Genomic DNA, 70217 nt, shown 5'->3' with positions numbered 1-70217 from the left:
GGTGTCATAGAAAACAGTAACACTCTTGAGGACAGAAGAGCAGGTGGATAAGGCCTTGGGCTTGTCAACAGAGGATGCACGCACATGAAAACTGCAGGAAAGAGAAGAGGAAGATGATCCAAAGGAAGGAAGGAAGGAAAGAAGGAAGGAAGATCCCAAATGTAGATTATGAAAGGAAAGACCACGAGTATCACTGTGGCACTGCAGGAGAGCTCCAGCAATGGAGCAAAACCACAGAAGGTGTCTATGACACTGGGGCCACAGAACTGTAGCTGGGAGGAGAAAGAATTACTGCACATGAGAGAAATTCCCCTGGTTCAGGTACAGCTGCCTTCTGGAGTCAGACCTTCCACTTCTCGAGCCTTTCAGAGCACAGGGGTGGCATACAGCCCAGGGCTGACTGTAGGACATGGCCCCCAGCAGGAAGCACTGCGGTCATGCAGAAGGTGCAGCTGGGAGTGCTGTCCCCCTTTGCTGACAGAGGTTGGAGCACTGTCTCCCCCATGTGGTGTCTTCCCCGTGTGGAGTATGGTGCCTTGTCTCCCCCACCGCACAGCCTTGACTCCTTGTCTCTGCTGGGCCCCACCTTCTACACGCAAATATGTCCCTTGGCTGTCGGCTCCCTCTCCCCTGCCCTGTGTAGCAAGCTGGAGCGGACAGGTTACCATTAGATGTGGTGGTGCTTCTGTAATTCACGTTGGTGATGGCACAAATGACGGTTCCTTCACCAGTGATGCACATCCTTCTTCATGTTAGGATATAACTCAATGTCCTTCACTCTGCTTTATCACACTGATGAACAGAACATGGACTCCTTGATTATTTAGGCTTGACATCAGGACATCAGGAGGGGGTTCTTCACAGAGAGGGTGGTTGCACACTGGAACAGGCTCCCCAGGGAAGTGGTCACTGCACCAAGCCTGTCTGAATTTAAGAAGAGATTGGACTGTGCACTTAGTCACATGGTCTGAACTTTTGGGTAGACCTGTGCGGTGTCAAGAGTTGGACTTGATGATCCTTAAGGGTCCCTTCCAACTCAGGATATTCTATGATTCTATGATTCTATGATTCTGAGGCACAATGCAATGCTTTTTGCCTTCTACTACTCCAGCACATTATGTGTGACTTTCCCTTACTCTGCACATTGACCTGATGGATCATTTCACATGTTTTGCTTTCAAAATCTTAGCTGGACCAAGACCATTTCCAAAGTGGAGCAAGCTGATGGGTTCTGCCTCAGCCATCTGAAGCATGCTATACTTGAGTTTTTCAGCCTGAGTTTGCTAAAGATGACCCAGGAAGGTAAACGGATGTTCCAGTGTCTAGTAGGAATAAGGGAGAGTATCTCAGGTTTCCAGTGGCCATTTCAAATCTAGGTCAATCCAAGGAACCCACTGAAGAAGAGGTTTGTTTTTGAAGGGGTTTCCTGTGCTGGACTGGGCTGCAGTTACAGGAACAAAGACCACTGCTGGCAGTGGAGGTGCCCTGGGAACTCCACCTGGCTCCACCTGATTTTCCCAAAGGGCTCAGGCCTCCTGCAGGTCTTTTCTGACATCTGCCAGTCCAGGCAAGTGCCTCAAACACAACAGGACCACAGGAGGTTTTCCCTGGTCAGAGAGCAACGTTCTGCCTGAGTACTCAGTTATTTCTTTAGTTCTTAACTAATAAAGCAACCGCTCATCAGCTCAAATGATTCAATTCCTTCTGTAAAATGTCTCAAGTGAAATGTAATTCCAATCAGGAAGAAATTATAATTTCCATGATCTATACTCATCTCAGAAGAAGAAATACAGATAATCTCCTTTACTTGCATTCTCATCGCTTTGTCTATCATGGTGTGCTCCCTCATCTTCCAGGGACAACACACATCTTGATTACACAGACCCTGCTGAACGTCCCATTTCCACCTGCCTGTCTGGACCCATGCACTTCCCATGGTTCTCCTGGTTTGCTCTCCCCTTACTCTTTGACCATTCAGACCTCTCTCACCAACCCAGTTGCTGCTGTGAGATTCAGTGAGTTCGAGCTCGCCCATCTCTCAGCAGTCTGTCTAATGGTTTCCTGAGCAAGAACCTCATAATTTATCATTGAATATGTATGATATGGATTAATATTAACACAATTATTTGAAATTTCCTATTAATCAGTGGAAAATACATCATGTACAGTCATCCTTTTAAGAAGGTAAACATCACTGGAGGCAACAAAATAAGGAACATGACCTTTGTTTTTTTTGAAAATTGCAGCATGATTTCCTGTTGTTTGTTTTGAAATAGGAAAACCCCTGTTCTTCCCACCTAAGCAGGGCTTCAAAGGAGAAACCCTAGACCGATACAAACATGAGAATGATGCTCTAAACTGAAACAACAAAATTCAGCCTTTAAAATGAAGAAAGATTTTTATTAGATGCTCCTTGAAATCTTCCCCCTTAACTACAACATGAAAGCTCTCCAATTAGCTGAACAAGTCTTGAATACTTGAAGAAAACGGTGGGAGAGATATGGCTCCTTAGGAGTTTCTGTGTTTTAATGAGTTGCATGGAGTATTTTGGTGCTGAGTCAATGAAACTTGGGTACTGAGAGGACAATGATGCAACTGAGCGAAAAAGCAAACTCAAAAGGAAAAGCTGAAGTGACTTGGAGTATTAATGGGCCCCACTGAGGGCTGTTACTAACAAAGCCTCCCCAGGGACTGCTTAGGGCAGATTATTGGAGGCCATGATTACAGACAGGCAAAGCACTGTGCTGAGTAAAGTCTTGTTTGGTTTTGGTGAAGCAAAAGGTCCAAAGCCTGACCCCAGCCACTGCGAGGTGAGATCCTGCACCCCCCTGTCTGGCTCAGGACTTTTCTTGGAGGTCTGAGGAATGTGGTGGGCAGTGTGATGCCATGAGAAGAACACTGGTATGACACCACCCTGCCTCTGCACAGGGTTGCAAGGAAGCAAAGAGGCTGCATTGCAATGACTATATCTAGTTTACTCATAAGCTCTAGCCAAAGTGATAGGGCTGTTGGGTTCTTCCTTTCTTGCCAGCACTCTCTGCCTTCTCCTCTGCACGTTTTAATATGCTGTCACACACTTTATCCTATTTCCTGGAAGTCTGCAGACACCCATCTCTGTTCACCACCTTGCTCTCATCCCAGCATTTCCATCATTTCACTGTCTCATCAACCCTCACCAGCTGTTCCTTGAAAAACGAAGCTAAGGTCACATCATAGATACTCACCAGCATCTTCCAAGCCATGGGCCTGCTGCTGGCCTTGCAGCTTCTTGTGGAGACACAGCCAAGCCTTGTGCCTGCTGCTGTGCAGTCAGGGACTCAAGCAGAAGGGACAGGACAACCCATCTTGGGGCCTTCTTTCTGCCTGGGTCGTCCTGGGTCTGGAGGCAGAGGGGATCTCCCAGTCAGCATGCCAAGCAGGTGCCTTCTGCTGGCCTAGCAGGGCCACTGCCAGATGTCAGCCCAAAAGTCCACATCCCAGGTCTATGTCAAGACACAGGACTGTCACCTGCCACCTCGAGACAGAAGTGACCTCCCCGTCCCTTCCTGTGACACGTTCCTGCTGCTGCCCTATCAAGTGCAGAGACAGAAGTGACCTCACAGTCCCTGCCACAGTCACATTCCTCATGCTGGGGCAGAAGATCCTGAGGCAGAGCTGAGCTTTCTCTAGCCCCCTTGGTATCTCTTTTTACTTTCTGGGTTAGAGATTATGTAAAGTTTTAGTGGGATTGTTTGGTGTTCTGCTTTTTCTGTCACGTCTGTGGTTGAGGTATGGACAAGCTCTGTGGTTTACGGGTGTTTTACATCTGCCAAGGAGTTTAGGGTTAAATAGAGCATTTTAATGTTAGTGGTAAGTGAAGGGATTATGGTTATCAAGAGAGAAAATTGATTCCTTTCAGAGTGTTGTATTAGCATTTAGGTTTAGGGATTAAAATCACTGTTTCCAGTAAGGTAAGGGACATACATTACTGTTTTAAGTCAGTGTTACTGCAGCATTGGCATTGCATGAATGCTCTTACCTCTATGAAATCATTAATTTCTGCTGGCCATGTGTGGTGGTTTTACTCAGGTGGGCAGCCGAGCTCCACCACAACCGCTCTCTCACTCCCCCTCTCCTCAAAGAGGAAGGGGGAGAAAATACAACACAGAGAACTAGAGGTTAGAGATGAGAAAGGTTTAATTAAAGGGAAAAGGAATGGGGGGAAAAAACAGAGACAAAAGAAACAATCAGTCTGCACGGAAGCACAGAGAGAGAAAAAATTATTCTCTACTTCCCATCAGCGAGCGGTGTTTGGCCACGTCCTGGGTAGCAGGGCCTCAAAACACGTAGTGGTTGTTCAGGAGGAACAGCCCCCTCCCCCACGAGAGCCCCGCTTTTATTGCTGAATGTGACATCAGGTGTTATGGAATATCCCTTTGGTTGGTTTAGGTCAGCTGCCCCAGCAATGTCCCCTCCCCATCACTTGCCCACCCCCAGCCTGCTGGCTCCTGGGGGCTTGGAAGGAGTCCTGATGCTGTGCCCGCACTATGCAGCAATAGACACAACACTGGAGTGATATCAGTGCTGTTCCAGCTATGAGTGCAGAGCACAGCACTGTGTGGGCTGCTGCAGGGAAAAGGTGACTCCAGCTCAGACAGACCCAACACACAGATTCTCCACTGAAATCAACAGTTGGACATAAACGTCCATTGCACCAGTTCCCACCTTAGGCTGCATGGAGGCACATAAATTTTTATTATTATTGTTATTATTATTATTATTATTATTATTGTTGTTGTTGTTGTTTTATTTTATTTTATTTTATTTTATTTTATTTTATTTTATTTTATTTTATTTTATTTTATTTTATTTTATTTTATTTTATTTTATTTTTTTGAAACAAACAACTGTAAACCATGTTACAATTTGCTGAAAAATAGAACAAATTCCTCAGCTGTGTGCCCAGTCCAGGCTGCCTCTAGGCAACTTCACATTCCAAAAGGAAGAAGTAGAAATTAGATGGACAAGAAATTAGATTTTTTTTTTGTTTATTTTATTTTATTTTATTTTATTTTATTTTATTTTATTTCAAGATAAAATATTTTATACAGCTAGATTGGAAATGCTAAATAGAAAAAGAGTTGAGGAGCTGCCTAAGGACATGATTAGATAAACTTGTTAAACATGGTCAAATTTGAACTCCCTGATGGTCAGAGACTAACTGGGTAGGTTAGAGGGATCAGAATGATCAAAGGTTTGCAGTGGGCAAATCTGGAGACCAATGGGAAGTGCATAGGTCCAGACAGAGAGCTGGAAAGGGAAATTCCAACACTGTCAGTTTAATCAGGACCAGTGGAAGATTATGGCCTTAAATGCACATCAGAATCAACAGAGTAGTGCAAGTGCAGGGGAAGAACGGTATTTCTTTTTCTGCAGTGAATATACATCCTGGAAATTCTCATTTTGTGACAACAGAAATTCAACTTAATGTGGGACACTTTGTGGAAAGGATTCACCCAAATCCCTTCAAGTGATGACAATTAGGTGCTCTATTTCTTAAATACTGAAGGAATGCACAGGATTTTGGGCAAAGCTTTGCTGTCTGATCATAAGCAACCAGTTCCACCTCTAGATACTCGGCTGCGTCTGAGGAACTTCCCTGGACTGGCCGCTGTCAGAGAGGACCTGCAGGAGACCCTTGGGGCTACAGATTGAGCCAGGTGGACTTGCCAGGGCACCTCTACTGCCAGTAGTAGTCTCTGTCCCTGTAACAGCAGCCCAGCCCAGCACAACAAACCCCATCAAAGACAAGTCGGGGGCTCTTGAGAAATGGTCATCCATCTGAAATGGTCATTTTGAGCATTGGTCATACATGTACAGCATTGGCATCACACCAGTGTTTTGTCCATTGCTGAGCAATACTGGCACAGCATCAGGACTCCGTAAGGCTTGGATTGCTTTGGTTTCCACCAGTCACTGCACAGGAGATGGAGGTCCATGAAGCTTTACGACCTCTTGTCTCATGCCTGGGAGATCCCCAGCACACAGTGCCTGTGCCCCACAGGGCCAGCCCCGCTCCCCAGGCCAGCACAAGAGGCCTGGCCCAGCCACAGAGCAGCTCCAGATTCCTCTCCAGGATGCCATTTGCCATCAGACCCAGCACCAGTGGGACAGTCCCAGGACAGTCAAAGGCCAGTTACTGTTTGCTGGGCAATGTGGAACGAGGAAGGGAGCTCTCAGACCAAACCTCGGTCTTTCACTGGTCACTTTGGGACTCTGATCCTGCTGCTGGCCATGGCCAGGGAAGCAGCAGCCCCGACCCGAGGGCAGCAGAGAAGCAGAGCCCAGCGGGCAGTGAGGGGCGGCCCCGAGGCCACCGGGGCTGCTCCTGCATGTGGCAGCTGGGCTCTTGGCCCTGAGCCCCTCCTGCGTGCTGGCACTGCTCTCCCAGCTCCAGAGTTGTGAAGAGACAGCAGCTGAAAGTAGTTAATTTATCCTGGATTCTTTATTTTCTTTATCTACACAGAAAGACAAGTTCTATAGTTACATGGCAAAGCTTTTGGACAAAAATAAAAAGAAATAATTAACAGATAGGAAACTTAGAATATCATTAATATATGATAAAAACAAGTTTCAGAAAATGGTATAAAAGAAAATAATAAGAAAAGACTGTTCTAACATATTGTCAGAAAAACTTTGAGTCCGGTTAGGACTTTAGTCCATTATTAAGATGAAGAACTATGTATCCAAAGAGTTTCTGCAAGGCATTCTTGAGCTCCTGGTTCCTCATGCTATAGATGAGGGGGTTCAGGGCTGCAGGAACCACAGAGTATAGAACTGCAACCACGAGGTCCAGGGACTGGGAGGAGATGGAGGGGGGCTTCAGGTAGGCAAACATGGCAGTGCTGATAAACAGAGAGACCACAGCCAGGTGTGGGAGGCACGTGGAAAAGGCTTTGTGCTGGCCCTGAGAAGAGGGCATCCTCAGCACCACCCTAAAAATCTGCACATAGGATAGCACAATGAAAACAAAACAACCGAATGCTAGACAGACACTAAGTAAAATAAGCCCAAACTCCCTGAGGAACAACTTTGAACAGGACAGCTGGAGGATTTGAGGAAGTTCACAGAAGAACTGATTAAGCTCATTGCCTTGACAGAGGGGCAGGGAAAATGTACTGGCCGTGTGCAGGACAGCATTGAGAAAGCCACTGCCCCAGGCAGCTGCTGCCATCTGGGCACAAGCTCTGCTGCCCAGGAGGCTTCCGTAGTGCAGGGGCTTGCAGATGGCAACGTAGCAGTCGTAGGCCATGATAGTAAGGTTATAATACTCTGCTGATATGCAGAAGAGAAAGAAAAAGACCTGTGCAGCACAGCCTTGATAGGAGATGGCCCTGGTGTCCCAGAGGGCATTGGCCATGGCTTTGGGCAGAGTGGTGGAGATGGATCCTACATCGAGGAGGGCAAGGTTGAGGAGGAAGAAGTACATGGGGGTGTGGAGGCGGTGGTCGCAGGCTACGGCGCTGAGGATGAGGCCGTTGCCCAGGAGGGCGGCCAGGTAGATGCCCAGGAAGAGTGCGAAGTGCAGGAGCTGCAGCTTGTGCGTGTCTGTGAATGCCAGCAGCAGGAACTCGCTCACAGAGCTGACGTTAGACATTTGCTGTCCATACACATGCTTACCAGGTAAAGAGTAAAATGCAGAAGAATGTTAAAACAGAGTTCTCTGAGGAAAACCTATTGTGTCTCTTAAAGCACCCCGTAACCTGAGCATCTCTCTTTGCACGAAAATCTTTTGGCATCTCTCCTGCTTGAGCTGCAGCTGGTGCTGGCTGAGAGTGGCACTGGGAGCAGGGGCTGCTGTAGGCTGCAGAGGAGTCCTCTCTGCTATACAGCAGGAAGGAATCAGGAACATGGGGGAAGCTCAAGTTCAGTTCTCTGGTCAGATCAATGATCTTTTCAGTGTTATTTCAAACAACTCATCTGAATGCAGAGTTACACAGGCCACTGCCCACATGTCGTGTTCTAATATACCCTGTGTTTCCTGTCTTTGAGCCACAGAACCATCCAGCTCATGAGTTTCCCTGAGAAGCAACTGGAGACAACTGAGAGCAGAGAATCCCCAGTCCAAGTGCAGCTGGACAGAAACCTCACCTGAGGTGAAGTTCTCACACAGACAGAGCTTGGGAGCATCCCTGTCTGAGCTCTACGTTCTTTTCTACCTCTGCCTTCCCCAAAGCCCATGGGCTGCAGTGGGAGAGGAGGCCAGGGAGGGGCTGCTCCAGGGGAAGGCGTCTGCACTGCAGGGCATGGCCACGAGGTGCCCGAATCCCCCCTGCCACGGAGTTTCTGCCAACAGCTCCTTCTGGCCGCTTGCCCCTCTCTGCTGCCTGCAGCTGTCCCTGTCGGGAGCTGCTGCTCTGCGCCCACCTCTTCTTTCCCCCTGCCCGTGCTCACAGACCCCATCCCACACGGCTGTGCTCAGCGCTGCCCTGCAGCACCCTGCCACCAACAGGGCCCTGCCAAGGGGCACCTCCATGGCTGCAGGAGCTACGGGGCAGCTGACAGAGAGCCCGGCATGGCCAGCCAGGGCAGGGTGTTCTGGGCTGACCAGGGGCACCTACCTTAGGGCACTCCAAGGGGCTTCTGCCAGACTTCCTCACCTCACACTGCAACCCAGCAGGACTCTCAAAGCCTACTGCATTGCCCACTGCCCTCCCAGAAACAAGACCCAGCAAGAGGAGACCCTTCCAGGACCTGCAGCTGCATGGCCCTGCAGCCAGACACTTACCTTGTCAAGGGCTGTGCAGGTTTCTCCTGCAGGCAGCTCTCAGCACCCTCCCACTGCCAACTGCCTTCAGCCCCTCTCTCCTTCTCTCCTCTCTGTGTGCCAGCTGCGGTCAGAGCCCCCAGCCCTGCTGCGCTGTGCAGAGGAGCTGCTCCTGGGCACAGCTGTCTCTCTGCACCAAGGCCCTCTTGCCACGAGCTCTCTCTGTCCAATGAGCCCGGCCCAGCTCAGCAGCACAGCACCAGCCCAAGGCACTGCAATCACCCCTCTGGGGGCTTTGCTGATGAGCCCACACACGAACCTCAGGCACTCAGAGACAATTGAAGACATCTCTCAAGAAGTGCAAGTCAGAGGCAAGTTTCCTGCAGTGTCCCCCTGAGGGCCAGCACTGACACAGCCTCCCTTGGAGCTCGTTAGAGCAGAACCCTGGAGGCAGTGAGGACAAGGAGACAAAGGCAATGTGAAGGTGACACTGAGGTGTGGGAAAAGTGGATGTGTGTCACCAAGCACAAGGGCCAGGTCTTGTCGCATGGCACACAGGAAGGGAGATCCTTTCCCTTGACAGGTTGCTCAGGGCTCTTTGTTGGGCAGTAGGAGATGGGGATGTGCATTGCCAAGTGCAGGAGAATGGTACGACCCCTGCCTGGTTCATGGGTGGGGGCGAGGAGGCAATGAGGCCCTGGTGCTTTAGCAATAAGCTGTCTCCTCATGGGCCTCAGTGGCAGAGACAACAGCCATAGCCATGGACACAAAGACCTGGGTCCTGTTGGGACTTTGAGCCTTGCCACAGCCATTACTCTTCTCCTCACCAGGCTGTCTGAGGGACTCCTGGACTTCCAAATCTTCCACTGCTGGATGCAGACCCTTCTGTGGGTAGTGTCACGTTCGATCTCAGCTGAGGCTGATAACTCAGATCTTCTTGGTGGCCATGCTGCTCATAAGGAGCTCTGTAGGAAGCTGGCCTGGTTCCTGGTGAGCAGGCACCACTTCTCGTATGGCAACCCTCGTGGTGCCCAGGCCCTCCTCCTCCTGGGCCCTGGTCACTCAGCAGAGTCCCAGTCTGCCTCCATGTATGGGGTTCCTCTTCCTCTGGTGCAGGACTGGGTTCTCCTCCTTGTAAATGTCAGGAGGTTTGTGTAGGCAAAATCCCACAGTTTCTCAAGGTTACCCCACACTGATGCTCCATTCTGTCAGCTGTTAATGTCTGCAGGCAGATGGCTCACCCTGACTATGCTGTTTCTCACAAGATAACAGTAGCAGGAGTTTGCAGGACAGTTTGGATTATACAGCAGGAACTAATTGAATGGAATTACAGCAGAGAATCAGTGAAGGGTGGGGGATAGAAGGCTCCCAGATTCCACTTTTTTTGTTCTTCCTTCTCATGCATGCTGTTACTTTGTCTGGAACTGCATCCTATATACAAAACACAGTACTCTATCGTCTAATAAGAAGGAAATTAAGTCTATCCCAGCCAACACATGGACAATATCCACTCCGTATTCCATACCATATGCACCGTGCTCAGCTCCAGTACTTTTCAGTTAATCACCACCACCTTTTCTCAGATGTATCTGAGAAAACGTATCACAGGTATATCATGCCCTTATGATATATCACACAGATATATCATGCCCTTAGTCTGTGGGTGTACAGGAGTTGGTTAGGATCAAGATAATTTTCCTCCTAGTAGCTGGTATGAAGCTGTGTTTTGGATTTAGCATGAGGCCCATAGTACTAGGGCCAGTCCTCTTTAATATTTTTGTCAATGATCTGGATGAGGGGATCGAGTGCACCCTCAGTAAATTTGCAGATGACACCAAGTTAGGTGCATGTGTCGATCTGCTTGAGGGTAGGAAAGCTCTGCAGTAGGATCTGGATAGGCTGGACCAATGGGCTGAGGCCAACTGTATGAAGTTCAACAAGGCCAAGTGCCGGGTCCTGCACCTGGGGCACAATAACCCCAAGCAGGGCTACAGGCTGGGAGAGGAATGGTTGGAGAGCTGCCAGGCAGAGAAGGACCTGGGAGTGATGGTGGATAGTCGGCTGAATATGGGTGTAGTGGGTTTACGTGGCAAGGTTTTGGTAGCAGGGGGCTATAGGGGTGGTTTCTGTGAGAAAGATCTAGAAGCTGCCCCATGTTTGGGAAGGGCCCCATTGTTTTCCAGGTCTGAGCCAATAAGCGATGTTGTTTGCGCCTCTGTGAGAGCATATTTAAGACAGGGAAAAAAAACGCTGTGCCACACAGCAGCCGGGAGAGTCAAGGGAGTGAGAGAACAGCCTTGCACCAAGGTCAGTGTAGAAGGAGGGGGAGAGGTGCTCCAGGCGCCGGAGCAGAAGTCCCCTGCGGCCTGTGGTGAGGACCATGGTGAAGCAGGATGTCCCCCTGCAGCCCATGGAGTACCACGGTGGAGCAGGGTTCCACGCTGCAGCCCGTGGATGACACCACGGTGGAGCAGGTGGCCCTGCACCGACGGAGGCTGCCGCCTGTGGAAGACCCCTGCCGGAGCAGATTCCGGGCCGGACCTGTAGCCCGTGGAGAGGAGCCCACGCAGGAGCAGGTGACCTGGCAGGAGCTGCTGCCCGTAGGGGAGCCAGGTTGGAGCAGTTTTCTCCTGAGGGATGGACCCCGTGGTACAGACCCATATCTGGAGCAGTTCTGGAAGAGCTGCTGCCTGTGGGAAGCCCACGCCGGATCAGTTCATCAAGGACTGCATCCCGTGGGTGGGATCCCACAGCACAGGGGACGAGAGTGACCGAGAAGGAGCGGCAGAGAAGTGCTGTAGACTGACCATAACCCCCATTCCCCCGTTCCCCTGCGCCGCTCGGGGGGAGGAGGTGGAAGAGGGTGGATGGGGGGAAGGTGCTTTTGTTTTTTTTTCCTTTGTTTTCTCACTTCTCTCGCTTGTTAGTTGTAGGCAATAAATCTTACTATCTCCTTATGCCGAGTCTGTTTTGCCCGTTACAATAATTATTGCGTGATTTTCTCGTCCTTATCTCAATCCTTGAGCCCTTTTCACATATTTTCTCCCCATTCCTCTTTGAGGAGGGGGAGTGAGAGAGCGGCTGTGGTGGAGCTCGGCTGCCCACTCGAGCGGAACCACGACACTGGGCCAGTCTCAAGGGGTTGCTTTTGCCACTCTTTCCCATTAGACTCACATCAGCCTCCAATACAGTTAACTACTGGGATTCTCCCATCATTCCAGAAATACAATTGGGTTCTGGCCCTTTTAGCTCGATGGCATTACACTACACTGTGCATTGGTGTCCTTTAAAACCTAACACCTGCTGTGGGTCTGATGTGCCAAGCGAGTAATCCTCAAAGTCCAATACACCCAGTTGCCCCCTTCCTCCCCCCAGACGGAGGTAGAACCCCTCTAGTCCCGCTCATAGTATTCATTACTCTGTTTGGAGGACTGCCCACTAGAAACAGGAGCAGCAATTTTCTCAGAACCACTTTTTGTGAATGTTTTTCCTTGTGCTTCATGTATCCATGCCTCTAGGATGGAGGTAGATTTTCCATCCCATTTACTCATGGCTTCTCCATGGTCACACAGTTAAAACCACAGAGCTGCACGTGGTATGTACCCACTATATCACCTTTCTTGAGTAGAGGGACACTTGCACCTGACAGCTGAGGTATTGGTTTGTACAGGTGGGGAGGAAGATGTATTCTCTTGTAGTTCTTGGACCTACTCAGACAGTTTCTCCATAGACGAGACACAGGTTCGTAAGGAAGAAGAGAGACTGTCTTTGTAATGTAGCTGGCTAGCCGATTCATCCACCATGGGTTCCTCTTGGTCTTTCCTGGTCATTACTGCCAATGAATTGGCATATGATTATGGTGCGCTCTCTACAAACTTCTGTCACATGGGTCATGTGCAGTTGACTTCATCGGGATCTTTGGACAGCTGTTAGTTTTCTAGGTTTCTACAAATCGCCTTCAGCATGGGTAATTCCCTCAGGTACAGGATACCCCTCTGCATGGTGGTCCAGTTGCCTGGTTGACATAGAAGATCTTCCTTCACGGGATACCTTTCTTTCAGGCCTGAGAGGATTAAGTTCCTTGTGCCCTTTTCCACTGGCTTTCTCAATCACCTCTCACCTACAGGAGGATCCCAGCTGCTTGGCTTCCCTGCCCTCTAAATCCAGACTGTTAGCCCCCTTCTCTCAGCACTGGAGCAGCCAGCTGACAATGTGCTCACCGAGATGATGGCTAAAATATTTTCCCATGTCTCGTAGCTTACACTGGGATAGGGATCACATGGTTTCTGATGCTTATATGACCTCTTCTTCTTCGTCATCCTGCTTCCATGATGGCCCAACTTAGGAGAAACCTGCCTCTTCTTCCTCCTCCTTTCTTGTCTGGGTGCCTGAGTTTCTTTCCTTTCTAAAGAAAAACTGACTTTTACACCCATTGTTTTCTCCTGCATAAAGAGGCAACCGATACTGGCACAGGCTGGTTCTCTGGCCCAGCCATGGGGCCCATTGCAGGTGCTGGAGTGGCTGCACGGCCCATCGCTGGAGTTGTTCTGGCTGCAGGGCCTTTTGGATGAGTTGGAGTGGCTGCAGTGCCTATCGCAGGTTTGGGAGTAGCTATAGGGCCTGTCACGAGTGTCAATTTAACTTTGGGCCCACCTCAGGAGCTGGAGTGCCTGCAGGGCCTGTTGCAGGTTTTGGAGTGGCTTTGGACAGGCTATATGCCTGTCCTGGAGGAGAAGGGGGAGGTGCAGGAGAAAGGGAGAGGGAAGAAGTGGTGAAAAGCATCCCCCACTGTCCATCCCAGTTCCACCCACCCTGCATAGGTTTACTCCCCAAGGAGAAAAGGCAAAGAGTTTAAAAGAGTGTAATTCTAAATAATTTCTAAGAGATGAAGAGATGGTTCCTGAGGTATGGAGGCAGCAATTATTTTATCCTGTCATAAGTCAGCGTTATCCAATACAGCAAAACAGTAACCTTAAACCAGCCCCCAGAACAGATAAAGAGCACGCCATGGATGACAATTAGTAATGTGCTGTACAACACAATTCTGAAAACAAGCACCACAGACCCCAGATCAAAAATATCAATACTGTGATCAGCAACTGTTAAACTGATCTAATGCTTTTAACAATTTACTTTTAAAACGCTGTGGTCAGATCTGTCATCTCAACCTTTGTGCTCCATGCTAGGCACCAAAAAGCCTTGCTGTGGTTTGACCCAGCAGGCAGCTCAGAACTGTACAGATATTCATCCAATGGACTGCAGGAGAGAAGAAGGAGAAAAAAAAAGTAAAAGTTTATGTGTTGATATAAAAGCAGAGTAATAGGACACAAAGAAAATAATAATAAAAACAACAATAGCAATAAATTGTTATTATTATATATTTTTATTAGTATTAGTATTAGTATTAGTATTAGTATTAGTATTAGTATAAACACAGATATAATTATTATTATGGCCAGGCACAACAGACCCACAAAATGTATCAGGCTCTACTAGACACCAGTGCACAGTGTACCCTAATGCCATCAAGCTAGAAAGAGGTAGAACCCACCTGTATTTCTGGAGTGACAGGGGGATCCCAACAGTTAACTGTACTGGAGGCTGAGGTGAGTCTAACTGGGAAGGAATGGCAAAAGCACCCCACTGGGACTGGCCCAGAGGCTATGTGCATCCTCGGCATAGACTGCTTCAGGAGAGGGAATTCAGAGTTCCAAGAGGGCACCACGGGTGGGGCTTTGGCAGAACTGCCTTGGAGACAAAGGACATGAAACAGTTGTCTACCTTGCTTGGCCTTCCACAGAACCCTTCTGTTGTGGGTTTGCTGAGGTTTGAAGAACAGCAGGTGCCAATGGCTACCACGGTGGCGCACCTGAGGCAGCGTTGCACTAACCGAGACTCCCTGATTGCCATTCATGAGCTGGGTCATTGACTGGAGAGCCAAGGTGTAGATGCAGAGCTTGGGAGCGTGGTTTAGGGATGGACTTGTCAGCACTAAGGTAAAGTTGCCTGACCTGGGAGACACATCCCAGAGTAGTGTCAGGCACAATGCAATTCTTTTTGCCTTCTGTATCTACAGCACAGGAAGTAGGACTTTGCCCTACTCTATTGACTAGGCAGGTCTTTTCACATTACTCAGTTTAGGTTTGTGTGGCTGGAAAGGGACAATTTCCCCAAAGATGCCAAGCTCATGGGTACAGCTACAGACACAGGAAGATTATTTTTCTTTTCACTTTTCACCCTGAGTTTTCCACAGAAGACCAAAGAGACACCCTGGATGTCCAGTTGTATACTAAGATTCATTTAGAATTTCTCAGGATCCAACAGTCATTTCAATTTTATTTTATTTTATTTTATTTTATTTTATTTTATTTTATTTTATTTTATTTTATTTTATTTTAATTATTTTTTTCCCTGATTATCTTAGAAAGGTTTTCATGTGCTGAACTGTGCTACAGTTACAGGGACAAAGACCACTGCTGACAGTGGAGGTGTCAGACCTCCAGACTCTGTTTTTCTTCCCAATGAAGGTCTCCAAAGAAGTACCTCTGGATCAATAGCAATAGGAGAATGATACTCAAAACTGAAATGCAGAATAATTCAGCCTTTAAAACAAAAAAAGATTTGTATTAGCTGTTTTTTTGAAATCTTCTTCCTTAACTACTTCATGCAAGCTCTGCTATTAGGTGTATAAGTCTTGAAGTCATGAAGAAACCTATGCAAGAGATGTCAGGAGTTTCTGCATTTTAATGAGTACCATGGTGTATTTTGGTGCTCAGTCTGTGAAGTTCAGGTCCTGAGAGGAGAATAATGCAAGTGCTAGAGAAAGTGAAGTCAGGAGGAAAAGTTGAAGTGACTTGGAGTATTAATGGGCCCCACTGAGGGCTGTTACTAACAAAGCCTCCCCAGGGCCTTGTTAGGGCAGATAATTGGAGGTCATGGTTACAGACAGGCAAAACAATGTACTGAGAAATGTCTTGGTTAGTTTTAGTGAAGAAGAAGAACAAATGCCTGACCCTTGTTACTTAGAGTCCTTTTATGCACAGGTTTCAATTTTTTTCCTAGATCTACTTTTATGGCTGGTTTCCATTCTCTATTCAGAGGTGGCCACTGACTCCAGGATGCCCTGGGGTAGCTGAGGAACTCAGATGGGACAAGTGACGTGAGGGAGCAGTTTTGAAGCACGAGCTTGGGGTCATGAACTGAGGCTGGGCCCTACAGGGGCTGTACAGGGCTGCTAAGCACAGAATCATAAAACTGCTCATGTTGGAAGGGACCTTAAAGATCCTGTGGTTCCATAAGTTTCACAAACACACAAATCTCAAGCCTGTGCCACACTGCTGCTGCCCTAGGCCTTTTACTTCAGACGTAGGCCTTTTCCCGCAGCATTTACCATGTTGGTCATGGCACAAAAATGCTGTTTCTATACCAGCGATCTGGAGTCTCCTTCATGTGAGGCCACATTTCAGTGTCCTTCGTGCTGCTGGCAGGGTTTTGTCACGTGGATGAACTGGATCACAGAATCCCAGAATCATCTAGGCTGGAAGAGAGCTCCAAGATCACCTAGTCCAACCTCTGACCTACCACTAACAAGTCCTCCACTAAACCATATCACAAAGGATCACTGAGTATTCTGAAGCCCAATACCATGCTACTGTTGTTGTGATGATGATGATGATGATGATGATGATGATTATTAATATTATTACTGTTATTATTACTTAGCCTCTGAAGCACAGAATCGGAGAATCATACAACGGTTGAGTTGGAAAGCACCTCGACGATCATCTAGTTCCAACCCCCCATAGGCAGGGACACCACCCCCTAGATCAGGTTGCTCAGGGCCTCATCTAACGTGGCCTTGAACACCCCCAAGGATGGAACATCCACAGCGTCAGCCACAGCATTCAACTCCCTGGAATGCAAGTCATCAAGTCCCATAGACTTGTACTTCTTGAGTTTCTTCAGGTGGCCTCAAACCTTCTCTTCACTTACAACAGGTGGGAATTTGCACCCCACAGCCTCTATCTATGGGTTCAGGGAATGAAAGACTTGGGAAGCCTGACTGACAGGGAAGATTGAAGAAAAGATGTTGTTGAGTCCCTCAGGCTTCTCCATGTCTGTCATTACCAGTTCACCCTTCTCATCCATCAGAGGGGATACACTCTCCTTGGCCTTTCTTTTCTGAGCAATGTACCTATAGGATCTCTTCCTGTTATGCTTTTCATCCCCAGATAAGCTGAGTTCCATCCATGCCTTGGCTTTCCTTATCCCATCCCTGCACATCCAAAACTGAAACATGTGAGAGGGCCTGGAAAAAGTAACCCTGGATCCACAGAAGCCACTTGGGAAACAAAACTTGTAGGTTGGAAGCATGATTTTGTGGAGGTGCAGAGCTGATGGGCACATTGCTCAGGATGCGCCTAAAGATTTTTGTGTCCTTTTCCCTCCTGACTACAATGCCACTTCCTTCTCAGGAATGGAGGAGCCAACAGAGGTGAGACAGATACACTGAGATGGTAAATGTCATCAGAAAGCTGACCCCAGTAAGATATGGGGAGGTCAGGAGCAGCCTCGACAAGAGGCATGTGAGATTTTGGGGTGGTAAGAGGAGCATTGGTGAGAAGAAATTAATGATTTCATAGAGGTAAGAGCATTCATGCAATGCCGGTAGTACAGTAACACTGACTTAAAACAGTCATATATGGCCCTTACTTTATTTGAGCTAGTAATTTTAATGCTAAATAAACCTAAATGCTATTACAACAAACTGAAAGAAATCCATTTTCTCTCTTGATAACCGTAATCCTTTCACTTAACACTAACATTAAAATGCCTTATTTAACCCTAGACTCCTTGACAGACAAAAAACACTTGTAAACCACAGAGCTTGTCCATACCTTAACCACAGACCTGACAGCACAAGCAGAACACCAAAAACTCCTACTAAAACTTGGCTTAATCTCTAACCCAGAAAGTGAAAAAGAGATACCGAAAGGGCTAGAGAAAGCTCAGCTCTACCTCAGGATCTCATGGCCCAGCAGCAGGAATGTGACTGTGGCAGTGACTGTGAGGTCACTTCTGTCTCTGCACGTGATAGGGCAGCAGCAGGAACGTGTCACACAAAGGTACTGTGAGGTCATCTCTGTCTGGAGGTGGCAGGTCAGCCTTGCCTTCTCCCTGGGAGCTGCACTTTTGGGCTGACATCTGGCAGTGGCCCTGCTAGACCAGCAGAAGGCACCTGCTTGGCATGCTGACTGGGGGATCCCCTCTGCCTCCAGAGCCAGGAGGACCCAGGCAGAAAGAAGGCCCCAACATGGGTTGTCCTGTCCCTTCTGCTTGAGTCCATGACTGGGCAGCAGCAGGCACAAGGCTTGGCTGTGTGTAGCCAAGAAGCTGCAGGGCCAGCAGCAGGGCCCTGGCTTGGAAGCTGCTACTGAGGTGACTTGTGTCTGCTTGGCTGAGAGGCCGCAAGGAGCCTGCTGGGTTGGGATGCCTACTTCAGGAGTGGTTTCCACCCTGACGGAGCTTACTTTGGCAGTAGGAAAGAGCAGGAGAAAAAAAACTGCCACGAAGCATGCCCTGGAATGTTGGCACTGGCCATGAGCAGGAAGAAATGTCCAGGGGAAAAAGCTGGTCTTGCTGCTGGAGACTTAGGCAAAGAAGGAATTAAGTACCTCAGCCTTCACCTCCTTTCTTGTCACCAGGTTGCCCCGCACATCCAATAAAGGATGATGATTCTCCTTAATCCTCCTTTATTTGGAGTTTATATATAAATAGTTTTTGTTTCTTTGACATAAATATACACATGGAGTTCCAGCTGAGCTTTGGCCCTTCTAATTTTCACCTGCACAGCCCCATAACATTCAGGACACAGCTTCAGACAAACTGAAAGCATGCATGAGAAGGAAGCATGGAAGACATGGAACCTGGCAGCCTTCCATATCCTGTGCTTCTGTGACTCTGCGCTTCAATTCCATTCAGCTGGTTACTCCTGTGTTATCCAAACTTTTCTGCAACTCCTGCTGCTGTTGTCTTGTCAGAGACAGCACAATCACAGAAAGGTTGAACCATCTGTGTACAGACATTAACAGCTGAGAGAATGAAACATCAGTGCGGTGCATACAAGCAGTGGTGCCTGCTCAGCAGGAACCAGGCCAGCTTCCTACAGAGCTGCCTTATGAGGACCATGGCCACCAAGAAGATCTGAGTTATCATACTCAGCTCAGACCCGGTGTGACACCAAACGGACAAGTGCCTACAACTAGCTGGTAAAGAGGTGAAGGTCTGGGAGTCCCTAGGACAGCCTGGTGTGGAGAGGAGCAAGGGTTCTACCAAGGCTGAAAGTCCCAAAACTGAGGCCTGACTGAAACTCACTGCCACCGAGGCCTGTGAAGAGACATCTTGATAATGAGCACAAGGTCCTCATTATCTCTGTGCATGCACCCATGAAGCAGGCAGAGGTTGTGCCATTCTCCTGCACTTGGCCATGCACATCCCCATCTCCTACTGCCCCATGAAGAGCCCTGAGCAGGGTGTGAAGGGCAAGGATCTCCCTTCCCAGGGGACATGGGTCAAGGTCTGGCCCTTGTGCCTGGTGAAATACATCCAATTTGTCCACACATCAGCGTCGTCTTCACATTGCCTTTGTCTCCTTGTCCTCACTGCCTCCAGGGTTCTGCTCTAACGAGCTCCAAGGGAGGCTGTGTCAGTGCTGGCCCTCAGGGGGACACAACAGGAAACTTGGACTTCTGATGAGATGTCTTCAATTGTCTCTGAGTGCCTGAGGTTCGTGGGCTCATCAGCAAAGCCCCCAGAGGGGTGATTGCAGTGCCTTGGTCTGGTGCTGTGCTGCTGAGCTGGGCCGGGCTCGTGGGACAGAGAGAGCTCGTGGCAAGAGGGCCGTGGTGCAGAGAGACAGCTGTGGCCAGGAGCAGCTCCTCTGCACAGCGCAGCAGGGCTGGGGGCTCTGACCGCAGGCACCCAGGCAGAAAGAGATTCCAGGCAGCATGGAGGCTGTGGGCAGAGGAGAGCTCAGTGCAGGAGAAACCTTCACAGCTCTGCCCAGGGTAAGTCTCTGGCTGCAGAATGGTGCAGGGCAGGTTCCTGGAAGCGGCTCCTGGATTCGGGATGTCTCTGCATGTCCAGGAGCTGCCAGGATTCCTCTCGTGGCTTCTGCGTGTGGAGAAGGTGCTGCAGGGCAGCTGCAGGGGTGCCCAGGGCTGTGGTGCAGAGCAGGGTCCCTGCTGTGCCCCAGGGGCTGTGTGCTGGGGCAGGGCCTCTGCTGCCTGCCAGGCTCAGCACTCAGCCTTCCCGGGGAGCTGCCCAGGGGCTGCGGGGAGAAGCTGTGGGTGGAAGGAGCCCCCCCAGCAGGGCAGGGCAGGGCAGGGTCCTGCTGCTGCCCACAGCCTGCTGCCTGGGGCAGGCTGCTCACAGCCCCACAGCTCCCCAGGGCACTGCATTGCAGAACCGCCCAGCAAGAGCTACCTGAGGGCAGTGCACTTTTTAGAATCTGCTTCATTTTTCTGCCCATGTGCTGAGGCAGAAGGATGGTCGTGGAGTTGGAATATCTGTAGCAGAGACTAAGGCTCCTTGAGCATTGCTGTTGCTCTGAGGCACCTCACACACCTCACCATAGAGATGGTACCAACACCACCTTTGTTGTGTCTTAGGGAATTATTTGACCTTCTCATGCCCGTGACCTGTGGACTTCACAGATCACTCCAGGTTCCCTTTTACCTGTTGCTGTATCCTAGGACTGACTGCTACAGAGCCCACAGCACAGCTCCCTGCCTCTTGTGGCACCCTCAGAACACCAACCAGAGAAAAGACAAGGAGTGACAGAAAGATCTTCCTGAAAGGAATGAGGCAGTACGTTGTATGTGTGGTGTTTGTTGAGACATGCAATGGATTTTGGTCAAAGTCCTTAAACTTTGCAAAGTCTTTGCTTCTTTTAGACAGACTACCTTGGCCAGAGGCAAGAAATGCCCAACAGAAGCTCTGTGAGCGAGTTCCTCCTGCTGGCATTCGCAGACACACGCGAGCTGCAGCTCCTGCACTTCGCGCTCTTCCTGGGCATCTACCTGGCCGCCCTCCTGGGCAACGGCCTCATCCTCAGCGCCATAGCCTGCCACCACCGCCTCCACACCCCCATGTACTTCTTCCTCCTCAACCTCGCCCTCCTTGACCTGGGCTGCATCTCCACCACTCTGCCCAAAGCCATGGCCAATGCCCTCTGGGACAAAAGGGCCATCTCCTATCAAGGATGTGCTGCACAGGTTTTTCTCTTTGTCTTGTTGATGTCATCGGAGTATTTCCTTCTCACCATCATGGCCTACGACCGCTACATTACCATCTGCAAGCCCCTGCACTACGGGAGCCTCGTGGGCAGCAGAGCTTGTGCCCAGATGGCAGCAGCTGCCTGGGGCAGTGGCTTTCTCAATGCTGTCCTGCACACAGCCAACACATTTTCAGTGCCCCTCTGCCAAGGCAATGCTGTGGACCAGTTCTTCTGTGAAATCCCTCAGATCCTCAAGCTCTCCTGCTCACATGCCTACCTCAGGGAAGCTGGTCTTCTGGTCTTTAGCGCATTTTTAGCATTTGGTTGTTTTGCTTTCATTGTGCTGTCCTATGTGCAGATCTTCAGTGCAGTGCTGAGGATGCCCTTTGAACAGGGCCAGCACAAAGCCTTTTCCACGTGCCTCCCTCACCTGGCCGTGGTCTCCCTGATGGTCAGCACTGGCATTTTTGCCTACCTGAAGCCCAACTCAATCTCTTCCCCATCCCTGGATCTACTGGTGTCACTTCTGTACTCAGTGTTGCCTCCAGCAGTGAACCCTCTCATTTACAGCATGAGGAACCAGGAGCTCAAGGATGCAGTGAGGAAACTGTTTTTGTATGTGCTTATTAAACATCAATATTGTTAATATTATTGTGATTTTTATAATATTATTTTTATCCTTAGTATTATTATCATATTATAAACATTAATAATAATACTGTCAGGACTACTATTGTATTTGAGAAACGAACATGACAGATTTTCATATCATTTTTCTTTTCTTTTTATTATTTTCATGACTTCTGATATTGGTTGAATTTATTTAGTAATTTTTTACTTTGAGTACATCTTCTAATCAACCTATTGAACTAGGCATCCTCTGTAGGTATAGACAATAAAGCATAAATTCACTGGTCTCAGCTGCCATCTCTTCCCATGTACTCTGGAGCTGGGGGAGCAGCCCCAACACACAGGAGGGGTTCACGGCCAAAAGCCCAGCTGCTACATGGAGGAGCAGCCCCAGTGGCCCTCGGGGCTGCCCCTCACTGCCCGCTGGGCTCTGCCTCTCTGCTGCCTTCGGGTCAGGGCTGCTGCTTCCCTGGAGCCATGGCCATGGCCAGCAACTGGACGTGGCCTTTTCACTGCTACTCTCTTTTGGCTTCCACATTGTTCTCTTGTGCTCTTGTACGTGGGTTAGCCATCAGATCTCATGCACCTTGGTGACTTTCCTGATGTCCCTAGAGTGGCATCTCCTCCACATCTCTGTACACCTCTTCTAAAGCTGGTGTCAGAAATACACCCAAGGAGCTCCTCCCTGGACAGGCTTCTTGTTTTTCTGGGCTTCAGGATGGATCAGTCCCATAGTGATAGCTGAAGGACAAAGGGCTGGACTGGGATCTGACTTCTTGGTAGCACATGGCCCAACAAACAGTGATAAGTGGCATGGCCTTGGCATATCCTGCAGTTACTGGGTCTGATGGCAAATGGCATCCTGGAGAGGACTCTGGAGCTGCTCTGTGGCTGGGCCAGGCCCCTTGTGCTGGCCTGGGGAGCGGGGCTGGCTCTGCGGGGCACAGGCACTGTGTGCTGGGGATCTCCCAGGCAAGAGAGCAGGGCTCCTGCAGCTGCACCATAGCCAGCCTCCTTGTTTCTCTACTCAACCAGAAACTACACATGCGTGAGCTGCCTGCTTCCTCCCCCTCTAGAGGGAGAGGAGGAAACACAACTAGAGAGAGAAGTGAAAGGACATAAAAACTCACAGAAAGATAGACACATAAGGAAGGGAAAGGAAAAGAAAAAATAAAGAAAGAGGAATTGCAACCCCAAACATGAGGAATATTTAGTAACTCATCAGTTCTCACAAGCAGATTGCTGTGCTGTCAGTCTCTGAGAAACTGCTACCTTGTCTTGGAAAGATGACCCCAGTATTTACTGCCAAGCACCATGTTATGTCTGAGGTGGACTGAGCAGAGCTCAAGTGCTCAGTCTGGTGTGAGCAGGCAGAGGAGAGCTCAGCATCCCCTTGGCACACATAAGCCCCAGCAAAGGAGCCTGGCGAATGATTCCTTGCAGCCCTGGGGCAATGGCAGTGACCCCATGAGCTGGGTCTGCCTCCCAGCCTGCCCAGCACAGCCCTACAGAGTGCCCCCGTACCCCAGGCACAGCCCCCTCGCTCTGCAGAGCAGCACCTCTGGTTGTCATGTCAAAATCAAAAGATTTCAGCTTTTGCCTAAAGTCATCCTCCACGGCTGCTTTCAGTTTTCTACACAGAGGCAACCAGTGCCTCCAAGATCCCTGGGGGAAAATGAAGCATGCCTGAGGGCCTGGAAAAAATTAGCCTGAATCCATTCTGGAACCAAAACTTAACATCAGGAAGCTCACTTCTGTGGTTGTGCAGAGCTGCTGGGCACATGGTGCAGGGTGTTCCTAGACATGTTTCTGTCCTCTTCCATTTTGCCTTATGTGCCACTTCTGTCTTAGGAATGGAGTAGCCAACAGAGGTGAGACAGATACTCTGAGATCATGAGAGCCATCAGAAAGCTAATCCCAACAAGATTACTGCTATGGGGAGGTCAACTGAACCCTGGCTAAGAGTGATGTGGGATTTAGGGGAGGGAAGAGGAGCTAGGGCAGCAGAAATTCATGATTTGGAAGATGAAAAAATGTTCAGGTAATGTTCATGCTGTTCTAACACTGACTTCAAAAATTCATGTGAGGTCCTTCCAAGGTCTCAACCTGTAAACTCAATCCCGAACCCTAAATGCTACTCCACACCCTGACAGGAATCCACTACTCTAATGCCAGACCTCACAGTATCCCTTGAAGCCAAAACTCAGCCCATAGCCTCTTTCCCTTACCCTTACTCTTTTGTTTACCTTGATCCCTGCCCTTAGTCCTAGCATTGAAATGCTCTGTTTAACCCTAGACAACATCTTTACAGACCTAAAAAAAACCTTAAACCACAGAGCTTCCCCATACCCTAAGCACAGACGTCCCACCTTAAACAGAAGACCAAACACTTGCACTAAATTTGCCTTAATCTCTAACTCAGAAAGGTGAGCCCTAGTCCCTAACACCATACATGAACATCTAACACCTAAAGCCCCTCTTCCTGTGCATTAACCTCCCCACCTTCAAGCCCTCTAACTTTAGGTGCTTGGCCCCTTGAGGCAGGGCAGGAACCATGAGGTTGCCGTGAGGTCTCATGGCATTCAAAACCAAGTGAGGACTGACATCTGTCAATGGCCCTGCTAGGCCAGCAGAAGGCACCTGCTTGGCATGCTGACTGGGGGATCCCCTCTGCCTCCAGACCCAGGACGACCCAGGCAGAAAGAAGGCCCCAACATGGGTTGTCCTGTCCCTTCTGCTTGAGTCCATGACTGCACAGCAGCAGGCACAAGGCTTGGCTGTGTCTAGCCAAGGAGCTGCAAGGCCAGCAGCAGGCCCCTGACTTGGAAGGTGCTGCTGAGGTGACTTGTGTCTGCTTGGCTGACCAACCTCAAGGAGCCTGCTGGGTTGGGATGCCTACTTCAGGAGTGGTTTCCACCCTGGTGGAGCTTCCTTTGGCAGTAGGAAAGAGCAGAAGAAAAAACTTCCAGAAAGTGGACCTTGGAAGTTAAGCATTGGCCACAAGGAGGAAGAAATGTCCCTCAAAGTATATTGCTGTGGTGCCAGAGGTCACCCTCTGATTAGACCATCGCTTTGTTTTTTCATGTAACATCTGGTGAGGGCTGACGAGACATGGGTGAAAGCAAGGGATGAAAGCAAGGTGATGAACAGAGATGGGTGTCTGCAGACTTCAAAAAATTAGGTCAGACTACGGGACAGTAAAGGAAAGCCTGCAGAGGACGAGGCAGAGGGTGCTGGTAGAAATGGCAGGCCCTGAAATTTATGTCCTCTTGGCTAGAGCTTAGGAGGAGATAAGCTATATTCATTGTGATGAGGCCTCATCGATTCCTTGCAACCCTGTACAGCACCACGGAGGTGTCACACCAGTGTTGTTCTCATGGCATCACACTGCCCACCACATCCCACAGACCCCAGGAAAAGCCTTGAGCCAGATGTGGGGGTGCAGAATCTCCTCTCACAGTTCCAGGGGTCAGGCCTTGGTTCTTCTGCTTCACTGAAACCAACCAAGACTTTTCTCAGCACAGTGCTTTGCCTGTCTGTAACCATGGCCTCCAATTATCTGCCCTAACAAGGCCCTGGGGAGGCTTTGTTAGTAACAGCCCTCAGTGGGGCCCATTAATACTCCAAGTCACTTCAGCTTTTCCTCCTGACTTTACTTGCTCAAGCGGTTGCATCACTCTCTTCCAAGTACCTGAGCTTCATAGACTCAGCACCAAAATACACCATGGACTTCATTAAAATGCAGAAACTCCTAACATCTCTTCAATAGTTTCTTCAAGCCTTCATGCCTTGTGCCGCTAATTACAGAGCTTACATGGCGTACTTAAGGAAGAAAATTTCAAAACGCAGCTCATAAAAAATATTTTCAGTTTTTAAAGGCTGAATTTTGCTGCAGTTCAGTTTTGAGAATCATTCTCCTATTACTGTTCATCCAGGGTAACTTCTTTGGAGACCTTCGTCTACGGGAGGAAAAGCAGAGTCTGGAGGTCAGACACCCTCCCTGCCAGCAGTGGTCTTTGTCCCTGTAACTGCAGCCCAGCCCACACATGAAACCCTTTCTAAGACAACTCGAGTTCCTTGAAAACAAATAAAATAAAATAAAATAAAATAAAATAAAATAAAATAAAATAAAATAAAATAAAATAAAATAAAATAAAATAAAACAAAACCTAAAATAAAATAAAACAAAACCTAAAATAAAATAAAATAAAATAAAATAAAATAAAATAAAATAAAATAAAATAAAAATAAAATAAAATAAAATAAAATAAAATAAAATAAAATAAAACAAAACATAAAATAAAATAAAATAAAATAAAATAAAATAAAATAAAATAAAAATAAAATAAAATAAAATAAAATAAAATAAAATAAAATAAAATAAAATAAAATAAAATAAAATTGAAATGACTTTTGAAATCTGAGAAATTAGGTTGAATCGCAGTAGACACCTAGATATACATGGTATCTCTTCGGTCTTCTGTTGAAAACTCAGGATGAAATCTAAAGAAAATGTATCTTCAAGTTTCTGTAGTTGTACCCATGAGATTGGCTTCTTTTGGGAAATTGCCCCTTCCAGACACAGAAAACTAAATTGAGTAAAGTGAAAAGACCTGCCCAGTCAATAGAGTAGGGCAAAGTCCTACTTCCTGTGCTATAGATGCAGAAGGCAAAAAGAATTGCATTGTGCCTGACACTACTCTGGGACGTGTCACCCAGGTCAGGCAACTTTACCTTAGTGCTGACAAGGCCATCACTAAACTACGCTCCCAAGCTCTATATCTACATCTCGGCTCTCCCGTCGATGAACCAGCTCATCAATTTCCTATCTGGGAGATCCTCTACCCATACACAAATCTCTTCTTCCTCTCTTGCTTGACCAGCACGGTGACTGGGATGTGGAACACCCTCATCGCTGTGCTGGTGCCTGCCAACAAACACCTGCAGATGCCCGTGGCCTTCTTCCTGGGGGAGAGTTGTCCTCCTTGCACAGCTCCAGCACCCTGCGCCAGGTGCTGGCCAGCTTCCTGGCTGGAGACAGCACCCCCGTTGCTCACAGAGGTGGCAGCACTCTCAGCTGCACCTTCTGCATGACCACAGTGCTTCCTGATGGGGGCCATGTCCTATGGTCAGCCCTGGGCTGTATGCCACCCCTGTTCTCTATAAGGCTCGGGAAGTGGAAGACCTGACTCCAGAAGGCAGCTGTACCTGAACCAGGGGAATTTCTCTCATGTACAGGAATTCTTTCTCCTCCTCCCAGCTACAGTTCTGTGGCCCCTGTGTCAAGCACCCCTTGTGTGGTTTTGCCCCATTGCTGGAGCTATCCTGCAGTGCCAGAGTGATACTCTTGGTTTTGCTTTCAAAATTTGCATTTGTATCCAATCTTCCTATTGCTAATCATGCAGATTTCATGTGTGTTTCCTGTGTTGGCAGGCCAAAGGTCTTATCCACCTGCTCTTCTGTCCTCACGAGTGTCACTTTTTTCTATGGCACAATCATCATTTTCTGTGTGAAGCACAGAACAGCCCACCTCACAGATCTTAACCAAGCTCTTTCTAAACCTTCATCATCCCCCTGGTCAGTCCCCAGGTTTCTTAGCGGTTGTGTGGGAAGGGTGAGAGAGGTGCTAGTGGAGATGCTGACATTGTCATAAGACCTATCTCAAATACCTTGGAAAGGACAGATGGATCAAAGACTTTCTTCGGGACTTGGAAAAGGCAGATGTCAAACCCATCTTCTAGTAGAGGGGCAAGCAGAAGGATGATTAAGCCTAACCAAAGAGAAAAGTGCCAACCTTAGCCTTAGGCCCTCAAACCAGACCTAAACTGAAGTCCTCAAAGCTTACCCTTATTCAAAACCCTAGCAGGATCCTTAGGCACAACACCAAACAATTCCTTGAAGCCCTTGCCATTCCCATAACCCTGGAATGTGACCTCTAATTCCTAAATATTAACCTGAACACCTAACTCCCAAAGCCCTCCACCCTGCACACAGCACATCTCAGCTTCAACCCCACTCCTACCCCTACCTTGTGTGGCTTTTATGCTTGGGGTAGGGCAGGGACTGTGAGGTCCTGAAGCAGTCGTATGGCATTGGAAGAGGCATGTGAGGTGACAAGTATACGATCAGATCAGAGGCCACAAGGAGGAGCTGGCTGGGAATGCTGGGATGGGATCAGGTGTGCCTCGGGATGTGCTGGGCCTGCAGGAGGCACATGGCTGTGAAGGAGGCTGGGAGGTCACTTCTGTCTGTGGAGGTGACGGACCTCCAGGAGGAATGTGGCACAGAAAGAGACCATAAAGGGCAGAAGCATGCACAATGCATTGAAGATGATGGTGAGGCATCTTCTGTTCTGGTCAGGTGAGAGACCACAGGAAGGCTGATGGCATGGGAGTCATGCTTGAGGTACAGCTAGTGAGACCATAGAATCAGAGAATGGCTCCTGTTGGAAGGGACTTTAAAGATCACCTAATGCCAACTCCCTGGCCATAAACAGGGATGCCCCTCCATGAGATCAGGTTGCCCAGGGCCCTTTGCACAGGAATCCCTTCCTCTGTTGCATCAACTACACCTCTCAGCTTGGTGTCATCTGCACACTTGCTGAGGGTGCACTCGACCCCACTGTCTATGTCACTAATAAACATATTAAACCGTACGGGTCCGAGGACAGACCCCTGAGGTACAAGACTCATCACCAGCCTCCACTTGGACATAGAGCCATTGAGCACCACTCTCTGGGTGTGACCTTCAGGCCAACTCCTTACCCACTGAATGGTTCACCCATCAAATGCGTATCTCTCTAATTTGGAGACCAGGATGTCATGTGGGACCATGGCAATGGTCTTACAGAAGTCCAAGTAGATGACATTGGTCGGTCTTCCCTTGTTGTCTGATGTGGTCACTCCATTGTAGAAAGCCACCAGATTGGCCAGGCACCATTTACCCTTTGGTGAAGCCATTCTGGTTGTCTCGGATCACCTCTTTGTGCCTTGACACTGATTCCAGGAGGATCTTTTCCATGATCTTGTCAGGCACAGAGCTGAGGCTCACCATTCAGTAGTTCCCTGGGTTATCCTTTCTACCCTTTTTCAAAATGGGAGTGATATTTCCCTTTTTCAAGCCACCAGGGACTTCACACAACTGACAGGAATCTTCAAATATGATGGAGAGAGGCTTGCCAACTGCATCAGCCAGTTCCCTCAGGAAGCTGGGATGCAAGTCATCAGGTCGCATAGACTTGTACTTGTGGAGTTCCAGCAGGTGGTCTCAAACATGCACTTCATTTACAGTGGGTGGGACTTTGCACCCCCAGCCTCCATCCATGGGTTCAGGGAAATGAAAGACTTGGGAAGCCTGACTGGCAGAGAAGACTGAGGCAATGATGTTGTTGAGTCCCTCAGCCTTCTCCATGTCTGTCATTGCCAGTTCACCCTTCTCATCCATCACAAGGAGTACATTCTCCTTGGCCTTTCTTTTCTGAGCAGTGTATCTGTAGAATCCCTTCCTATTATTCCTTGCATCCCTTGAGAAGATCAGTTCCATCAGTGCATTGCTTTTCTTATCCCATCCCTGCACACCCGAAACTGAAACATGTAAGAGGGCCTGGGAAAAGGAACCCTGGCTTCATAGAAGCCACTTGGGAAACAAAACTTGTAGGTAGGAAGCATGATTTTGTGGAGGTGCAAAGCTGATGGGCACATTATGCAGGATGCTCCTAAAGACCCATATGTCCTTTTCCCTCCTGACTACAATGCTACTTCCTTCTCAGGGATGGGGTAGCCAACAGAGGTGAGACAGATACACTGAGATGTTAAATGTCATCAGAAAGCTGATCCCAATAAAATATGGCACAGTCAGGAGCAGCTTGGACAAGAGACTGTAGATGCTAGATGCTACACTAACACTGATTTAAAACAGTCATGTATTGCCGTCACCTTATTTGAACCAGTAATTTTAATCCTTAAAACTAAATGCTACTAAATACTAAACGTTACTCCACCTCTCTGAGAGGAATCCCCTACTCAAAGTATGCACTGAAGCAAAACACAGCCCTTAGCCCCTTTCCCTTTCCTTTCCCTTACCTTGACACTCCTGCTTACCCAAATCTCTACCCTAAACACTAACATTAAGATGCACTATTTAGCCCTAGAAGAGTTGTTGGCAGGCCTATAAAAAAAAAAACTAAAAGACAGGGATTGCCCATACACTTGAGACAGACCTGATAGCCACAGAAGAACACCAAAGATTCCCATTAAACCTGTGTTTATCCTCTAACCTAGAATGGTGAGCCCTAGTCCCTAAAGAACTCTAGAGAGGTCAGCCCTACCTCAGGATGTCCTGACCCAGCAGGAGGAATGTGACTGTGAAGTCACTTCTCTCTTTGCACTTCATAGGACAGCAGCAAGAATGTGTCACAGAAAGGGACTGTGAGGTCACTTCTTTCTGGAGGTGGCAGGTCAGCCTTGACTTCTCGCGGGGATCTGCACTTTTGGGCTGACATCTGGCAGTGGCCCTGCTAGGCCAGCAGAAGGCACCTGCTTGGCATGCTGACTGGGGGATCCCCTCTGCCTCCAGAGCCAGGAGGACCCAGGCAGAAAGAAGGCCCCCAGATGGGTTGTCCTGTCCCTTCTGCTTGAGTCCATGAGTGGGCAGCAACAGGCACAAGGCTTGGCTGTGTCTCCACAAGAAGCTGCAAGGCCAGCAGCAGGCCCCTGGCTTGGAAGCTGCTGCTGAGGTGACCTGTGTCTGGCAGGCTGACAGGCCTCAAGGAGCCTTCTGGGTTGGGATGCCTACTTCAGGAGTGGTTTCCACCCTCATTGAGCTTTTTCTGGTTATAGGAAAGAGCAGGAGAAAAAAACTGCCATGAAGCGTGCCCTGGAACTTTGGCACTGGCCATGAGAAGGAAGAGATATCCAGGGGAAAAAGCTGGTCTTGCTGCTGGAGACTGAAGCAAAGAAGGAATTAAGTACCTCAGCCTTCACCTCCTTTCTTGTCACTAGCTTTCCCCCCACATCCAATAAAGGATGATGATTCTCCTTAATCCTCCTTTATTTGGAGTTTATATATAAATAGTTTTTGTTTCTTTGATATAAATATACAGATGGAGCTCCAGCTGGGCTTTGTCCCTTCTACTTTTCACCTGCACAGCCCCGTAACATTCAGGACACAGCTCCAGACAAACTGACAGCTTGCATGATAATGAAGCACAGAAGAGGTAGAACCTGGCAACCTTCCACATCCTGTGCTTCTGTGACACTGTGCTGCAATTGCATTCAACTGGTTACTCCTGTGTTATCCAAACTTTCCTGCAACTCCTGCTGCTGTTGTCTTGTCAGAGACAACACAATCACAGAAAGGTTGAACCATTTGTGTACAGACATTAACAGCTGACAGAATGAAACATCAGTGCTGTGCATACAAGCAGTGGTGCCTGCTCACCAGGAACCAGGCCAGCTTCCTACAGAGCTGCCTTATGAGGACCATGGCCACCAAGAAGATCTGAGTTACCATACTCAGCTCAGACCCGGTGTGACACCGCACAGACAAGTGCCTACAACTAGCTGGTAAAGAGGTGAAAGTCTGGGAGTCCCTAGGAGAGCCTGGGGTGGAGAGGAGCAAGGGTTCTACCAAGGCTGAAAGTCCCAACACTGAGGCCTGCCTGAAACTCACTGCCACAGAGGCCTGTGAAGAGACATCTTGATAATGAGCACAAGGTCCTCATTATCTCTGTGCATGCACCCATGAACCAGGCAGGGGTCGTACCATTCTCCTGCACTTGGCCATGCACATCCCCATCTCCTACTGCCCCACAAAGAGGCCTGAGCAAGGTGTGAAGGGCAAGGATCTCCCTTCCAAGGGGACATAGGTCAAGGTCTGGCCCTTGTGCTTGGTGAAATACATCCAATTTGTCCACACATCAGCGTCATCTTCACGTTGCCTTTGTCTCCTTGTCCTCACTGCCTCCAGGGTTCTGCTCTAACGAGCTCCAAGGGATGCTGTGTCAGTTCTGGCCCTCAGGGGGACACTGCAGGAAACTTGGACTTCTGGAGAGCTGTCTTCAATTGTGTCTGAGTGCCTGAGGTTCGTGGGCTCATCAGCAAAGCCTCCAGAGGGGTGATTGCAGTGCCTTGGGCTGGTGCTGTGCTGCTGAGCTGGGCCAGGCTCGTGGGACAGAGAGAGCTCGTGGCAAGAGGGCCGTGGTGCAGAGAGACAGCTGTGCCCAGGAGCAGCTCCTCTGCACAGCACAGCAGGGCTGGGGGCTCTGACCGCAGGCACCCAGGCAGAAAGAGATTCCAGGCAGCCTGGAGGCTGTGGGCAGAGGAGAGCTCAGTGCAGGAGAAACCTTCACAGCTCTGCCCAGGGTAAGTCTCTGGCTGCAGGATGGTGCAGGGCAGGTTCCTGGAAGCGGCTCCTGGATTCGGGATGTCTCTGCATGTCCAGGAGCTGCCAGGATTCCTCTCGTGGCTTCTGCGTGTGGAGAAGGTGCTGCAGGGCAGCTGCAGGGGTGCCCAGGGCTGTGGTGCAGAGCAGGGTCCCTGCTGTGCCCCAGGGGCTGTGTGCCGGGGCAGGGCCTCTGCCGCCTGCCAGGCTCAGCACTCAGCCTTCCCGGGGAGCTGCCCAGGGGCTGCGGGGAGAAGCTGTGGGTGGAAGGAGCCCCCCCAGCAGGCCAGGGCAGGGCAGGGTCCTGCTGCTGCCCACAGCCTGCTGCCTGGGGCAGGCTGCTCACAGCCCCACAGCTCCGCAGGGCACTGCATTGCAGAACTGTCCGGCGAGAGCTACCTGAAGGCAGTGCACTTTTTAGAATCTGCTTCATTTTCCTGCCCATGTGCTGAGGCAGAAGGATGGTCGTGGAGTTGGAATATCTGTAGCAGAGACTAAGGCTCCTTGAACATTGCTGTTGCTCTGAGGCACCTTACACACCTCAGCACAGAGACAGTACTGACATCACCTTTGTTGTTTCTTAGGGAATCATTTGACCTTCTCATGCCCGTGACCTGTGGACTTCACAGATCACTCCAGGTTCCCTTTTACCTGTTGCTGTATCCTAGGACTGACTGCTGCAGAGCCCACAGCACAGCTCCCTGCTTCTTGTGGCACCCTCAGAACACCAACCAGAGAAAAGACAAGGAGTGACAGAAAGATCTTCCTGAAAGGAATGAGGCAGTACGTTGTATGTGTGGTGTTTGTTGAGACATGCAATGGATTTTGGTCAGAGAAGTCCTTAAACATTGCAAAGTCTTTGCTTCTTTTAGACAGACTACCTTGGCCAGAGGCAAGAAATGCCCAACATCAGCTCTGTGAGCGAGTTCCTCCTGCTGGCATTCGCAGACACGCGCGAGCTGCAGCTCCTGCACTTCGCGCTCTTCCTGGGCATCTACCTGGCTGCCCTCCTGGGCAACGGCCTCATCCTCAGTGCCGTAGCCTGCCACCACCACCTCCACACCCCCATGTACTTCTTCCTCCTCAACCTCGCCCTCCTTGACCTGGGATCCATCTCCACCACTCTGCCCAAAGCCATGGCCAATGCCCTCTGGGACACCAGGGCCATCTCCTATCAAGGCTGTGCTGCTCAGGTCTTTATGTTTGTCTTCTTGATGTCAGCAGAGTATTTCCTTCTCACCATCATGGCCTACGACCGCTTCATTGCCACCTGCAAGCCCCTGCACTATGGGAGCCTCGTGGGCAGCAGAGCTTGTGCCCAGATGGCAGCAGCTGCCTGGGGCTGTGGCTGTCTCCACGCTGTGCTGCACATTGCCAATACATTTTCCCTGCCTCTCTGCTATGGCAATTCCCTCAACCAGTTCTTCTGTGAAATCCCCCACATCCTCAAGCTCTCCTGCTCAGACTCCTACCTCAGGGAAGTTCAACTTACTACAGTTACTGCTTTTCTATTGTTGGGGTGTTTTGCTTTCATTGTGCTGTCCTATGTGGAGATCTTCAGGGCAGTGCTGAGGATGCCCTCTAAGCAGGGCCGGCACAAAGCCTTTTCCACGTGCCTCCCTCACCTGGCCGTGGTCTCCCTCTTTCTCAGCACAGTTATCTTTGCCCACCTGAAGCCCCCCTTGATTTCTTCCCCTTCCCTGGATCTTGTTCTGGCGTTTCTGTACTTGGTGGTTCCTCCAGTAGTGAACCCCTTCATCTACAGCATGAGGAGCAAGGAGATCAAGGTCGCCATGTGGAAAGTGATGACTGGGTGTTTTTCTTAAGCAATATATTGCCTGCCTTCTTTGGTAAATCACTCGTAATGTTACTCATGATAGGCGAAGCCCGTGGGTCTTGTGCTGTTTTTTTTGTTTTTTTTTTTCCAATTTTATTTTATCAAATGTTCTCCACAAAGAAATATAATTCTTCATTTTGCTTCTGTAATTAAACCAATTAAAGTGCCTTTTTGTCTTATGTCCTTCCTCTGAGTCTTTTCTGTGGCTGCAGATGCAGTTCCCATGTGCAGGGGTGCAGAGGAAAAGAATCACGGCCCAGTAGTCCAGCCCTAGAGCACCAGGATTTGGGTCATGCAGAGCTGCTCTCCTGCCACTGCCACCCTCTCCTGCTGAGCCCTGCTGGTGGTGTAAGGCCTGGCTGCTCCTGGAGCTTGGTCCAGTGCTGCTGTGTGGCCATGCTGGGACTGCAGGCCAAAGTGCAAGAGCTGAATGCAGCTCTGTGATGTGCTTCCTAGAGCCTCTGGGGTCCCTGTGCCCATTCATCATGCTGTGGGGCATCTCAGAGGAGGGCGATGCACTGCAATGCTGAGGTGCCTCCCAGCCTCTGCCAGTGGCTGCAGGAGCCAGAGGGACCTGCAAGTGCTGCAGTGCACTGCCTGTGTGTGTGCAAGGCAGAGACTCGTGTCTCTGAACAGCCCAGTGTGGATGAGCAGTGCACGGCACCGGTTCAGATGCTGGCACCTCACAGACCCCCGACATTTCTCTGTGCAGAACTCCAGTAATTAACCAGTAATAAAACAGTAATTACCCCCAGCGTTCCCATGAGATTTCTGTCACCCTCCTTGCACAGGTTCATTTCAAAATGCCTCTCTCTGACTTAACACATTACCCTGCTTGTTGGACTGGTGGTGACTGCAAATTGCTGTCTGTTGGTGACAGCCTTCACTAAGGGCAGATCATGCCTGACAAACCTGGTGGCCTTCTACGATGGGCTTACAGCATTGACGGAGAGGGGAAGAGCAACTCACACCATGAACCTTGACTTGTGTAAATCATGTGACACTGTGCCACGCGATATCCTTGTCTCTCAATTGGAGAGACATGGATGTGATGGATGGATCACCTGGTGGGTGAGGAATTGGCTGGATGGTCACTCTCAAGGAGCTGGAGTCTACAGCTCAATGTCCAAATGGAAATCAGTAAAGAGTGCTGTTCCTCAGGGGTCAGTATTGGGACCAGCACTGTTTAACACTTTGTCAGTGATGTGGACAGTGTGACTGAGTGTAATCTCAGCGAGTGTGCTGATGACACCAAGCTGGGTGGTGCAGTCGATACACAGGAGGGAAGGGATGATATGCAGATGGACCCAGACAGGCTTGAGAGATTTTCCTGTGCGAACCTGATGAGGTTCACAAAGGCCAAATGCAAGGTTCTGCAGCTGGACTGGGGCATTCCCAAGCACAAATACTAGCTGGGTGGAGCAGCCAATGGATAGGGAGCAGCTCTGAGGAGAAGGACCTGGAGTGCTGGTGGATGAGAAGCTCAACCTGGGCTGGAAATGGGAGTTTGCAGCCCAGAAAGAAAACTGTATTCTGGGCTGCATCAAAGAAGTTTGACCCAAAGCTTGAGAGAGGTGTTTCTCTCCCTCAGCTCTGCTCTTGGGAGACCACTCCTGGAGTACTGCATTCAGTTCTGGGGCCCCAAACTCAAGAAGGACATGGAAGTATTAGAAGGAGTCTAGAAGAGGCCAAAAACAGGATAAAGAGGCTGTGGCACCTTTTCCATGAAGACTGGCTGAGAAAGCTGGTTCTCTTCAGCCTGGAGAGACCCTATAGCAGCCTTCCAGTACCTAAAGGGGGCCTTTAGGTAATGCTTTAAAACTAAGAGAGGGTACATTAAAATTAATTATAAGGAAGACACTCTTTCCTTTGGGGGTAGTGTTCAATGGAACAGGTTGCCCAGAGAAGTTGTGTCAACCCATCCCTAGCCCCTTCGTGGCCAGAAGCCTCCCGTGCCAAACCACGATGGACACCCCCCCTGCAAAGTTGCTGTTTAACCTCATCTTTCCTGCATGGGGCCTCCTCTGCACCACAGAGCCCAGTCCCAGGTCCCACTTTGCCACAAGCCCTCTGCAAGGTTGCTACAGGGCCTAACTCTACCATGTCCTGCCCTGGCTCTGCCATCCCGCTGGGCAGGGGAGAGGGTGACAACAGCAAAGGGATGCGTTTGGGTGTGGAATGTGGGGCCTGGCAGAGACAAAGAGTCAAGGGAGAGGACAGGGTGAGGCAGCAAAGGCAACACAAGCTGTGGAGTTGTTGAGGGGCCACATTTGTGCCAGGAGCCTGGGTGGGCAGCAGCTGACAGGAGGCAAGGGTGATACTGTAAAAGCCACTCAAAGTAACTCTCTAAGACTCAAATAGGAGTTTTAGAAAGCAGGCATTCTATTATTGAGATGCTGGATGCACAGGAGATCACTGACCTGGTGTGCTTACAGAACTGTAAGCCCTCCCTCTCTGGGATGGGAGAGAGAAACGGGAAAGTGAAGCCTGTGAGTTGAGATAAAGACAGTTTATTAAGACAGGAAAATAATAATAACAATTACAATAATAACAATAATGATGATAATAGTACTACTGCTAATAATGTGTACAAACAAGTGATGCACAACGCAATTGCTCACCACCCGCTGACCAATGACCAGCCTAACTCCGAGCAGTCCAGCCCTCCTCCCCATGGTTAGCCACCCCTATATATTGTTTAGCATGACGTCAGATGGTATGGAATATCCCTTTGGCCAGTTTGGGTCAGCTGTCCTGGGTCTGTCCCCTCCCAGCTCCCACTGCACCTCCAGCCTGCCCGTTGGCAGGACAGAGTGAGAAGCTGAGACGTCCTTGGCTTGGAGTAAGCACTGCTCTGCAACAATTAAACATCAGCGTCTTACCAGCACTCTTCTCATCCTAAGCCAAACCATAGCATTCTACAAGGTACTAGGAAGAAAATTACCTCTGTCCTAACTGAAACCAGGACATATATCCACCCTTTATACCACATAATTTATGTTATGCTAACATTACACTCCCTACCAGACCACGTTCTGCTGCTGGCCATGGCCATGGCTCCAGGGAAGCAGCAGCCCCGACCCAAAGGCAGCAGAGAGGCAGAGCCCAGCGGGCAGTGAGGGGCAGCCCCGAGGGCCACCGGGGCTGCTCCTGCATGTGGCAGCTGGGCTCTTGGCCCTGAGCCCCTCCAGAGGAGATCGGAAGAGAGGGATGCTGACACCAATGAATTTCTGATGGCTTCATTATTGTTTTTATTTGCACTGGAGGACTAGTACTACAGGTACATTAGATGATTTGGTCAAAGTAAAGAAATTAATTAACAGGCAGGATGCTAAGAATAATATTAGTGAAATAATGATAAAAATGAAATGACACGAATAACAATAATGTGAAATAATTATGATTATATATTATAACTATATTATTGATGCTTAAGAAGCATGTATAGGAACAGTCTCCTCACTCCATACTTTAGGTCCTTGTTTCTCAAGCTGTAGATGAGGGGGTTCAGTGCTGGAGGTACCACTGAGTACAGAAATGCCAGCACCAGGTCCAGGGATGGGGAGAAGACAGAGGGGGGCTTCAGGTAAGCAAACATGCCAGTGCTGACCATCAGGGAGACCACAGCCAGGTGAGGGAGGCACATGGAAAATGCTTTGTTCTTGCTCTGCTCAGAGGGCATCCTCAGCACTGCCCTGAAGATCTGTACATAGGACAACACAATGAAAACAAAACAACCAAAGCCTAAAAAAACACTAAACACAAGAGACAAAACTTCCCTGAGGTAGGCATCTGAGCAGGAGAGCTTGAGGATCTGGGGGATTTCACAGAAGAACTGGTCCACAGCATTGCCGTGGCAGAGGGGCAGGGAAAATGTGTTGGCCGTGTGCAGGGCAGCATTGAGAAAGCCACTGCCCCAGGCAGCTGCTGCCATCTGGGCACAAGCTCTGCTGCCCAGGAGGCTCCAGTAGTGCAGGGGCTTGCAGATGGCAACGTAGCGGTCGTAGGCCATGACAGTGAGAAGGGAATACTCTGCTCCAACCAGGAAAACTAAAAGGAAGACCTGTGCAGCACAGCCTTGATAGGAGATGGCCCTGGTGTCCAACAGAGAATTGGCCATGGCTTTGGGCAGAGTGGTGGAGATGCAGCCCACGTCGAGGAGGGCGAGGTTGAGGAGGAAGAAGTACATGGGGGTGTGGAGGCGGTGGTTGCAGGCTACGGCACTGAGGATGAGGCCGTTGCCCAGGAGGGCAGCCAGGTAGATGCCCAGGAAGAGCGCGAAGTGCAGGAGCTGCAGCTCGCGCGTGTCTGTGAATGCCAGCAGGAGGAACTCGCTCACAGAGCTGATGTTGGGCATTTGCTGACATTCTCTGTTGGAGAGAAAAAGGTAGAACAAAGTTAGAACTGATTTGGATGAGGAAAACCTATTACAAGTCTTACAGAACCCCCAGACAGAGCCTCTCTCTTTGCAGCAGAACCTTTCTGCAGCTCTCCTGCTTGAGTTGTGGCTGGTGCTGGCTGAGTGGCATGGGGAGCAGGGGCTGCTGTGGGCTGCAGAGGAGTCCTACCTGCAGCAGGAGGGAATCAGGAACGTGGGGGAAACTCAAGTTCAGTCCACTTGTCAGGTCAATGAGTTTGCAGCATTTTCTTGCAAACAACGCATCTGAATGCAGAGCAGAGCTGCATTTAGAGCAGTGTTTTACTTGCTTTAATGTTATTCGGTTGCCCCTGTAACGCTTAGGTGAATTATTGGATAGTTGAACTCTGTGACTTTTCATGTGTGCTCCTGGTGAAATCTTGTGGATGCCAGGAGGCAAAAGGACTGTCCCTTGGTGAAGACTGAGCAGAGCAGATCTGAACAGAAGTGAGCTTGGGCATGAGAAGAAACTGGAGACAGCTGAGAGCAGAGAAGCCCGACTCGAAATGCAGATGGACAGAATGCTCACCTTATCTTCAGATGTGTGATCAGGATCTCAGCTCTTCCATCCTAGATAGGAGTGCAGAAGCCTCAAACCAGCTGCCCACAGACAGCCATCCAGCAGAACAGACTCTGCCTTAGCAAGGAGGTGTCTTCTCCTTCAGGCACCTGGATAACACAACGATGCCACAAGAGAGCTGCATCCTGCTGGAGAGCAGCCTGCAGCCAGGCGGATGCCCCACAGACAGAGCTGGATATCTGAAAGCTGGAGTGTCCCATATCCCAGCTGCACCCGTGTAGGGTCTGGAGGACGCTTGACCACACCTGTCTTATCTGATCAGGGATAGCAAGGTAATGACACTCCAAGGGGCTTCTGCCAGACTTCCTCACCTCACACTGCAACCCAGCAGGACTCTCAAAGCCTACTGCATTTCCCACTGCCCTCCCAGAAACAACACCCAGCAAGAGGAGACCCTTCCAGGACCTGCAGCTGCATGGCCCTGCAGCCAGACACTTACCTTGTCAAGGGCTGTGCAGGTTTCTCCTGCAGGCAGCTCTCAGCATCCTCCCACTGCCAACTGCCTCCAAGCCCTCTTTCCTTCTCTCCTCTCCTCTCCTCTCCTCTCCTCTCCTCTGCCAGGACCACCTGTGGTCAGAGCTTCCAGCTCTGCTGCACTGTGCAGAGGAGCTGCTCCTGGGCACAGCTGTCTCTCTGCTTCATGGGACTTTCTGAAATGTGTTTTATCTGTCCCACAAGACCAACCCAGCTCAATAACAGAGGCCCAGCCCAAGGCATTGGAATCACCCCTCTGGGGGCTTTGCTGATGAGCCCACGAGGAGTCAATTAGGCTCTGGTGCTTTAATGATTAGCTGTCTCCTCAAAAACTTCAGTGCCAGAGACAATAGCCATAGCCATGGACCCAAATATCTCATAACGCAGCTCTGTAGGAAGCTTCCCTGGTTCCTTGTGAGAAGGCACCACTGCTCATATGGCATCCCTGTGGTGGAAACCTCTCCTGAAGTAGGCATCCCAACCTAGCAGGCTCCTTGAGGCCTGTCAGCCAACCAGACACAAGTCACCTCAGCAGCAGCTTCCAAGCCAGGGGCCTGCTGCTGGCCTTGCAGCTTCTTGGCTAGACACAGCCAAGCCTTGTGCCTGCTGCTGTGCAGTCATGGACTCAAGCAGAAGGGACAGGACAACCCATCTGGGGGCCTTCTTTCTGCCTGGGTCCTGCTGGGTCTGGAGGCAGATGGGATCCCCCAGTCAGCATGCCAAGCAGGTGCCTTCTGCTGGCCTAGCAGGGCCACTGCCAGATGTCAGCCCAAAAGTGCAGATCCCAGGGAGAAGGCAAGGCTGACCTGCCACCTCCAGACACAAGTGACCTCCCAGTCCCTTTCCGTGACACGTTCCTGCTGCTGCCCTATCAAGTGCAGAGACAGAAGTGACCTCACAGTCCCTGCCACAGTCACATTATTGCTGCTGGGGCAGGAGATGCTGAGGCAGAGCTGAGCTCATCACAGCATTCCCACCCATCTCCTCCTTGTGGCCCACAAGCTGATCAGATCAGGGTGAGCAAAAGACTCAAGATAAAGGGAAGCGACTATAGGCTGTGTTTTGGCTTGAAGGGATACTTTGAGGTCAGGCATAAGAGTAGTGGATTCCTGTCAGGGTATGGAGTAGCATTTAGGTTTGGGGATTAATGACACTGGCTAAAATAGGGGAATGGCTTTACATGACTGTTTTAAGCCAGCATTACAGCAGAATCAACATTGCCTGAATGTTCTAACCTCACAGAAATCATTAATTTCTGCTGGCCAAACTCCTCTTCCCTCCCTGAAATCTCACATCTCTCCTGGCCAGGCTTCTCCTGACTTCCCCATATCAGTCATCTTCTTAGGGGCAGCTTTCTGATTGCTTTCATGATCTCAGAGTATCTGCATTATATCTGTTGGCTACGCCTTTCTTGAGACTGACGTGGCACCTAAGTCAGGATGGAAAATAACACAAAGGCTGTAGGTGAACCCTGCACAATGTGCCCAGCAGCTCTTGTACCACCCCAAAATTTTGTTTCCTGCCTCCAACTTTTGGATATGGAATGGCTTCTGTGCTCCCAGGCTACCTTTTTCCAAACCCTCATGCATGGTTCAGTTTGCCCCAAGCGTCTTGGAGGCAGTGGCCCCCTCTGTGTAGAAAACTGAAAGCAGTCCTAAAGGATGACTTCAGGCAAAAGCTGACACCTCTGACATGACAACCCCTACCCAAGACCTCTTCCTCTATGGGGCCTAGCAGGTACTTAGAAAGAGCCGATCTCAGAAACTACATGCACAGCAAGTGCCTTCTGCTGCCCTACCATGGACACTGGCAGATGTGAGCCTAAAGGCACAGATCCCAGCCAGGAGTCAAGGGTGACCTGTCAGCTACTTCAAAAAGAGCTCAACTCACAGGCCATTTAAGAGCCATTTGCTTCCTGCTGGACTTAGTGTTTCTGATGCACCAGTGAGCAAAGAATACCACACCTACAAAACACCGCCTTTTTTGCCCAGGACCTGCCCAGGTAGAAGTGATCTGGTTGTGATCCTCCAAGCTCATGACACACCTGCTGGGCTCCCAGCCTCTCTGACACACAGGAGCCAGTTCCGTGCCAGTCCTGTGAGGTGCTAGGGCAGGAGGGATCTTGCAGGCAATGTTCCAGCCCCATGCCTGTTGGCAGTCTCTCAGCTCCTTGTGCACAGTGAAGATCACACTCAAGTCCAGAAGCCTGAAGCTGGCCTAGCAGACACTCAGGGGAAGCACCCTCTCAGCCCCAGCTCCAGCCCCAGCCCCAGCCCCAGCCCCAGCCCCAGCCCCAGCTGGTGGTGCTGCTCTGCAGAGTGAGGGGGCTGTGGTGCCCGGGCACGGGGGCACTCTGCAGGGCTGTGCTGGGCAGGCTGGGAGGCAGACCCAGCTCATGAGGTTACTGCCATTGCCCCAGGGCTGCAAGGAATCACTTGCTAGGCTCCTTTGCTGAGTCTGCTGCATGCCCTGTGGCTGCAGAGCTCTCCTCTGCCTGCTCACACCAGATTGAGCACTTGAGCTCTGCTCAGTCCACCTTGGAGGAGATCCCCCCGTAGGAGGGAAGTGCTGCAGTGGAGGCCAGCTGTGCCACTGCCGTGCCCACTGCCTGTCCCTGCCTGCAGTCCCAGCACAGCCCCACAGCAGCACTGGCACCAAGCTGCAGGAGCAGCCAGGCCTGACCCCACCATCAGGGCTCAGCAGGACAGGGCGGCAGTGGCAAGAGAGCAGCTCTGCATGCCCCAGGTGCTGGTGCTCCTTGGCCGTGCTGCTGGGATGGGACTCTTTTCCTCTGCACCCCTGCACACAGACCAGGCAGTGCAAGCTCCTTCCTGAAGTACACAAACAGACATGATCTTTGTGTACAGTTGCTGAGCTAGACTTGAAAAATATATACCAAAGTGGAATTGGGATGACCAATATCATTTTAGTGGGTAACATTAACTGAACTAAAACTAAGGAAATCGGTTAATAAAATGCACACACAGAAACGAAAAGAAACAGAATATAGGCTGTTCCTATAATGAGTGACATTGAGACTCATCTGCAGAAGCAGACTGAGCACTTATTCTCCTGAAACACATTAAATCATCAATCTCCACAGGGCTTTCTTGAGCTCCTGGTTCCTCATACTGTAGATGAGAGGATTCAATACTGGAGGCACCACCGAGTATAAAAATGTCACCACCAAGTCCAGGTATGGGGAAGAGATTGATTTAGGCTTCAGGTAGGCAAATATGGAAGTGCTGATAGTCAGAAAGACAACTGCCAGGTGAGGGAGGCACGTGGAAAAGGCTTTGTGCCTGCCCTGCTCAAAGGGAATCCTCAGCACTGCCCTGAAGATCTGCATGTCGGACAGCACAATGAAAACAAAACAACCAAAGGCTGAAGAAAAACTAAACACAAGTGCCCCGACTTCCCTGAGGTAGTAGTCTGAGCAGGAGAGCTTGAGGATCTGATGGATTTCACAGAAGAACTGGTCCAAAGCATTGCCGTGGCAGAGGGGCAGGGAAAATGTAGTGGCCGTGTGCAGGACAGCATTGAGAAAGCCACTGCCCCAGGCAGCTGCTGCCATCTGGGCACAAGCTCTGCTGCCCACGAGGCTCCCGTAGTGCAGGGGCATGCAGATGGCAATGTAGCGGTCGTAGGCCATGACGGTGAGAAGATAAAATTCTGATGCAATCAAGAAGACAAACAGAAAGACCTGAGCAGCACATCCTTGATAGGAGATGGCTCTCGTGTCCCAGAGGGATATGGCCATGGCTTTGGGCAGAGTGGTGGAGATGCAGCCCACGTCGAGGAGGGCGAGGTTGAGGAGGAAGAAGTACATGGGGGTGTGCAGGCGGTGGTCACAGGCTACGGCACTGAGGATGAGGCCGTTGCCCAGGAGGGCAGCCAGGTAGATGCCCAGGAAGAGCGCGAAGTGCAGGAGCTGCAGCTCGCGTGTGTCTGCGAATGCCAGCAGCAGGAATTCACTCACTGAGCTGATGTTGGGCATTTGCTGGTTCTGGCCATGCGGTTCTCCCAAGGAGGGAAAAGGCAATAAGAAAATACAACACAATTATCTGTTGATATCTGATTCAATATTGGCCTTTTAAGCAGACATTCGGCATGTTCATTTCATGAGCCCTGACGGATGCTGCCTAAGGTAGTCCGTGGGAACAGGGGACTCTTCTGCAGGCAGTGTAGTTAACAGTCCCTACCTATTAAAAAAAAAAAAAAAAAAATTAAGAGGAACACGGGGTATTCTCAGATCAATTTAACTCATCATATGAAGAAATATTTACTCCCAAATCACCGAATGGCAGAGAAGGGCTGTGGCAATTTCTTTTTTCTATACTGTCATTCCTGCTGCACTACAAGCAAAACCTTGTGGATCCTCAGAGTCACAGATACTATTCCTCTAGTGCAGAGTGTACTTCAGAGAGCACAGCCAGTCTGTCCATCCGTTCTGGTCTCAGCTGCCCTGTGCTGGTGGGAGAGAAGAGCAGCGATTGTCCCAGGGAAGTGCCTGAGCCCTCCTTCACACAGAATTTCTGGCAGGAGCTGCCTCTCACTGCCTACCCATGTCCTTGCTGGGAACTGGTTCCCTGTCCCCACATCTCTTTCCTGTCCATGCTAACAGACCCCATCTCACAAGCTGTGTGCTCAGACTCACTCAGATTCCCCTCCACTGCAAGAATCTTAAAGCAGAGAATCCAAAAAAAAAGCCTTCCTCTTCAGACTAACCAAGCCTCAGTCTTCCTCCTGAAATGCCCATTCATAAATGCCATTCTCTAAAGTATCTCCTAGTCCAAATTACAAGTAGAGTGAGGCCCACCCTGACAGATACTATCAGCCATCGGATGTGCCAGCTGTAGAAGACCCCTCTGGCAACCCCACCTGCAGTGCCCTGCTGCCAGAGCCTCACGGTGTCAAGAGCCTGCAGATGTGTCCTGCCACACGCTGCCCTCTGTTGTTGCGCTCCTCAGTGCCTCCAAGCCCTCTCTCCTTCTCTCCTCTCTGTGTGCCAGCTGCGGTCAGAGCCCCCAGCCCTGCTGCGCTGTGCAGAGGAGCTGCTCCTGGGCACAGCTGTCTCTCTGCAGCGCTTGTCAGGAGCTGCCCTTGGGCCCAGGAGCCCAGCCCAGCTCAGCAGCACAGCACCCGACGATGGCATCGCTTGCTCTGTGCCCTTGGGCTCCCTCGAGGTGTCTCCAGGGCCTCAGGGCTGACAGCTCCTGAAGGCAACAGGGTCTCTGCTGGGGTGTGGTGGTTGAAGCACACTGAACGCATCACCAACTGCCCTTCTCTGAACACAGGGGAAATGACTTTTACAAGGGTGATTAGTGCTTTTAAACTGTGGTTGTCAAACATGATGTGTTTTAACCTAGCAGGCAGCTCAGCACCACATGGCTGTTATCTCACAACCACCCCTAAAAAGACAATGGGTTGAAATGCAATACAAGCTTTCAGAAGGATTTGGAACATTTGATTCCCTTACTCAAATACTTCTTCTGCTGTGGTGTCCCATGTGATTATGACACCAGCATGATGGAGTTGTTCAGGAGCTTCCCTGTGTTCTTGAGCACTCTGGGTCAGCCCATGGCAAATGGTAGGGCTGTGTTCCCAGCCCTGGTGCAGTTGATTCCAGGTGGGCAGGACACCGCCCCATGTGAAAGCAAAGTGTGGCTTGTGTACTGCTGTGAAAGGGATGGACAAAAATGCATTAGGAATATTAATTGTGGCATAGCACTTGACTGCCTTTGACTCCAGTTCACAGAATCACAGAATTTCTAGGTTGGAAGAGACCTCAAGATCATCAAGTCCAACCTCTACCTAACGCTAAAAATCCCCACTAAACCATATCCCTAAGCTCTACATCTAAACATCTTTTAAAGACTTCCAGGGATCGTGACTCCACCACTTCCCTGGGCAGCCCATTCCAATTCCTAACAACCCTTTCGGTAAAGAAGTTCTTCCTAACATCTAACCTAAAACTCCCCTGGCTCAACTTAAGCCCATTCCCCCTCGTCCTGTCACCAGGCACGTGGGAGAACAGACCAACCCCCACCTCGCTACAGCCTCCTTTAAAGTATCTGTAGAGAGCGATAAGGTCGCCCCTGAGCCTCCTCTTCTCCAGGCTGAACAAGCCCAGCTCCCTCAGCCGCTCCTCGTAGGACTTGTTCTCCAGGCCCCTCACCAGCTTCGTTGCCCTTCTCTGCACCCGCTCAAGCACCTCGATGTCCTTCTTGTAGCGAGGGGCCCAAAACTGAACACAGTACTCGAGGTGCGGCCTCACCAGAGCTGAGTACAGGGGGACGATCACCTCCCTAGCCCTGCTGCTCACACTGTTCCTGATACAAGCCAGGATGCCGTTGGCCTTCTTGGCCACCTGAGCACACTGCTGGCTCATATTCAGCCGACTATTCACCATCACTCCCAGGTCCTTCTCTGCCTGGCAGCTCTCCAACCACTCATCTCCCAGCCTGTAGCTCTGCTTGGGGTTATTGCGCCCCAGGTGCAGGACTCGGCACTTGGCCTTGTTGAACTTCATGCAGTCACCAGATCATCACCAGATTTCCACCACATCTAATAAAGGATGATGATTCTCCTTAATCCTCCTTTATTTAAAGTATTTATATAAGCAGTGTTTGTTGTCTTTGACAGTCATAGCTGGATTGAGCTCCAGCTGGGTTTTGGCCCTTCTAACTTTGACCTGCACAGCCCCATAATATTCAGGACCCAGCTCCAGACAAACCGACAGCATGCATGAGAATGAAGAACAGAAAAAGTAGAATCTGGCAGCCTTCCACCCACTGATTTTCTGTGACTCTGTGTTACAGTTCCATTCAACTGGTTACTCCTGTATTATCCAAACGTTCATAATGCTCGTAATGCTACTATCTTGTCAGAGATAGCACAGTAACACAAAGGTTGAACCATCTGCCTGCAGATATGAACGGCTGACAGAAAGGAGCATCAGTGTGGGGGAATGTTGAGAAACTGCAGGATTTTGCCTAAAGTAACTTCTTGATGTTTACAAGGAGAAGGACCCAGTCCTGCACCAGAGGAAGAGGAACCCCATGCATTAGGGCAGACTGGGACCCTGCTGAGTGAGCAGTGCCCAGGAGGAGAGGGCTTGGGCACCACAAGGGATGCCATACGAGCAGTGGTGCCTCCTCACGAGGAACCAGGCCAGCTTCCTACAGAGCTGCCTTACGAGGAGCATGGCCACCAAGAAGATCTGAGTTCCCAGACTCAGCTCAGATCCCCTGAGACACCGCACGAACAAGTGCCAACAACTAGCCAGTAAAGAGGTGCAGGTCTGGGAGTCACTGGAACATCTTCATGTGGCGAGGAGCAATGAGAATGGCAAGACTCAAAGTCCCAACAGGATTGAGGTCTTTGTGTCCATGGCGATGGCTGTTGTCACTGTCACTGAGGCCTATGAGGAGACAGCTTATTCTTAATGCACCAGGGCCTCATTGCCTCCTCAACCCCTCCCATAAACCAGGCAGGGGTCGTACCATTCTCCTGCACTTGGCCATGCACATCCCCATCTCCTACTGCCCCACAAAGAGCCCTGAGCAACCTGTCAATGGAAAGATCTCCTTTCCTTGAGTTGGGACTCAAGGCCAGGCCCTTGTGCTTGGTGACACACATCCAGTTTTCCTACACATCAGTGTCACCTTCCCATTGCCTTTGTCTCCTTGTCCTCACTGCCTCCAGGGTTCTGCTCTAACAAGCTCCAAGGGAGGCTGTGTCAGTGCTGGCCCTCAGGGGGACACTGCAGGAAACTTGCCTCTGACTTGGACTTCTGTCAAAATGTCTTCAATTGTCTCTGAGTGCCTGAGGTTCGTGGGCTCATCAGCAAAGCTCCCAGAGGGGTGATTGCAGTGCCTTGGGCTGGTGCTGTGCTGCTGAGCTGGGCCAGGCTCGTGGGACAAAGAAAACACATTTCAGAAAGTGCCATGAAGCAGAGAGACAGCTGTGGCCAGGAGCAGCTCCTCTGCACAACGCAGCAGGGCTGGGGGCTCTGACTGCATCTGGCATGGGGAGAGCAGAGAAGGAGAGAGGGCTTGGAGGCAGTTGGCAGGGGGAGGATGCTGAGAGCTGCCTGCAGGAGAAACCTGCACAGCCCTTGACAAGGTAAGGGTCTGGCTGCAGGGCCATGCAGCTGCAGGTCCTGGAAGGGTCTCGTGCTGGGTCTTGTTTCTGGGAGGGCAGTGGGCAATGCAGTAGGCTTTGAGAGTCCTGTTGGGTTGCAGTGCGAGGTGTGGAAGTCTGGCAGAAGCCATTGGAGTGTAATAACCTAGCTACCCTTAGTAAGCCAAGAATGTGATGGCCAAGCCTCCGTCAGACACTGCAGGGGATGCAGATTGGATATTGGGACACCCCAGATTGCGAATATCCAGCTCTGTCTGTGGGGCATCCTCCTGGGACGCGTGCTGCTCTCCAGAAGGATGCAGGGCGGCTGGAGTGAAGCCTCGGCACCTCTGGCTAGGAGGGAAGAGCTGAGAACTTGCTCACAACCCACAGACAAGGTGAGGCTTCTGTCCATCTGCACTGGGACTGGGACTTCTCTGCTCTCAACTGTCTTCAGTTTCTTCTCAGGGAAACACCTGTGTGGGATGGTCCTGAATGTCACAGAGGGGTGACACAGGGCAGCTGAGAATGGCAGTGTTCAGCAGTGGCATCTGAAGCTCTGTTCTGCATTGAGATGCATTGTTTGAAACAGCACTGCAAATTCCATTGACCTGATCGGTGAACTGAACTAGTGTTTCCCCCATGTTCCTGCTTCCCCCTGCTGCACAACAGGAAGGAGTCCTGTGCAGCCCACAGCAGCCCCTGCTCCCAGTGCCACTCTCAGCCAGCACCAGCTGCAGCTCAAGCAAGAGAGATGCAGAAAGGTTCAGCTGCATAGACAGGGGTTGGACTGGGTGGTGCTCCTAAACTTGCAATATGTTTTCCTCAGAGAAGCCTCTTCTAACTTTGTTCTCCCTTCTCGTCTTCAGCAGACAACTGTGTCCAGAGTCAGGAAATGCCCAACATCAGCTCTGTGAGTGAGTTCCTCCTGCTGGCATTCGCAGACACGCGTGAGCTGCAGCTCCTGCACTTTGCGCTCTTCCTGGGCATCTACCTGGCTGCCCTCCTGGGCAACGGCCTCATCCTCAGTGCCGTAGCCTGCCACCACCGCCTCCACACCCCCATGTACTTCTTCCTCCTCAACCTCGCCCTCCTTGACCTGGGCTGCATCTCCACCACTCTGCCCAAAGCCATGGCCAATGCCCTCTGGGACAACAGGGCCATCTCCTATCAAGGATGTGCTGCACAGGTCTTTCTGTTTCCCTCCTTGGTTGGAGCAGAGTTTTTTCTTCTCACTGTCATGGCCTACGACCGCTACGTTGCCATCTGCAAGCCCCTGCACTACGGGAGCCTCGTGGGCAGCAGAGCTTGTGCCCAGATGGCAGCAGCTGCCTGGGGCAGTGGCTTTCTCAATGCTGTCCTGCACACGGCCAACACATTTTCCCTGCCCTTCTGCCAAGGCAATGCTGTGAACCAGTTCTTCTGTGAAATCCCCCAGATCCTCAAGCTCTCCTGCTCAGATGCCTACCTCAGGGAAGTTGGGCCACTTCTGTTTAGTTTTTCTTTAGCATTTGGTTGTTTTGCTTTCATTGTGCTGTCCTATGTGCAGATCTTCAGGGCAGTGCTGAGGATACCCTCTGAGCAGGGCAGGCACAAAGCCTTTTCCACGTGCCTCCCTCACCTGGCTGTGGTCTCCCTCTTTCTTAGCACTGGCATGTTTGCCTACCTGAAGCCCCCCTCCATCTCTTCCCCATCTCTGGACCTGGTGTTGGCATTTCTGTACTCAGTGGTACCTCCAGCAGTGAACCCCCTCATCTACAGCATGAGGAATAAGGAGCTCAAGGAGGCACTGAGGATGTTATTGCAATATTCAGTATTTCAACGAGGAACTGATCTTCTGCATGTGACTCCCTGAAGTATACCTGGACAAGGCAGAAACACCTTTGTTCACATATTTCAAAAACTCTTCATTCTTTTCAATATTATTCCCATATGCTAAATATGTCTTTATACTTTTATTTTATAAATTTAATATATTTTTCTTCTTCTGTGTCCTTCTACGTTTTCTTCTAAGCCAAAGACTTCATGTAGAGGTGCTGCTAAGCTCTTTGTAACTAACTAAATAAAGGAACCAGCAGGTAGGCAGTTTCTGTGGATCTCATTTCTCATACACTCTTCTCAGGTACAGCAGTGGTTGTGGGATGAAGATCCCTGCTGCAACGTGGTGGAAAACCCTGGTGTTGTTTGGGGCTGCCCTTTTCTGCCCTGGCAGACACTCCTTGCCTGCAGCCTTTGAGTCAGGGTTGCCACTTTCTTGGACCCACAAACACTGACAGCAGCAGGACATGGGCGTTTTGGTGCTGGTCTCACTTCTCTTCCACACTGCTGTCTTGTAGCACCACTGAATCAGAACTGGCCTTCCAGCTAACACCCCTAGGAGTACGGCTTTCAAAAGTGAGGTGGAGGAAGCATTGAGGAAGCAGCCTGATCTGATGTGAAAGTTCTCCCTGCTCAGAGCAGATCTTAGCACTGGAAACCTCCAGAGCTCCCTTCTGACTCTAATCCTGAAGGAAAGAAGGGCAGGACAGGGAGATAGGGGGAGGAAATACTGTGGTGGGTTGAGGTATTGCTGACATATGTAGTCTTTGCTCCACATTGTCCTCAGGGTTACATCATGAATGAGTTCATCCCCAAAAGATCCTCTGCACCATGAGCACCCGGTGTCCAGCTGGTTTGGAAATACTGCAGAGACGTTCTTCTGATGCTTGTGTAACCAGATTGGTGATGGCAGGAAAACACTGTTCCTTCACTAGTGATCAACATTCTTCGTCATGTTAGGCCACAACTGAACATCCCTCACAATTCTTAGAGTGTTTGCTTTATCTCAGGGATGAACTGCATTAGGTCTCCTTGATTAGTCTGAGGCACAATGCAATACTTTTTCCCTTCTGCCACTCCAGCACAAAACCTCTGAATATTTTTTCCACATTGACCTGATGGGGCATTTCACATTTTTTACTTTCATATCCCTGATTGAAGGGGATGATTCCCAAACCAGGATAAGCAGATGGGTTCTGCTTCAGCCATTTGAGGTGTCCTCTTCTTGAGTATTTCAGCCTGAGTTTTGCCACAACTCCTGCACTGTAATGCATCCCTTGTCTGGCATTACCCTGTTCCCTGTACTGTGGGATGACTGTGCTGTGGTGGGACGTGTTTCCAGTGGTTCGTCTACCAGACACCGTAAAGAATACTATAAGCAGGACTAGAGGGGTTCTGCTTCCAGCCATGGGGAGGCGGGGAAGAAAGGAACAATCGGGTTTACTGGACTGGGTATAGTTAATGGCCTGGTACATCGCACCCACAAATGTATCAGGCTCTACTGATACATCAGTACTCACCGGTGCACAGAGTACCCTAATGCCATCAAGCTAGAAAGAGGTAGAACCCACCTGTATTTCTGGAGTGACAGGGGGAACCCAATACATAACTGTACTGGAGGCTGAGGTGAGTCTAACTGGGAAGGAATGGCAAAAGCACCCCATTAGGACTGGCCCAGAGGCTATGTGCATCCTCGGCATAGACTGCTTCAGGAGAGGGAATTCAGAGTTCCAAGAGGGCACCACCGGTGGGGCTTTGGCAGAGCTGCCTTGGAGACAAAGGACATGAAACAGTTGTCTACATTGCTTGGCCTTCCACAGAACCCTTCTGTTGGGGGTTTGCTGAGGGGTGAAGAACAGCAGGTGCCAATGGCTACCATGGTGGCGCACCTGAGGCAGCGTTGCGCTAACCGAGACTCCCTGATTGCCATCCATGAGCTGAGTCATCGACTGGAGAGCCAAGGTGTAGATGCAGAGCTTGGTAGCGTGCTTTAGTGATGGACTTGTCAGCACTAAGGTAAAGTTGCCTGACCTGGGTTACATGTCCCAGAGTAGTGTCAGGCACAATGCAATTCTTTTTGCCTTCTGCATCTATAGCACAGGAAGTAGGACTTTGCCCTACTCCATTGAGTGGGCAGGTCTTTTCACTTTACTCAATGTACGTTTCCGTGGCTGGAAAGGGGCAATTTCCCCAATGAGGCCAAGCTCATGGGTACAGCTACAGCCAATAAAGATGTATTTTCTTTATTTTTCACCCTGAGTTTTCCACAGAAGACTCAAGAGAGACCATGGATGTCCAGGTGTGTACTGAGATTCAGGCTGAATTTCTCAGATTCCAAAATTCATTTCAATATTATTTTATTTTATTTTATTTTATTTTATTTTATTTTATTTTATTTTATTTTATTTTATTTTATTTATTTTATTTTTCCTTGAATTATCTTTGAAAATTTTTCATGTGCTGAGCCTTGCTGCAGGTACAGGGACAACGACCACTGTTGGCAGTGGAGGTGTCAGACCAGCACACTCTGCTCTTCCTCCCGATGAAGGTCTCCAAAGAAGTCACCCTGGATGAATAGCAATAGGTGAATGATTCTCAAAACTGAAATGCAGCAAAATTCAGGATTTAAAATGAAAAAGAAAAAAAATTATATTTGATGCTTTTTGAAAACTTCTTCCTTAACTACATCATGCAAGCTCTGCAAGTAGCTGCACAAGGCATGAAACCTTGAAGAAAACTATGGAAGAGATGTTAGGAATTTCTGCATTTTAATGAGTTCCATGGTGTATTTTGGTGTTCAGTCTATGAAGCTCAGGTACTGAGAAGAGAGTGATGTAACTGTTTGAGCAAGTAAAGTCAGAAGGACAAGTTGAAGTGACTTGGAGTATTAATGGGCCCCACTGAGGGCTATTACTAAGAAAGCCTCCCCAGGGCCTTGTTAGGGCAGATAATTGGAGGCCATGGTTACAGACAGGCAAAGCACTGTGCTGAGAAAAGTCTTGGTTGGTTTTGGTGATGCAGAAGGGCCAAGGCTTGGCCCCAGCCACTGGAAGGGGAGATCCTGCACCCCCAGTGTTTGGCTCAGGGCTCTTCCTGGGGTTCTGTGGGATGTGTTGGGCAGGGTGATGCCAAGGGAAGAACAGTGGTATGTCACCTCTGAGCTGCTGCACAGGGTTGCAAGCAAGCAATGAGGCCTCATTGCAACGAGTATAACATCTCTCCTCATAAGCTGTAGCCAAGGAGACAAATATCTGAGGGTTGTTAGCAACTTCCCTTTTTACGAGCACTTTCTGCCTTCTCCTCTGCAGGTTTTCCAATGCTGTCCCACACTTTGCCCTATTTCCTTGAAGTCTGCAGACACCCATCTCTGTTCACCACTTTGCTCTCATCCCTTGCTTTAACCAATGTCTCGTCAACCCTCACCAGCTGTTCCTAGAAACACAAAGCCAGGGTCTGATCAGAGGGTGACCTCTGGCACCACAGAATGACCCTTTGAGAGACATTTCTTCCTCCTTGTGGCCAGTTCCAACCTTCCAGGGCACACTTTGTGGCAAGTTTTTCCCTCCTGCTCTTTCCTACTACCAAAGAAAGCTCCATCAGGGTGGAAATCCCTCCTGAAATAGGCATCCCAACCCAGCAGGCTCCTTGTGGCCTCTCAGCCAACCAGACACAAGTCACCTCAGCAGCAGCTTCCAAGCCAGGGGCCTGCTGCTGGCCTTGCAGCTTCTTGGCTAGAAACAGCCAAGCCTTGTGCCTGCTGCTGTGCAGTCAGGGACTCAAGCAGAAGGGACAGGACAACCCATCTGGGGGCCTCCTTTCTGTCTGGGTCCTCCTGGCTCTGGAGGCAGAGGGGATCCCACAGTCAGCATGCCAAGCAGGTGCCTTCTGCTGGCCTAGCGGGGCCACTGCCAGATGTCAGCCCAAAAGTGCAGCTCCCAGGTCTATGTCAAGGCTGACCTGCCACCTCCAGACACAAGTGTCCTCACAGTCCCTTTCTGTGACACGTTCCTGCTGCTGCCCTATCAAGTGCAGAGACAGAAGTGACCTCACAGTCCCTGCCACAGTCACATTCCTCCTGCTGGGGCAGGAGATCCTGAGGCAGAGCTGAACTCCTCAGAGCATTCCCACCCATCTCCTCCTTGTGGCCCACAAGCTGATCAGGTCCATGGCCCAACACATTCATTTGGAATTAGGGTTTTGTTTAGGTCTCTTAAGCAGTTTTCCAGTGTTAAATAGACCATTTTAGTGCTACTATTAAGGGCAGAGATCAGAGTGATTAAGAGAGTAAGAGCTAGGATGAATCAGCTATGGGCTGAGTTTTGTCTTCTAGGGGTACGCTGAGGTCACTCATTAGAGTAGTGGATTCCTGTCAGGGGGCTGAGTAGCATTTAGTTTTAGGAATTAACTTTACAGGTTGAAGCCAGGGAATAGCCTTGTATGACTATTTTAAGTCACGGTTACAGCTGCATCAGCATAACCTGGACCCTCTTACCTCTATAAAATCCTTAATTTTAGCTGGCCAAGCCCTTATTCCCTCCTCTCAGTCTCACATTTCTCCTGGCCAGGCTTCTCCTGATTTCCCCATATCAGTTATCTTTTTAGGGGCATGCTTATGATGCCTTTCATGATCTTAGACTATCTGTCACTGCTATTTTGGCTACTCTATTCCTGAGAAAAGCGCCACTTAAGACACGATGGAAAAGGACACCAATGTCCATCCTGCACAATGTGCCCAGCAGCTCTGCACTGCCACAAAAGTGTGGTTCCTGCCTACAAGTTTTATTTCCAGAATGGCTCCTATGGCTCCAGGGTAACTTTTCCCAGGCACTCACTTCCCCAGGCCACACCACTCTTGCATGCAGGTCCCACGTGTCTCTCCAAGCCTCCCCTCTGCCCCTGCAGTAGTGGCACCTCAGCGCAGCAGGTTGGTGCATCTCCAGGCTCAGGGGTGTTTCCTGAGGGCCTGCCCCATGTGGGGAGTGTTGGGGAGGAAGAGAGCAAGGTCATCTCCTGGGGCATGGCTGAGCACAGCCCAGCCATCCTGCACAACGGGCAGGTCCCTGCTCCCAGGCTGAGGCACACATGCAAGTTGGACATTTCTCCATCCACCCAGCTTCACGCAGGGACCTTCAGCCCTGTCCCCCATTCGGTACTCACCACTTCCTTCTCATCAACCCAGACATAGATTGCTTTCCATCTGGGGACTCAGGCAGGACTTTAAGGATCTGCTAAAGCCCTGAGTGTCCTTGTTTCTCACAGCCTTCTCATCCATTGTGGGGACAAAGACTGGCTGGGACTGCATTTCTCTCTGCAGATCAGGCCGTGTGGTGCTGTGTTTTTGATATGTGACCAGAGCAGTGTTGGTCACCTGTGGTTCTGATCGCTGTTCCTGAGCAGTGCTTGCACAGCATCAAGGCCTTCTCGGCTTCTCATTCTGCCCCAGGAGTCAGTTGGCTGCAGGTGGGCAAGAGGCTGGGAGGAGAACCTGCAGTGACAGCTGACCCAGCCTGAGCAGTCTGAGCTGCCCATGCACTCCTCAGATTCACCTTGTTTGTTACCTGAAACAACCTTGCACAGTCATTCTATGAGGTTCTAATCACTACCCACTGAGCACCCTGTCCCTAGAGATCCTCTGACATCTCCTGGAAGCTCCAGATTCCTCTCCAGGCTGGCATCAGCCATCAGCCCCACTGCAGGGGGTGCAGTCTCATGCTGATGAGTCCAACACCAGTTGTCATCTGCTTGGGCAAGTGCCCCCATAAAGGGAACTCTTAGTCCTGCCCCCATTTCCCCACAAATCACCCTGTGTCCTTCACTCCCTGAATATCCCCAGAAAACAGAAGAGCAGGGAGCAACCCCTTGGCTTTATTCCCGATAGCACATTTGAAAGAGGTGTCCAGGCTTGTGGGTTTGCCCTGAGCAAGACCCTCCTGTTACTGTGGTGCAAGCAGGGAGGCCAGCTGTGATCCAGGGCTGCACAGTGCCTGCTGCTGCCTGCAGCCACAGGGATGCCACTGCACAGACAACAGGACTGTTGCCAAAGTACACAAGATCTGTTGGCTTATCCATATAAAAGAGCACAGGATAAAAATGTGGAGACCAAACGAGAGCAGCAGTGACAAGGCCATGTCCTGCTGCTGGCCATGGCCATGGCTCCAGGGAAGCAGCAGCCCCGACCCACAGGCAGCAGAGAGGCAGAGCCCAGCGAGCAGTGAGGGGCAGCCCCGAGGGCCACCGGGGCTGCACCTGCATGTGTCAGCTGGGCTCTTGGCCCTGAGCCCCTCCTGCGTGCTGGGGCTGCTCCCCCAGCTCCAGAGGAAATGGGAAGAGATGGCAGCTCAGACCAATGAATTTCTTCTGGATTCTTTATTGTGTTTATCTAAACAGGAAACCTGGTTCTATAGGTAAATCTTTATTAATTAGGAGGCTAAGATTAATATTATTTATATCTGAAAAAAAAAGCTAGTGAAAATAAAAACACAGACAAATAAAAAAAAAAAAGCACCTTAAAGTATTCTGAAAAATAGGTATTCCTATTTTATAAGCTTATTGTTATAGGCAAAAAAGCTGAAGAATATGTATTCAAGCAGTATCCTCACTGTATCCCTTAGTTCCACGTTCTTCATATTTTAGATGAGTGGGTTCACTGCTGGAGGCACTAACGATGGGAAGAGATTGCAGTTGAAACTAATGAAATTGTCCCAGTTTCTTTATTGTCTTTATTTAAACAAGAATATCGATTGTAAAGGTATTTGAAATTATTGACTTCATAATAATAATAAAATAATAATTAGGAGGCTTAGAATAACATTAAATCAAAGCCACAAGATATAGTAAATAATAATAAATAAAATTACTTTCAAGAATTTGCACTAAGAGTGTTTGTTTGCAGAAATCCTATTAGTATTTTATGCACATTATTAATGCTGAAGAAAGGGGTATAAAATAGTTTCCTCACTACATGTTTGAGCTGCTGGTTCCTCATGCTGTAAATGAGGGGATTCACTGCTGGAGGCAACACTGAGTACAGAACAGCCACCACCAGGTCCAGGGATGGGGAAGAGATGGAGGGGGGCCTCAGGTAGGCAAACATGCCAGTGCTGACAAACAGGGAGACCACGGCCAGGTGAGGGAGGCACGTGGAAAAGGCTTTGTGCCGGCCCTGCTCAGAGGGCATCCTCAGCACTGCCCTGAAGATCTGCACATAGGAGAAAACAATGAAAACAAAACAACCAAGGACTAAAGAAACACTAAACACAAGTGCCCCGACTTCCCTGAGGTAGGCATCTGAGCAGGAGAGCTTGAGGATTTGGGGGATTTCACAGAAGAACTGGTCCACAGCATTGCCATGGCAGAGGGGAAGGGAAAATGTAGTGGCCATGTGCAGGACAGCATTGAGAAAGCCACTGCCCCAGGCAGCTTCTGCCATCTGGGCACAAGCTCTGCTGCCCACGAGGCTCCCGTAGTGCAGGGGCTTGCAGATGGCAACATAGCGATCGTAGGCCATGATAGTGAGAAGGAAATATTCTGCTGCTATAAAGAAGAGAAAGAAAAAGACCTGAGCAGCACAGCCTTGATAGGAGATGGCCCTGGTGTCCCAGAGGGCATTGGCCATGGCTTTGGGCAGAGTGGTGGAGATGGATCCCATGTCGAGGAGGGCGAGGTTGAGGAGGAAGAAGTACATGGGGGTGTGGAGGCGGTGGTGGCAGGCTACGGCGCTGAGGATGAGGCCGTTGCCCAGGAGGGCAGCCAGGTAGATGCCCAGGAAGAGCGCGAAGTGCAGGAGCTGCAGCTCGCGCGTGTCTGCAAATGCCAGCAGGAGGAACTCACTCACAGAGCTGATGTTGGGCATTTGCTGTCCATACACATGCTTTCCTGGTAAAGAGCAAAATGCAGAAGAATGTTAAAACAGAGTTCTCTGAGGAAAACCTATTGTGTCTCTTAAAGCACCCTGTAACCTGAGCCTCTCTCTTTGCACAAAAATCTTTTGGCATCTCTCCTGCTTGAGCTCCGGCTGGTGCTGGCTGAGAGTGGCACTGGGAGCAGGGGCTGCTGTAGGCTGCAGAGGAGTCCTCTCTGCTATACAGCAGGAAGGAATCAGGAACATGGGGGAAGCTCAAGTTCAGTTCACTGGTCAGATCAATGAGCTTTTCAGTGTTATTTCAAACAACTCATCTGAATACAGAGTTACACAGGCCACTGCCCACAAGTCGTGTTCTAATCTACCCTGTATTTCCTGTCTTTGAGCCACAGGACCATCCAACTCAGGTGTTTCCTTGAGAAGAAACTGTAGAGAACTGAGAGCAGAGAAGCCCCAGTCCAAGTGCAGCTGGACAGAAACCTCACCTGAGGTGAAGTTCTCACACAGACAGAGCTTGGGAGCATCTCTTTGAGCTCTACCTTCTCTTCTACCCCCACCTGCCCCACAGCCCATGGGCTGCAGGGGGAGAGGAGGCCAGGGAGGGGCTGCTCCAGGGGAAGGCGTCTGCACTGCAGGGCATGGCCACGAGGTGCCCGAATCCCCCCTGCCACGGTGTTTCTGGCAACAGCTCCTTCTGGCCGCCTGCCCCTCTGTGCTGCCTGCAGCTGTCCCTGCCGGGAGCTGCTGCTCTGCGCCCACCTCTTCTTTCCCCCTGCCCGTGCTCACAGACCCCATCCCACATGGCTGTGCTCAGCGCTGCCCTGCAGCACCCTGCCACCAACAGGGCCCTGCCAAGGGGCACCTCCATGGCTGCAGGAGCTACGGGGCAGCTGACAGAGAGCCTGGCATGGCCAGCCAGGGCAGGGTGTTCTGGGCTGACCGGGGGCACCTGCCTTAGGGCACTGCAAGGGGCTTCTGCCAGACTTCCTCACCTTGCACTGCAGCCCAGCAGGACTCTCAAAGCCTACTGCATTGCCCACTGCCCTCCCAGAAACAAGACCCAGCACGAGACCCTTCCAGGAGCTGCAGCTGCATGGCCCTGCAGCCAGACCCTTACCTTGTCAAGGGCTGTGCAGGTTTCTCCTGCAGGCAGCTCTCAGCATCCTCCCACTGCCAACTGCCTCCAAGCCCTCTCTCCTTCCCTCCTCTCTGTGTGCCAGCTGCGGTCAGAGCCCCCAGCCCTGCTGCGCTGTGCAGAGGAGCTGCTCCTGGGCACAGCTGTCTCTCTGCACCAGGGCCCTCTTGCCACGAGCTCTCTCTGTCCAATGAGCCCAACACAGCTCAGCAGCACAGCACCAGCCCAAGGCACTGCAATCACCCCTCTGGGGGCTTTGCTGATGAGCCCACACACGAACCTCAGGCACTCAGAGACAATTGAAGACAGCTCTCCAGAAGTCCAAGTCAGAGGCAAGTTTCCTGCAGTGTCCCCCTGAGGGCCAGCACTGACACAGCCTCCCTTGGAGCTCGTTAGAGCAGAACCCTGGAGGCAGTGAGGACAAGGAGACAAAGGCAATGTGAAGGTGACACTGAGGTGTAGGAAAATTGGATGTGTGTCACCAAGCACAAGGGCCAGGTCTTGTTGCATGGCACACAAGAAGGGAGATCCTTTCCCTTGACAGGTTGCTCAGGGCTCTTTGTTGGGCAGTAGGAGATGGGGATGTGCATTGCCAAGTGCAGGAGAATGGTACGACCCCTGCCTGGTTCATGGGTGGGGGCGAGGAGGCAATGAGGCCCTGGTGCTTTAGCAATAAGCTGTCTCCTCATGGGCCTCAGTGGCAGAGACAACAGCCATAGCCATGGACACAAAGACCTGGGTCCTGTTGGGACTTTGAGCCTTGCCACAGCCATTACTCTTCTCCTCACCAGGCTGTCTGAGGGACTCCTGGACTTCCAAATCTTCCACTGCTGGATGCAGACCCTTCTGTGGGTAGTGTCACGTTCGATCTGAGCTGAGTCTGATAACTCAGATCTTCTTGGTGGCCATGCTGCTCATAAGGAGCTCTGTAGGAAGCTGGCCTGGTTCCTGGTGAGCAGGCACCACTTCTCGTATGGCATCCCTCATGGTGCCCAGGCCCTCCTCCTCCTGGGCCCTGGTCACTCAGCAGAGTCCCAGTCTGCCTCCATGTATGGGGTTCCTCTTCCTCTGGTGCAGGACTGGGTTCTCCTCCTTGTAAATGTCAGGAGGTTTGTGTAGGCAAAATCCCGCAGTTTCTCAAGGTTGCCCCACACTGATGATCCATTCTGTCAGCTGTTAATGTCTGCAGGCATATGGATCACCCTGACTATGCTGTTTCTCACAAGATAACAGTAACAGGAGTTTGCAGGACAGTTTGGATTATACAGCAGGAACTAGTTGAATGGAATTACAGCACAGAATCAGTGAAGGGTGGGGGACAGAAGGCTGCCAGATTCCACTTTTCTGTTCTTCCTTCTCATGCATACTGTTACTTTATCTGGAACTGTGTCCTATATACAAAATACAACACTGTATCATCTAATAAGAAGGAAATTAAGTCTATCCCAGCCAACACATGGACAATATCCACCCTATATTCCATACCATCTGCACCATGCTCAGCTCCAGTACTTTCCAATTAATCACCACCACGTTTTCTCAGATGATATACACACAGATATATCATGTCCTTAGTCTGTGAGTGTCCTGGAGTTGGCTAGGATCCAGATAATTTTCCTCCTAGTAGCTGGTATGAAGCTGTGTTTTGGATTTAGCATGAGTACTCAGTACTAAGGCCAGTCCTCTTTAATATCTTTATCAATGATCTGGATGAGGGGATCGAGTGCACCCTCACTAAATTTGCAGATGACCCCAGGGTAGGTGCGTGTGTCAATCTGCTCGAGGGTAGGAAAGCTCTGCAGGAGGATCTGGATAGGCTGCATCGATGGACAGGTCAACTGCATGAAGTTCAACAAGGCCAAGTGCCGGGTCCTGCACCTGGGGCACAATAACCCCAAGCAGAGCTACAGGCTGGGAGATGACTGGTTGGAAAGCTGCCAGGCAGAGAAGGACCTGGGAGTATTGGTGGATAGTCAGCTGAACAAGAGTCAGCAGTGTGCTTATGTGGCCAAGAAGGCCAACAGCATCCTGGCTTGTATCAGAAGCAGTGTGGCCAGCAGGGCTAAGGAAGTGATCGTCCCCCTGTACTCGGCTCTGGTGAGGCCGCACCTCGAGTACTGTGTTCAGTTTTGGGCCCCTCACTGCAAGAAGGACATCGAGGTGCTCCAGCAAGTCCAGAGAAAACACAAAGCTGGTGAGGGATCTGGAGTCCTACGAGGAGCGGCTGAGGGATCTGGGCTTGTTCAGCCTGGAGAAGAGGAGGCTCAGGGGTGACCTTTTTGCTCTCTACAGCTACCTCAAAGGAGGCTGTAGCGAGGTGGGGGTGGTCTGTTCTCCCACATGCCCAGTGACAGGATGAGGGGGAATGGGCTAAAGTTGTACGAGGGGTGTTTTAGGTTGGATATTAGGAAGAAATTCTTTACCGAGAGGGTTGTTACGCATTGGAATGGGCTGCCTAGGGAAGTGGTGGAGTCACCATCCTTGGAGGTCTTTAAAAGGTGTTTAGATGTTGAACTTAGTGATATGGTTTAGTGGAGGACTTGTTAGTGTTAGGTCACAGGTTGGACTCAATGATCTTGAGGTCTCTTCCAACCTAGACAATTCTGTGATTCTGTGATTCTGTGGGAAGAAGAGCTTGGCCAGCAGAAAATTATGATTTCATAGAAGATGGTTTATGTAATGTAGATGCTGTGGTACAACTGACTTAAAACAGTCACATATGGCCCTTTCCTTACTTGAAACAGTCATTTTAATCACTAAACATAAATGCTACTACAGTACTCTGAAAGGAATCATTTCTTTTTTTCCTCTTACTAACCCCAATGCCTTCCCTTAACACTAACATGAAAATGCTCTATTTAACCCTAGACTCCTTGGCAGACCTAAAAAACCCTAAACCGTAGGTCTTGTTTATGCCTTAACCACAGACCTGACACCACTAGCAGGACAACACACACTCCCACTAAAACTTTGCTTATTCTCCAAACCAGAAAGAGAAAAACAGGTACCTATGGAGCAAGAGAGAGGTCAGCTCTCCCTCAGGATCTGATGGCCCAGCAGGAGGAATGTGACTGTGGCAGGGACTGTGAGGTCACTGCTGTCTCTGCACTTGATAGGGCAGCAGCAGGAATGTGTCACAGAAAGGGACTGTGAGGTCACTTGTGTCTGGAGGTAGCAGGTCACCCTTGATTTTGAGAAGTCAAGGCACTTGCTTGGCATGCTGACTGGGGGATCCCCTCTGCCTCCAGACCCAGGAGGACCCAGGCAGAAAGAAGGCCCCCAGATGGGTTGTCCTGTCCCTTCTGCTTGAGTCCATGACTGCACAGCAGCAGGCACAAGGCTTGGCTGTGTCTAGCCAAGAAGCTGCAAGGCCAGCAGCAGGCCCCTGGCTTGGAAGCTGCTGCTGAGGTGACTTGTGTCTGCTTGGCTGAGAGGCCGCAAGGAGCCTGCTGGGTTGGGATGCCTACTTCAAGAGGGGTTTCCACCCTCATCGAGCTTTCTGTGGTAATAGGAAAGAGCAGGAGAGAAAAAACAGCCACAAAGTGAAACTTGAAGTGTAGCTCTGACTTTGAGCTGGAAGAAATATCCAGGGGAACAACTGGTCTTGGTGGTAGAGACTGACGAAAAGAAGGCATTATGTTCCTCAGGTTTTGTCATCAGGTTTTTCCATACACCCATTAAAGATGATCATTCTTCTAAATCCTCTTTTATAAAAGTATTTATATACACTTTTTTTTTTTTTTTTTTTTTTTTTTTTTTTTTGTCTTTGACAGTAGTAGATGGATTGAGCTCCAGCTGGGCTTTGGCCCTTCTAATTTTCACCTGCACAGCCCCATAACATTCAGGACACAGCCCCAGACTAACTGTCAGCATGCATGAGAAGGAAGCACAGAATTGGTGGAGCCTGGCAGCCTTCCATCCCCTACTCTCCTGTGATTCTATGCTGCACTTTTATTCAGCTTCTTACTCCTGTATTATCCAAACGTTCCATGCAGCTCCTGATGCTGCTATCTTGTCAGAGACAGCACAGACACGGGAAGGTTGAACTATCTGCCTGCAGACATGAACACCTGACAGAATGGAGCATCTGTCCAGTGGAATCTTGAGAAACTGCAGTAGTTTGCCTAAAGGAACATCTTGAACAATAAGTGCCTAGTCCTGTGCCAGAGGAATAGGAACTACACATCAGGGCAGACTCTACTGAGGGAGCAGTGACCAGGAGGAGGAGGGCCTGGGCACCACAAGGGATGCCTTATGAGCTGTGGTGCCTGCTCACCAGGAACCAAGCCAGCTTTCTACAGAGCTGCCTTACGAGGAGCAGGACCTCCAAGAAAATCTGAGTTATCATACTCAAGCTCAGATCCAGTGTGGCACCACACAGAAGACGGTCTGCAACCCTCAGGAGGTACAGGTCTGGGAGTCCCTAGGACAGCCTGGTGTGGAAAGGATCAAGGGCTCTACGAGGGCTCAAAGTCACAACCCAGGTCTTTGTGTCCATGGCTATGGCTGTTGTCTCTGCCACTGAGGCCCATGAGGAGACAACTGATAGTTAAAGCACCAGGGCCTCATTGCCTCCTCGCCCCCAACCATGAACCAGGCAGGGGTCTCGGTTAGCATGACACTGCCTCAGGTGCGCCACCACGGTAGCCATTGGCACCTGCTGTTCTTCAACCCTCAGCAAACCCCCAACAGAAGGATTCTGTGGAAGGCCAAGCAAGGTAGACAACTGTTTCATGTCCTTTGTTTCCAAGGCAGCTCTGCCAAAGCCCCACCGGTGGTGCCCTCTTGGAACTCTGAATTCCCTCTCCTGAAGCAGTCTATGCCGAGGATGCACATAGCCTCTGGGCCAGTCCCAGTGGGGTGCTTTTGCCATTCCTTCCCAGTTAGACTCACCTCAGCCTCCAGTACAGTTATGTATTGGGTTCCCCCTGTCACTCCAGAAATACAGGTGGGTTCTACCTCTTTCTAGCTTGATGGCATTAGGGTACTCTGTGCACCGGTGAGTACTGATGTGTCAGTAGAGCCTGATACATTTGTGGGTGTGATGTACCAGGCCATTAACTATACCCAGTCCAGTAAACCCGATTGTTCCTTTCTTCCCCGCCTCCCCATGGCTGGAAGCAGAACCCCTCTAGTCCTGCTTATAGTATTCTTTACAGTGTCTGGTAGACGAACCACTGGAAACACGTCCCACCACAGCACAGTCATCCCACAGTACAGGGAACAGGGTGATGCCAGACAAGGGATGCATTACAGTGCAGGAGTTGTGGCAAAACTCAGGCGGAAATACTCAAGAACAGGACAGTTCAAATGGCTGAAGCAGAACCCATCTGCTTATCCTAGTTTGGGAATCATCCCCTTCAATCAGGGATATGAAAGTAAGAAATGTGAAATGCCCCATCAGGTCAATGTGGAAAAAATATTCAGAGTTTTTGTGCTGGAGTGGCAGAAGGGAAAAAGTATTGCATTGTGCCTCAGACTAATCAAGGAGACCTAATGCAGTTCATCCCTGAGATAAAGCAAACACTCTAAGAATTGTGAGGGATGTTCAGTTGTGGCCTAACATGACGAAGAATGTTGATCACTAGTGAAGGAACAGTGTTTTCCTGCCATCACCAATCTGGTTACACAAGCATCAGAAGAACGTCTCTGCAGTATTTCCAAACCAGCTGGACACCGGGTGCTCATGGTGCAGAGGATCTTTTGGGGATGAACTCATTCATGATGTAACCCTGAGGACAATGTGGAGCAAAGACTACATATGTCAGCAATACCTCAACCCACCACAGTATTTCCTCCCCCTATCTCCCTGTCCTGCCCTTCTTTCCTTCAGGATTAGAGTCAGAAGGGAGCTCTGGAGGTTTCCAGTGCTAAGATCTGCTCTGAGCAGGGAGAACTTTCACATCAGATCAGGCTGCTTCCTCAATGCTTCCTCCACCTCACTTTTGAAAGCCGTACTCCTAGGGGTGTTAGCTGGAAGGCCAGTTCTGATTCAGTGGTGCTACAAGACAGCAGTGTGGAAGAGAAGTGAGACCAGCACCAAAACGCCCATGTCCTGCTGCTGTCAGTGTTTGTGGGTCCAAGAAAGTGGCAACCCTGACTCAAAGGCTGCAGGCAAGGAGTGTCTGCCAGGGCAGAAAAGGGCAGCCCCAAACAACACCAGGGTTTTCCACCACGTTGCAGCAGGGATCTTCATCCCACAACCACTGCTGTACCTGAGAAGAGAGTATGAGAAATGAGATCCACAGAAACTGCCTACCTGCTGGTTCCTTTATTTAGTTTGTTACAAAGAGCTTAGCAGCACCTCTACATGAAGTCTTTGGCTTAGAAGAAAAGGTAGAAGGACACAGAAGAAGAAAAATATATTAAATTTATAAAATAAAAGTATAAAGATATATAGCATATGGGAATAATATTGAAAAGAATGAACAGTTTTTGAAATATGTGAACAAAGGTGTTTCTGCCTTGTCCAGGTATACTTCAGGGAGTCACATGCAGAAGATCGGTTCCTCGTTGAAATACTGAATATTGCAATAACCTCCTCAGTGCCTCCTTGAGCTCCTTATTCCTCATGCTGTAGATGAGGGGGTTCACTGCTGGAGGTACCATGGAGTACAGAACAGCCACCACCAGATTTAGATGTGGGGAGGAGATGGAGGGGGGCTTCAGGTAGGCAAACATGCCAGTGCTGACCATCAGGGAGACAACAGCCAGGTGAGGGAGGCACGTGGAAAAGGCTTTGTGCCTGCCCTGCTCAGAGGGCATCCTCAGCACTGCCCTGAAGGTCTGAACATAGGACAGCACAATGAAAGCAAAACAACCAAATGCTAAAGAAAAACTAAACACAAGTGCCCAAACTTCCCTGAGGTAGGCATCTGAGCAGGAGAGCCTGAGGATCTGGGGGATTTCACAGAAGAACTGGTCCACAACATTGCCGTGGCAGAAGGGTAGGGAAAATGTAGTGGCTGTGTGCAGGACAGCAATAAGAAAGCCACTGCCCCAGGCAGCTGCTGCCATCTGGGCACAAGCTCTGCTGCCCACGAGGCTCCCGTAGTGCAGGGGCTTGCAGATGGCAACGTAGCGGTCATAGGCCATGACGGTGAGAAGGGAATACTCTGCTCCAACCAGGAAAAAGGAAGACCTGTGCAGCACATCCTTGATAGGAGATGGCCCTGTTGTCCCAGAGGGCATTGGCCATGGCTTTGGGCAGAGTGGTGGAGATGCAGCCCACGTCGAGGAGGGCGAGGTTGAGGAGGAAGAAGTACATGGGGGTGTGGAGGCGGTGGTCGCAGGCTACGGCGCTGAGGATGAGGCCGTTGCCCAGGAGGGCAGCCAGGTAGATGCCCAGGAAGAGCGCGAAGTGCAGGAGCTGCAGCTCGTGCGCGTCTGCGAATGCCAGCAGAAGGAACTGAGAAATGGAGCTGACTTTGAACATCTGTTATTTCTAGTCATGTGGTCCTGTACAAGGAAGAGAAAGGCAGTGATTGTGTACCACAGACATAACTGAGGAAAACCCTTTCCATATTGTCATTTAAAATCAACAAAAGTTTTTCCATTTCCAGGCAGATATTTTGAAGCTCTCTTTCATTGATTCTGCCTGAGAGTGCCTCTGGGAGCAGGGGACTCCTCTGTGGCAATGGAAGAATCATTTCCGTACTACAACCAGAGGGAGTAGCATGGTAGTAACATGGTAGGAACATGGTAGGAAAATGGGGTAGTCTCAGATTAACTTTACTGCTGATATCAAAGAGATTTCCCCAGTTTTGCTCCTAGTTCACCCAACTGCAGAACAGATGTGTGGAGGTTTAGATATGTAATTATTTGTTTTGTATTGGACTTGGACTCTCTTGACTTGGACTGGCACATGCTTCGTTGGGTTAGAAACTGGCTGGATAGCCAGGCCCAAAGAGTTGTGGTAAATTGAGTCAAGTCCAGTTGGAGGCCAGTCACTAGTGGCGTTCCCCAGGGCTCGGTGTTGGGGCCGGTCCTCTTTAATATCTTCATCGATGATCTGGACGAGGGCATTGAGTGCACCCTCAGTAAGTTTGCAGATGACACCAAGCTCAATGTGTGTCGATCTGCTTGAGGGCAGGAAGGCTCTGCAGGAGGATCTGGATAGGCTGCACCGATGGGCTGAGGTCAACTGCATGAAGTTCAACAAGGCCAAGTGCCGGGTCCTGCACCTGGGGCGCAATAACCCCAAGCAGAGCTCCAGGCTGGGAGATGAGTGGTTGGAGAGCTGCCAGGCAGAGAAGGACCTGGGAGTGATGGTTGATAGTCAGCTGAATATGAGCCAGCAGTGTGCTCAGGTGGCCAAGAAGGCCAACAGCATCCTGGCTTGCATAAGAAACAGTGTGGCCAGCAGGGCTAGGGAGGTGATCGTCCCCCTGTACTCAGCTCTGGTGAGGCCGCACCTCGAGTACTGTGTTCAGTTTTGGTCCCCTCACTACAAGAAGGACATCGAGGTGCTTGAGCGGGTCCAGGGAAGGGCGACGAAGCTGGTGAGGGGCCTGGAGAACAAGTCCTACGAGGAGCGGCTGAGGGAGCTGGGCTTGTTCAGACGGGAGAAAAGGAGGCTCAGGGGCGACCTTATTGCTCTTTACAGATACCTTAAAGGAGGCTGTAGCGAGGTGGGGGTTGGTCTGTTCTCCCACGTGCCTGGTGACAGGATGAGGTGGAATGGGCTTAAGTTGCTCCAGGGGAGGTTTAGGTTGGATGTTAGGAAGAACTTCTTTACCGAAAGGGTTGTTAGGAATTGGAATGGGCTGCCCAGGGAAGTGGTGGAGTCACCATCCCTGGAGGTCTTTAAAAGACATTTAGATGTAGAGCTTAGGGATATGGTTTAGAGGGGACTGTTAGCGTTAGGTCAGAGGTTGGACTCAATGATCTTGAGGTCTCTTCCAACCTAGAAATTCTGTGAGCTTATAATACCACACGTACAAAACACCCCCTTTTTGGGCCACGACCTTCCCAGGTAGAAGTGAGCTGGTTTTCATCGTTCAAGCTCATGGCACACCTGCTTGGCTCCCAGCCTCTCTGATGCACAGGAGCCAGTTCCGTGCCAGTCCTCTGAGGTGCTAGGGCAGGAGGGACCTTGCAGGCAATGTTCCAGCCCCATGCCTGTTGGCGGTCTCTCAGCTCCTTGTGCACAGTGAAGATCACACTCAAGTCCAGAAGCCTGAAGCTGGCGTAGCAGACACTCAGGGGAAGCGCCCTCCTAGCCCCAGCCCCAGCTGGTGGTGCTGCTCTGCAAATCGAGGCGGCTGTGATGCCCGCAGCATGGGGGCACTATGCAGGGCTGTGCTGGGCAGGCTGGGAGGCAGACCCAGCTCATGGGGTCACTGCCATTGTCCCAGGGCTGCAAGGAGTCACTCACCAGGCTCCTTTGCTGGGGCTGCTGTGTGCCGTGGGGCTGCAGAGCTCTCCTCTGCCTCCTCACATCAGACTGAGCACTTGAGCTCTGCTCAGTCCACCTCGGAGGAGATCCCCCCTTAGGAGGGAAGTGCTGCAGTGGAGCCCAGCTGTGCCACTGCCGTGCCCACTGCCTGTCCCTGCCTGCAGTCCCAGCACAGCCCCACAGCAGCACTGGCACCAAGTGAGAGGAGCAGCCGGGCCTGACCCCACCAGCAGAGCTCAGCAGGAGAGGGCAGTAGTGGCAAGAGAGCAGCTCTGCATGCTCCAAGCACTGGTGCTCCCTGGCCATGCTACTGGGATGAGACTCTTTTCCTCTGCACCCCTGCACATGGGCACTGCCCCTGCAGAGCCAGACCAGGTCTCAGAGTAATGACGTCAGACTAAGAGGCCGTGCTAGCTCCTTCCTTAATTTTAAAGTCACAGAGAGCATGGCTTCACATGCACAGAGTCTATAAGCTATATTCAACAGGTACATCCATATCAGTTGAATGGGTGTTCATTACCTGAATTAATGTAATAAGAATATGCACAAATACAACCACAAAAAAAAAAAAAAAAAAAAAAAAAAAAAAAAAACAGGTATATTGTCTCTTCCTCCAATTATTGACATTGCAAGTCATGTGCAGAAGCAGATCAGAAATTTCTTGCATCCAAGACACATCTACCCATCAATTTCCACAAAGCATCCTTGAGCTCCTGGCTCCTCATGCTGCAGATGAGGACGTGCTCAGCTGGAGGCACCACTGAGTACAGAACTGCCACCACCACATCCAGGGATGGGGAGGAGATGGAAGGGGCTTCAGGCAGGCAACCATGACAGGCCTGAGAAAGACGGACACCATGGCCAGGTGAGGGAGGCACGTGGAAAAGGCTTTGTGCTGGCCCTGCTATAGAGACGACAGGACTGTCACCTAGATCCACAAGGTCTAATCCAAATACACTGCTCCTACCCGTGCAGCTGGGCTCTTGGCCCTGAGCCCCTCCTGGATGCTGGGGCTGCTCCCCCAGCTCGACAGAAGATGGGAAGAGAAGGATACTAAGACCAATGAAATTCCACTGACATCTTTATTGTCTTTATCTACCAAGGAAGCCTGGTTCTGTATGTAGATTAGATGATGTGGTCAGACCTAACACAAGAAATAACATTCAGAATGGTAAGAATGAGATTATTAAAAACAAAATGAAATATTGTTAAAATACTCACAGAGAAAAATAATTTAAAAAATGTTGTGTCATTTTCCCGAATACACTTTGATTTCTCTTGCGATTCTTATTAATGACAATGTTATGATAACACTTGTAAAGATAGAAATGATATGATATAATGTGAATCAAAATATTTGCATATTATTAAGAATACATCTTCTGAAAGCATCATGGATGCTTAAGAAACATGTATGGAAACAGTTTCCTCACTGCATCCTTGAGCTCCTGGTTCCTCATGCTGTAGATGAGGGGGTTCACTGCTGGAGGAACCACCGAGTACAGAAGTGCGATGATCAGGTCCAGGGATGGAGAGGAAATGGAGGGGGGCTTCAGGTAGGAAAATATGCCAGTGCTAAGAAACAGGGAGACCACAGCCAAGTGAGGGAGGCATGTGGAAAAGGCTTTGTGTCGTCCCTGCTCAGAGGGCATCCTCAGCACTGCCCTGAAGATCTGCACATAGGAGAAAACAATGAAAATGAAACAACCAAATGCTAAAAAGATACTAAACAGAACTGCCCAAACTTCTCTGAGATAGGATTCTGAGCAGGAGAGCTTGAGGATGTGGGGGATTTCACAGAAGAACTGGTCCACAGCATTGCTGTGGCAGAGGGGCAGGGAAAATGTAGTGGCCGTGAGCAGGACAGCATTGAGAAAGCCACTGCCCCAGGCAGCTTCTGCCATCTGGGCACAAGCTCTGCTGCCCAGGAGGCTTCCGTAGTGCAGGGGCTTGCAGATGGCAACATAGCGGTCGTAGGCCATGATAGTAAGGTTATAATACTCTGCTGATATGCAGAAGAGAAAGAAAAAGATCTGTGCAGCACAGCCTTGATAGGAGATGGCCCTGGTGTCCCAGAGGGCATTGGCCATGGCTTTGGGCAGAGTGGTGGAGATGGATCCCACATCGAGGAGGGCGAGGTTGAGGAGGAAGAAGTACATGGGGGTGTGGAGGCGGTGGTCGCAGGCTACGGCGCTGAGGATGAGGCCGTTGCCCAGGAGGGCAGACAGGTAGATGCCCAGGAAGAGCGCAAAGTGCAGGAGCTGCAGCTCGCGCGTGTCTGCAAATGCCAGCAGGAGGAACTCACTGACAGAGCTGCTGTTGGGCATTTCCTGCTTCTGGGCATGGGGTCCTGCCCAAGGAAAAGAAAAACACTGAGTGTTTATCAGAGTTATCTTAACAGAGTTATCTTACAAAATAAAAAATAATATATATCCATTTTTCTTTTATGCCTTCATTTGTCATTTCAGAGGAAAAATCATTCCATTTTTCATTTAATCCCTCCCAAATGATTCTCCATTTCCATTCAGTCTTTTGGCAGGT

At 50.1% G+C, this 70217-nt stretch overlaps 6 protein-coding genes and 1 pseudogene across 7 annotated transcripts in view; 1 reads left to right on the top strand and 6 right to left on the bottom strand.

Annotated features, from left to right (window-relative positions):
* The window catches only part of LOC311216273 (olfactory receptor 14C36-like), a gene marked incomplete at both ends in the record, with an annotated part of 25733 nt that extends 18097 nt beyond the window's left edge, over positions 1 to 7636 (bottom strand). Inside the window, one exon of the mRNA XM_084297821.1 lies at positions 7343 to 7636. Within this exon, the coding sequence (XP_084153947.1) occupies positions 7343 to 7636 (294 nt within the window). The remainder of the gene's footprint in view (positions 1 to 7342) is intronic.
* A 25296-nt stretch (positions 7637 to 32932) lies between these two features.
* On the top strand, positions 32933 to 51861 carry LOC311216272 (olfactory receptor 14A16-like; the record flags this gene model as incomplete). The annotated part of the gene is made up of 3 exons (XM_084297820.1): positions 32933 to 33226; positions 48655 to 49251; positions 51760 to 51861. 3 exons carry the CDS (start codon positions 32933 to 32935, stop codon positions 51859 to 51861), a joined length of 993 nt encoding a protein of 330 aa, XP_084153946.1.
* LOC311216612 (olfactory receptor 14C36-like) lies at positions 35498 to 38227 on the bottom strand (the record flags this gene model as incomplete). Its single annotated transcript, XM_084298144.1, has 2 exons — positions 35498 to 35548; positions 37334 to 38227. The coding sequence occupies 2 exons, from the start codon at positions 38225 to 38227 to the stop codon at positions 35498 to 35500; spliced, it is 945 nt and encodes a 314-aa protein (XP_084154270.1).
* Positions 42424 to 43338, bottom strand: LOC311216682 (olfactory receptor 14C36-like; the record flags this gene model as incomplete). Its single annotated transcript, XM_084298207.1, has 1 exon — positions 42424 to 43338. The coding sequence occupies one exon, from the start codon at positions 43336 to 43338 to the stop codon at positions 42424 to 42426; it is 915 nt and encodes a 304-aa protein (XP_084154333.1).
* Positions 51862 to 56142: 4281 nt separating the features above from the next.
* On the bottom strand, positions 56143 to 57135 carry LOC311216271 (olfactory receptor 14C36-like; the record flags this gene model as incomplete). Its single annotated transcript, XM_084297819.1, has 1 exon — positions 56143 to 57135. The coding sequence occupies one exon, from the start codon at positions 57133 to 57135 to the stop codon at positions 56143 to 56145; it is 993 nt and encodes a 330-aa protein (XP_084153945.1).
* Positions 57136 to 64759: 7624 nt separating this feature from the next.
* Positions 64760 to 65714, bottom strand: LOC311216270 (olfactory receptor 14A16-like; annotated as a pseudogene). Its single transcript has one exon. The product of its transcript is annotated as an olfactory receptor 14A16-like (transcript).
* A 3353-nt stretch (positions 65715 to 69067) lies between these two features.
* LOC311216269 (olfactory receptor 14C36-like) lies at positions 69068 to 70003 on the bottom strand (the record flags this gene model as incomplete). Its single annotated transcript, XM_084297818.1, has 1 exon — positions 69068 to 70003. One exon carries the CDS (start codon positions 70001 to 70003, stop codon positions 69068 to 69070), a length of 936 nt encoding a protein of 311 aa, XP_084153944.1.
* Positions 70004 to 70217: the final 214 nt, after the last annotated feature.

Source organism: Netta rufina (assembly GCF_964035555.1).
Source record: "Netta rufina genome assembly, chromosome: 18".
In the NCBI taxonomy this organism is placed as follows: Eukaryota; Metazoa; Chordata; class Aves; order Anseriformes; family Anatidae; genus Netta; species Netta rufina.
The sequence above is the reverse complement of the archived record's forward strand: the minus strand, read 5'-3'. Positions and strand labels throughout refer to the sequence as shown.